This window comes from Arachis hypogaea, chromosome 19 (genome assembly GCF_003086295.3).
Source record: "Arachis hypogaea cultivar Tifrunner chromosome 19, arahy.Tifrunner.gnm2.J5K5, whole genome shotgun sequence".
Taxonomy (NCBI): domain Eukaryota; kingdom Viridiplantae; phylum Streptophyta; class Magnoliopsida; order Fabales; family Fabaceae; genus Arachis; species Arachis hypogaea.
Window position 1 is genome coordinate 34,459,064 of NC_092054.1, and position 72,089 is coordinate 34,531,152.

General features: G+C 33.1%; 3 protein-coding genes across 3 annotated transcripts; 2 read left to right on the forward strand and 1 right to left on the reverse strand.

Annotated features, from left to right (window-relative positions):
- Positions 1–23,066: 23,066 nt before the first annotated feature.
- LOC112778494 (protein FAR1-RELATED SEQUENCE 5) lies at positions 23,067–27,747 on the forward strand. Its single transcript, XM_029295988.2, has 4 exons — positions 23,067–23,401; positions 24,805–27,027; positions 27,217–27,348; positions 27,423–27,747. Exons 1-2 carry the CDS (start codon positions 23,131–23,133, stop codon positions 25,917–25,919), a joined length of 1,386 nt encoding a protein of 461 aa, XP_029151821.2. The 5' UTR covers positions 23,067–23,130; the 3' UTR covers positions 25,920–27,027; positions 27,217–27,348; positions 27,423–27,747.
- Positions 27,748–32,742: 4,995 nt separating this feature from the next.
- Positions 32,743–40,925, reverse strand: LOC112778236 (asparagine--tRNA ligase, cytoplasmic 2-like). Its single transcript, XM_029295734.1, has 5 exons — positions 40,866–40,925; positions 40,627–40,779; positions 33,709–34,281; positions 32,970–33,104; positions 32,743–32,847 (listed from the first exon to the last, which is right to left on the reverse strand). The coding sequence occupies exons 1-5, from the start codon at positions 40,923–40,925 to the stop codon at positions 32,743–32,745; spliced, it is 1,026 nt and encodes a 341-aa protein (XP_029151567.1).
- Positions 40,926–42,005: 1,080 nt separating this feature from the next.
- On the forward strand, positions 42,006–47,001 carry LOC112777170 (tlg2p-like protein a). The gene is made up of 8 exons (XM_025821471.3): positions 42,006–42,653; positions 43,262–43,544; positions 44,419–44,508; positions 45,584–45,661; positions 45,853–45,930; positions 46,014–46,079; positions 46,163–46,243; positions 46,369–47,001. The coding sequence occupies exons 1-8, from the start codon at positions 42,442–42,444 to the stop codon at positions 46,474–46,476; spliced, it is 996 nt and encodes a 331-aa protein (XP_025677256.1). The 5' UTR covers positions 42,006–42,441; the 3' UTR covers positions 46,477–47,001.
- Positions 47,002–72,089: the final 25,088 nt, after the last annotated feature.

Here is a 72,089-nt window from a genome sequence, read left to right on the forward strand (position 1 = left end):
TCTCTCTCTCTCTCTCTCTCTCTCTCTCTCTCCATTGAAGGTAGCTGCTACAATCCATATTTTATCACCGATGCAACCGCTCCTTCATCGTCACTATTGTGTAGAATATCGCCGACGTTGCTGTGGGAGTCTTGGAGCACAGCTCTCTCGCGTCTCCACTCATTGCCGCCACTATCTCGTCATCATAGGAGTCACCATTGTGCTACTATCATCGCCGAGAGATAAGCAGTTTCTCCATTGATGTTATTTTTTGCAAAAAGAGAAAACCCTAAACCTTAGTATTCACCACCACAAAGAACAATGTTACCGTCATTCATCACCATACCGCCACCATTTCACCGCCATTGTTGTGCCACTAGTCTGCCACTACCAGAAGTTATTTTTCAATGAACATTTTTATTTGCATAATTTTTTGATAAATTTTGGGTTTTATTATGACTTTTATTAAATTTTTTATTATTTTTAATAAAATATGTGATTAGATTTTTAATATGTTGTTTGTTAGATTAATTTAATCTAATTAAAATTAAATAAAATTAGGTTAGTTAAGTTGTTTTTATTTTTTTTTATTAATATAGGTTATGTTTGTTTAAACTTTTATTAAAATTTGTATTAAATTTTGTTATGAAATGTATGATTAGGGTTATATTGTATTGTTTGTTAAATTTATTTTGTCTAACGAGGAATTGAATAAGGATATGTTAGGTAAGTTTTAAATTAAGGTAGTTATTTAGATAAATTGAATTTTTTATAAATTTTTTATTAATTTAGGATTTTGTTAAAACTTTTACTAGACTTTTATTGAATAAGATTGGCTTTACTTTAGGGTTGGAGTTAGAGTAATTTATAGTTGAATTTAGATGAAGTTAGTTAATTTAAGATTATTAGGGTTTTTGGTTTAGCTTAGGTAGTTAATTATATAAATTTACGATTTAGAGTATATTGGATTAATTTAGGGTAATTAGCTTCATTTAATTTTATAATTTTTTTAACAAATTTTATTAATTTTGTTTATTAGTTGTTAGTTTTTATTAATTATATTTCTGTTTTATGATTTTCTTTTCTGTTTGAACGCTATATAGTATTATCATGGGTTGTTCGTGCTGCTTATATACGTGAGTTGTTCATGCAGAATCGATGTTGATTTTTTATTTCTAGACATGTTAAATTATTTTGTTTTTATGACAGACTTACTTTCCTAGGATAGAGTTTTAGGATGGAAGTGAGAGAAAGTTGCCTAGTGACACCTTCTCAAAACCCTTGTTTGTTAAAAATTATGGAGTAATAAGGGGATACACAGTAGAATGGCTAGGATTTTATGTTTGTTTGAATGTTTCTTTGTTTTATTATATGGTTGCAATTGTTTAACCATGAAAATTGAGAAATTTTTTTGGGGAGGTCTCTGAATAAAGAAAAAACTCTGTCAAATTTTTGTTAAATTTGTTTAAAGACATATTTGGTTTGTAAAAGTTGAAAATTACATTTGGTAGAGGTCACTAATAATAGTTGAAACTCTACCAAAATTACTAAAAAAATTAACAAGGATGTGTTGGTTATTTGTTTTAATACATGGTTGCAACTATTTAAACTGTGATAACTGAAAATTTTTTTGGTGGGGGAATCTAAATTAGGAAAAAGCTCTGGGAAAATTTCTAAAAACTTATTTTAATTATTTGTTTCAGGTAGACTTGACCAGCAAAGGTAGTGCCGGGAGTTGCCCTCGTGGTCGAGGTAGATGGCCGGTGACTCATCCCTCATGACTACTCAATCTCCCTCTACATTCGCTATGCCTTCAACTTCGCAGGCACAGACTCTGGGGGACCATCCTTTCCCAAACTCGAATTATTGGGGTCCTGCTACTGTTGCTCAACCTCGATCTGAGCTAGAGTGGACTCCTCCACCGCCTCCACCTCCTCAGTAGACCCTGACATCCACACCACCTCCAGTGGTCGACCCTGCAACAGTGCCAGCTGCCTTGCATGGATCCAAGCCAGATCCCACAACACCGAAGGTCACTAAGATATTGATTTGGTGTGATAGCATGATTGGTTAAACATTAAATTTCTTTATTTCATATATTCTATTTATGTTTGGTTCCTCTTTAATGTATGTTTTTTTAATGCATGTAAATTATCCCATCGTAGGTTTGCACGAGTTACAACAAGGTTATCAAATTGTTTTAATACCGAAGTGTACAAACATTATTACATTGCTGTACGACCACCCTTGGCCTAGTTACAAGAAGATGGTTTGACAAATGGGTAGTATGTTAGTTATGCAACGTTGATTACTTTTCAATTATGGTTTTAATTACTTTTTTCCTAGTTTTTAACCATCTATTATTTTATTGTGCAGAAAAGATTCACATAGGATGAGTCCCAAGACTAGATGATCGAGAAGATCTTCCACCATTAGATGGCGAAGCGTCTTCAACAGAAGTAAGAGGAAATCCAGATAAGGAGGGACCACGTGACTGCAACTTCGACCCGATATTAAGAAGGCTCTGTATATATATTGGGAGATGGATGAGGGCTTTAGACATCATCAGGCCACGAATAAGGTCAACAAGGCATTGGCCAGGGTGTTGAGATACATAAGGGGTTCAGCCACAATTATGAAGATAAAGGCAAGGATGGTATAACTTCTTTGCATATGCTTAGCTTGTTTTATCTTTTCTTCTTCAATTAATTGTCAGCTATTGTAATATATGCTTATCTAATATGTGTAAACATACTCTGTGCAGCATTCTGTTTCGATGCCAGAGCTCTTCAAGCAATCTCACACGCTCATGGAGAATAAGGAGTGGTTTGCTGATCAGTGGTCCACGGACTTTTAGGTAAGATATCGACTTCTATATTGATATTCGCATTGAATGTATTAGAACTTATATACCCAAAACATGGAGGCCACGACACAACAATCTCAACAGACGGCAGATAATGACAACTCCTTGAGCACATCCGTTGTGGATCCTGATGTCATGTGGTGCCAGACCGCATCCGAGCTACAGAAGAACCACATCTTCAGAGTCGGGTCATTCTTCGCTAGAAACTTGTGCATGTCCACCTTTATGGCTTCCTCAACCTTGACCACTAACCCTACAGATTCATAGGATGTGGTTTTTTGTGAGGAGGTCCATAGCAAACCTAGAGCCTACAAGATCAGTCCATTTGGTTGAAGAAAGGTATGAGGAGCTCCTTGCACGGATGGAGGCGAGAGATTCTTGGGATGAAGAGATAGAGTCCCTGAAGAATAAATTCAGACAGGAGCTGGAGCACATACAACAGCAGCAGATGGACATCCACTATGAGTAGATGCGCATATGGGGCTGCGGTACTAGAGATGGCACCTCCTCATCTGCACTTGCACCAGAACAGACTGATGATAGAGGATCACGATGGTTCAAAAATTTAGCAAAACAATTTCTTCATTGGTAGCATAGTCCAAACCAACAAATAATCCTTAATATCAAAGTTAATTTTCAAACAATAATTGAGAGTAATAAAACCTCGGGTCGTTCTCCCTAGGATGCAATCGAAGTGTTACACTTTCGGTTGTAAGGGCAAAAAGGGGTTTTGTAATTAAAAAACAAAAGATTAAAGGAACTAAGAAATCAAAGAACTAAGGGATGAGCAAAATTGGGAATTAATGCAAGTAAAGAGAAAACAAGATCAAAACTAGTGAAAATGCTATGTACGCATAAAAAGCCTTGACTTGGGAATGAGAGTCCAAGGAATCCTATCATCGCCATAACCACAACTATGATAATTATGATGAGTAAATCTCGCCTAGTTAACCCCTAACATCGAGGAGTAAGTAAAGCAAGCATAATTGACCTTAATCCATAAGTCCTAGCTAACTTACCAAACTAGTTGATAAAAAGCTAGCGTCAATGGAAACAAGAGTCAACTAACTACCCAAGAATTACCACTAAATATCAGACATTATGACTCTAGTATCCTAGAAACTCAAATCCCAAGCCAAGGTGTGAAAATCTACTCAAAATCCATAATTCGCATTTTCACAAACACCTTGTGGGCATAAAAGTAAAACATAGAGAATTGTAAAGATAAGTAAAAGCTATAACCAAAATACTCACAATATCAACAATTAACATTCAATCAAACATAAAGGAAGCATAAAACATTAAATTCATCTATCAAAATTCCAAGAAACCAAAATTACGTATATAAACAAAGTAACTTGAACCATAAGAACATAAAAGCAAAAGTAGTGAAATTAAAGAGCAAATTGAGAGTACTTACAAAAGATGAGCAAAATCCAAAATCAAAGCTTGTTATAAAATGCTACGATGAACCCTAATTAAAAACCCTAAGAGAGCTCTCCCTAATCTACACTACTCCTACTCCTACTATATGAAGAAAAATGTGAAAAATAAAGTCTAAGTCCTAATGCCTTCATATGGCTTCATTTCCCCTTCATATAGCACTTCAAAAACCAGCTTCAGCCGTTCAAAACTGGGCCAAAGGTCCCCAAAATCATGGATCACGTGTTTCATTAATGAATCTATGTGCAGGGACCTGTGCATACGCACGGGTGTGTGCATATGCACACATGCTATTTTTCCTCCTGTGCGTACGTACAGAAGTTGTGCATGTGCACACTTGCTAATTTTCATTCTGTGCGTGGGCACAGGTGCTGATTCTGACCCTTGTGCGTGGGCACAGAAGGTGTCCGTGGGCACACTCTGAAATGCTTTTCTCCTTTGTTTTCTTCACGTTTTCTCCCTTTTTGCATGTTTTCTTCCACTTCTATCAAAGGAATAAAAGTGGGATTAAATTGCTCAATTTAAGCACAAAAATGCATGTTTTTTCACATTTAGGTTCAATTTAGGGATAAAACACAAAAGTATGCTATTTTGGTGATTAAGTGTGAGCTTATCTGATGAAATCCATTCAAATCAAGCCAAAATATATCATCAAATATGGACTCATCAATTCCCCCACACTTAAACAATTGCATGTCCTCATGCTAAACCAAACAAAGAAGAATGATCAAGGGGTAACAACTTATTGGATGCAACTATCTATATGCATGCAAGTATACTATATATATATATATATCATATTAATTTGGTGAAAAAATAATCAAATTTCAAGCATGTATATAGACATATAGGGGTAAGCAAAGAAGCAATTCAATGCAATCAAAATCTAAAGAATTGATTCAACTCATCAAAATGAAGCAACTTGCAAGAATACATGATAAGAGGTATGTAATCATAGAATTGAGTGATCGAACCCTCACTAGGTGTGTATACACTCTAATCTCTCGGTGTTTAGGGTTTTAATCACTCAAGTCTCCTCTAATCATGATTTCAAGGATTTGCTTTTCATCTAACAATCAACAACCATCTGATGCATGAATGCAATTATCATGAGGACTTAATAGGATTATAATGGGATAGGGTTAAGGTGGGATAGATATGGCTAAGTGGAATACATTGAATCATTGAGTAGTTTAAGTATCCAACTCAACCTTTATCAATCCAATAACAAACATATGCAATCCTAACCTTCCCATTCTCACTTTTTACACACATTTATGTATGCTCTTTCGTCCACATCACATATGCATTCCTTATTCATTCTTTTCTCCTTGGGGCAACTATTGTCCCCTCTTATTATTTTTTTCATTTCATTCATTTTTTTCTTTTCTATTTCTTTTTATTTTTCTATGACAAATACATATGGTTAAAACAAATTGATACATGAATGTACACCCATTTTCCAAATTTTCAATGAATACCCAAAAATAAACATTTTCTCTACCAATGCTTCCCAAAATTTTCCCACACTTAAATGAAACAAACTTCTCAACCTAAGCTAATCAAGGATACAATTGAAGGTAAATCATGGTTTTTTGCTTAAGGTTGTAATGTGCTAATATAAAAAATAATGGGGTAAATAAAGCTCAAAGGGGTTAACAATGGTAGATGCAAAGGGTAGGCCATATGGGTTAAGTAAGCTTTAATCAAGGAAGGCCTCAATCATGCTCAATGTATTCAAAACATCAATCATTGGAAATAAAAAATCAAGCAAATCTAATATCGTAATCATAGAAGGATAGCACACAATGAACAAAAATAGTGGTTAAAAATTGTAACCACTCAATATAAGCCCAAAAACTCACAAGGTATTTTGTTCTTTCCTCTTCTATGTTCCATAAAAATTATTCAAGCAAGTTTAAAAGTAATTTTTCAAATTAATTCAATAGAAATTTTTGTTGTTTTTCACCGAAATTATTTCCTATATGTATGTATGATGTGATAGATGCAATTTCAAAAAATTTCCTAATTCTCTTCTTAATTTTCAACATCGCAACAATTAACATCAATAATTAGGACCAAAATTGAACTAGGTACTATACTATTCACAACATCCAATCACAACTTCTATCTATAAAATATATACCATGCAAAAGATGCATAATGCAATAACTATGGATGAACTAAGATGATGTATATATATATATATATATATATATATATATATATATATATATATATATATATATATATATATATATATATATCAACAATAAAAAATACTCCTAATATCTATAAGAAACATAATAGAAAGAAACAAAAATAAAGTGCAAAGTGTTCGAAAAAGAGAGTTTACACCCCAAAATGACAAATTCTCCCTCATACTTAAGCGTTGCACGGTCCTCTATGCACGAACATGATCCGGGGAGAATGTCTCTAAGTTTCTCCACCTTTAGCTAGTGGATACGGGGGCTTGGGTTGTGTAGAATTTCCAAGTCTAAAGCATTTCTGGCATCTCCTTGCCTTCATGTCTCACCCTCAAAAACAATGAATAAAGTAGAATTAGGACTCATAGGGTAAGTAGCACAAAAAGGTAAAGTAAGAAGCAAATAAGTATCTAATTAAGGAAGTTTTCATAGTGGTATGGTATGATAAAAATGATGAGCCATGTGTGTATTCCAAATATTCGCACGGTTAGAATACATACAAAGGCCGGTTAAAATGGCATCCACACAATCAAAAAGTAAGCATGTGTTTCTCAACTAAATGGCCTAAGATGTAAGCAATGAATGAGCATCAATTAAATACAAGCAAACTTAGGCAACTATAACAAGAGTGAATTGAGTGTAGGAATGATTGGATATTGAAGTTGTGCAAGTGAAAGGGCAAAATTGATATAAAATACGCAACAAAAAAACAATAACAATTGCAATGATGAAAGAAAAAATACTTATTCATCCTTAGGAATAATCAAATAATCACATGGTTAAGGTGTTTGTTACAAAAAGTGACAAGTCTTAATAGAGTCAAGTTAAGTCAACTCAAACAAATGCAAGGCATTAACAAAAAACAAGGACCTTGTGATGTGATTATATTGACTTAAAAACTATGATGAACAAGCAATTCAATTCAATTCACTAAATTCAATATGCACTTGTTAAAAATTTCACCAAACAAGAAATTAAATGTCAATGTCCATATCCACTTGGTGTTAGCAACTCAAAGCAACAAACAACAAGTACATTATTGAAAATAAAATCATTCAAAGGTGCACAATTCTTGATTAGAATGCCAAATAAGGATATAGTCCAACACATATAGTAGCTATAACACATGCATTAAATAGAAAGTTCATTCAGGCATTATGTCAAACACATGGAGTGTAGTGTACATTTGCATCAAATTCAAGCAAAAACTCAAACATCAACAACCCATAAATAAAAAATTTGAACACTTGAAATGCAACAAACAAACAATTAAGCAAAACTTAATCTAGATTAACAAAGTTAAATAAGGAAAACAAAAATTAAGCAAGCAACTAAACAAATCAAAGAAGATTAAAATAAGAAAATTGAGAAGTTGAAGGATGGAAAAGAAAAAGATAGGTAACAGTGGCACTTGTGTTAGCCACTGCGAGGCTCACGGCGGCGGAGCTTCGCTGGAGAAGAGAAGAAAGAGAGAAGAAAAAGAAAGAAGGAAGAAGAAATAAAAGAAAGAAGAATGAGAAAAAGAAGAAGAAAAGAGAAGAAATAGAGAAAGAGAGAAACGTGGTGGTGGTGGTGGTTCCGGCGGCTCCGGCGGTGGTCGGACGGCGACGGTGGTGGTCGCTGGAAGAAGGGAGTGATTGGGTTGGGGTTGGGGGAAGAAGGAAGAAAGAAAGGGGTGGGGTGTAAGGTGTAACAGGGCACCCTTCTTGATTAGCGTCCAGAACGCGTCCTGTGCGTACGCACAAGGAGATGTGCGCACGCACAAAAGGGAAAAACCAAGAGGATGCGAGTGCATAGGGTGTGCGAGCGCTCTTGCAGGAAGGGTGTTACGATGTATATGTACGCACAGAGGACTTTTTTCTGTTTTTTTTTTTTAAGAACAGGGTAAAAGGACATGTGTGCGTACGCACAAACATGTGTGCGCATGCACAAGAGCAAAAAAATTTGGGGTCCACGCGCACAGCATGTGCGAATGCTCCCAACAGAAGGGGTTTTGAGACCTGTGCGTACGCACAAGTCTGTGCGTGGGCACAAGTGTCAAAATCTAGGGAAAGTGTGTATGGCCACAGGTGTGTGCATACGCACACTGCCCTATTTCTGCAAAATTTTTAATGCCTCTAAAGCACCAAAATAACTTCCAAAACATTTTTTTCAAGCCCCAAATCATTTTAAAACCCCAAAAACATATTATTCCACTAAGATTACCTAATAAACATAAAAAAATGCAACTAAATTAAGCCTAGAATTCAATCAAACTAAGTTAATTAAAAGGACGAAATTAGAAAAGTTTAAAGAAGAAAAAAGTTAGAAGGATGTTACCATGGTGGGGTGTCTCCCACCTAGCACTTTAGTTTAAAGTCCTCAAGTTGGACTTTTGGGTTGGAGCTCACATCAAGAAGGCTTGTGCTTCCATCCATCCTTGAGTTGCCACCCAAGTTTGCTCTTCCAAAATCCTCCCGGATCCCAAACAAAGTATATTAAGCTCCTAACCAACCTCAAGCTAGTAATTGGGACCGAAAATTGTTGGTTGTAGAGTTGTATGCCTGGATCCCATACTTTAGTTTCTCTATCATCCTCTTGTTGATTTTCACTTGTGCCCATGGATGAACGACCTTCCCAAGCACCTGTGAAGCCCCAAATTGAATGTTGGACTCCTTCTAATTGAACCTTGCACCATTTATGCCTTGAATCCCTTTGACAACCAACACCCATTTCTTCATTGTTGAACACCCTAAGTTGGTGATACATCTCCAAGATAGCAAATTGATGTGGGCCTATGAAGCTCATTGATGATACTGATACCCACTCAATTTGCTCTTGGATTGGAGTCACCCTCTCGGACTCTTGCAGGAAAGCCTCCACTTCTTGGGTGATCGCCTCTTCCTCACCATCCTTTTTAAGCTCTTCCATATCTCTCTCATACTCAAGAGTGGAAGGCTCCTCAAGATCATTGAGGGGGTTGACCAAGGTGGACAAAAAATTATTGATGATGCAATCTACTTCTTGATCAAACTCCTCCAATTCTCCATTCACCTCTTCCGGCTCACTAGCATTACCTTCCTCCTCTTGTGACTCTTGTCCTAGCTCCTCTTCTTTCCCTTGAGACTTCATGTTCTCCTCCTCTCTACACTCCTTACTTGATCTTTCACCTTCTTCAAGGGGAATGTCTTGAGTGGTTGAGCATAGTGAGGCCAAGTGGTTCACCGCTTTGGCTATGGTAGCAATGAACTCCCCTTGCTTCTTTTGGAACCCTTCTTGCTCTTGGAAGGATGCTTGAAGGTCATGTTGTTCTTGGGGCAAGGGTTGGAGAACTTCACAATTAGATAAAGGAGAAGGTTCAAAGGTAGGGAGAAATGTTGTATAATTGGAAGGTGTGTTATGCGGGTGAGGGTATTGAGGTGGTGTATAAGTGGGTGATGGTTCATACGGTTGGTAGCAAGATGCATAGACATTAGGATTCCATGGAGGTGGAGGGTGTGGTACTTGAAGGTTTGGCGGTTGAGGGTTGTGTATGGAGTATCTCTAATATCTTTGGGTTTGGTATTCACATAGGGGAGGGTTTGGCTAGTTGTAATATGAGAGAGGTGTTTGCCATGAGTGTTGCTCATACGCAATTGGTTCCTCCCTAAATTGGTTCTCCCACTCCATGAAGCAATCCCAACTGGAATTCATCATACCTTACAAAATACTCACAATCAAGCTCCAAGAAACAAGGGTAATAGCTCATAGAGAAAGTAGAAAATAAAAGCAAAAGACATCAAGAACAAGAAAAACAAACACCTAAATATTAGCAAAAACAACTAAATAACCAAAAAGTAAGATATTTATATTATTGACATATTTACAACAACCTAAGATATAACACCAATTGCATCCCCGGCAACGACGCTAAAAACCTGACGATAGAGGATCACGATGGTTCGGAAATTTAGCAAAACAATTTTTTCGTTGGTAGCATAGTCCAAACCAACAAATAATCCTCAACATGAAAGTTTAATTTTCAACCAATAATTAACCGAGAGTAATGAAACCTCGGGTTGTTCTCCCTAGGATACAATCGAAGTATTACACTTTCGGTTGTGAGGGCAAAAAGGGATTTTGTAATCAAAGAACAAAAGATTAAAGGAACTAAGAAATCAAAGAACTAAGGGATGAGCAAAATTGGGAATTAATGCAAGTAAAGAGAAAACAAGATCAAAACTAGTGAAAATGCTATGTACGCATAAAAAGCCTTGACTTGGGAATGAGAGTCCAAGGAATCCTATCATCGCCATAACCACAACTATGATAATTATGATGAGTAAATCTCGCCTAGTTAACCCCTAACATCGAGGAGTAAGTAAAGCAAGCATAATTGACCTTAATCCATAAGTCCTAGCTAACTTACCAAACTAGTTGATAAAAAGCTAGCGTCAATAGAAACAATAGTCAACTAACTACCCAAGAATTACCACTAAATATCGGACATTATGACTCTAGTATCCTAGAAACTCAAATCCCAAGCCAAGGTGTGAAAATCTACTCAAAATCCATAATTCGCATTTTCACAAACACCTTGTGGGCATAAAAGTAAAACATAGAGAATTGTAAAGATAAGTAAAAGCTATAACCAAAATATTCACAATATCAACAATTAACATTAAATCAAACATAAAGGAAGCATAAAACATTAAATTCATCTATCAAAATTCTAGGAAACCAAAATTGTATATATAAACAAAGTAACTTGAACCATAAGAACATAAAAGCAAAAGTAGTGAAATTAAAGAGGAAATTGAGAGTACTTACAAAAGATAAGCAAAATCCAAAATCAAAGCTTGCTATAAAACGCTATGATGAATCCTAATTAAAGACCCTAAGAGAGCTCTCCCTAATCTACACTACTCCTACTCCTACTATATGAAGAAAAATATGAAAAATAAAGTCTAAGTCCTAATGCCTTCATATGGCTTCATTTCCCCTTCATATAGCACTTCAAAAACCAGCTTCAGCCTTCCAAAACTGGGCCAAAGGCCCCCCAAAATCGCGAATCACGTGTTTCATTAATGAATCCACGTACAGGGACTTGTGCGTACGCACAGAAGTTATGCATGGGCACACTTGCTGATTTTCATTCTGTGCATGGGCACAGACCTGTGCTTGGGCACAGGTGCTGATTTTGACCCTTGTGCATGGGCACAGAAGATGTGCGTGGGCACACTCTGAAATGCTTTTCTCCTTTGTTTTCTTCACATTTTCTCCCTTTTTGCATGCTTTCTTCCACTTCTACCAAACCATTCTTGCCTCTAGGACCTGAAATCACTCAACAAACATATCACGACATTAAATGGAATAAAAGTGGGATTAAATTGCTAAATTTAAGTACAAAAACGTATGTTTTCACATTTAGGTTCAATTTAGGGATAAAACACAAAAGTATGCTATTTTGGTGATTAAGTGTGAATTTATGTTATGAAATCCATTCAAATCAAGCCAAAATGTATCGTCAAATATGGACTCATCACAAACACCAGGATTCACAGAGCTGCCGCATCAGGACCAACAAGGAGACCATCAAGAGAAGGAGGATAACGATGATTACGAGGGCCTATTGGGTCTAGTGTTTTATTTTGTATAGTTAGACATCACTATCTGTTATTTTATTGGTGAGATTACTTTATTATATTGTAGTTTTTATTTTAATTAAATATTTAGTTTTCATTATTTTTATGTTGTTTTAATCAGGTTATAATTATGATAATTACGGTTAAAAAATTAAATATAAATTATTTTTTATTAAAAAATATTACCGTCAGATTTTACGTGGGATAAATCCAATGGCATATTATATTTTTTTTTAAAAAGTTATTTTATTAAATAATGTTACCATTGAAATTTTTTATGGTAATTAGGGTGGAAAAAAAATTAAAGAGATTGCTAACATCAACGTCAGAAATAATTCGACGGTAACATCACCCTAAATTGGTCGTTCTGCAAACACTTACTCTCAAAACTTTTCAATGGTAATTAGCATCGAAAATTCAAAATTTGTTGGTAAATCATTACCGACAATGTTTATACTGTCAGATTTTATCTAGTAGTAAATTTGACGATAATAAAATAACCGCCAAATTTTTTTGACAATTCTGCTGGTAATTTTGACGGTTTTTGACGTTTTTTGTAGTGTTGAAGGAGGAGAGCTCTGGTAGAGAGTATTTAAGGTAATTATATGGCAGTCATTATGAGAAAGTTGGTGTTATGGCCCAAAATGAGCTATGAGTCGCATGATTGGCACTTAGGATAATCTTTTCCTAGCAAGCCTAAAATATCTGATTCCAAATAAAATAAAAAAATTTTAAATACTTTTAAAAAATTTACAAAGTACTAACATGAATAAATTACACATTATTTTTAACAGAGATATAAAATAAACTAATATTACTAAGTCCTGCATGTCAGTATGGAGCATGACAAGTCTAAAAAGTTTGTACTGACGATTAACCATGGATAATAAGGTTCACATAGTTTATGTGTTCGTAAATTTTTTTTTTTGAAAAATAACATAATGAGTTTTGTAACTCACAATCTACATGAGACCATATAAATATTATTATGAAAAATATATTTTATTTAGAAAATAATAATTCATACTGTTAGAGTATAATTAGATCAATTAGAATCAATTATTATATCTTTGTATTTGTTATAGGATATTATGCTTTTGTTAGTTTGATTCTTCTAGCACATGTATATACCCTTGAAAATTGTATCATTTGGATTCATGACTCAATAAAACATCATCCTTTATTCTATTCAGTCTCTTGTTTCTGACATGGTATCAAGAGCATAGGTTTTTCTTTCCATTGAAAAGTTCATAGTTCTTTGTTTTTCTCCTCCTGTCATTTTTTTGTCCTTGTTTACGATCACCTTCCTGACATTTTTCTTTATCACTAACCTTACTGTCATCTTTGTCTCATTTTTACAAGTCCATAGATCCCATCCCCATCGCTGGAAACAGCTGGATGCGCCGCCATGCACTGCCGCAAGATCACTATCTGCTTCCATCGTTTTCCTTCTCCCAAACGCATCCAGCACTGTTCAATTTTCAGCAACAATCAACGTCCAACATGTCACACGTGTCGAGCATCAACCCCTCCCACCAACTTGTGTCCAACCCGCGTTTCTTCCCGCTCGACCTGCTCATTGACCCGTGCACCAAGTCATCTTCAACGTGGCTTCACCCTCGGCTCAGATGTCACCATGTGTCATCCATCTGCTGACGTGGCTCTAACGTGGCAGACAATAGGACCCGCTCTAAGATTTTTTTGAACTCTTTTCGATTTCGTCCTTTGTTTCTTAGATTTTTGCTCTGATCTTACAGTTTCTTTCCTCTTTTGTCTTTGTAATTACTATTATGAAAAAATTAGATATTTTTCAGCCTATTCCTGTTATTCTTAATGGCTCCAACTATGCTCATTGGGTTGAAGCTATGGGTAGATTTCTTAAAGGTGAAAATTATAGTGCTATGTGATTGGTGATGTTGTTTGTCCTGTTAAGCCAATTGTGACTGAAAAATCAAAAGATAGGACCTCCAAATCCAAGGAGGATGTTGAGAAAGACTTTGCAGAGAAATTAGAAGATTGGGATAGTAAAAATCACCAGATTATCACTTGGTTTCACAACACTTTTACTCCAGGCATTCATCTATAGTTTGGGCATTTTGAAATTGCTAAAGAGTTATGGAATCATTTGGCAAAACATTACACCATTTTTTATCTCTCTTATTAGTACCAACTACTAAAGGAGCTTCATGGTCTTAAGCAAGATGTAGTTAAACAGTTTGTGATTTTCTTGCTCAAATGAAAATTATTTGGGATCAATTCACCTCCTGTGAGATATTGTTAAAGATGCAACTTATGCTAAGGCATATGAGGATTATCGCAACCGAATGCGTTTCATATAGTTTCTTATGGCATTTACTGATGACTATGATCTGGTTAGAGCTTTTTTTTTTTTCATCAGAATCTCTTACCTAGTCTTGAAGATGCCCTTCCTTGCCTTAAGTATGAAGAAATGCACCTAGGGTTGACTCACTCTAAGAGTGAAACTGTCTTTGTAGCCACAGATAGAAAGGGTAAATTTTGTGAAAAATGTAACCATTCTGGACACTTCTTCTAAAGCTGTCCTTCTATTAAATGTCAAAAATGCAAGAAGAAATGTCACATTGGCTCCAATTGTCTAAAATGATTTTGTCATTATTGCAAGCTCTTGGGACACTTGATACTACCTGTCCTACTCGTTGACAATATCTAGATCAGAACAAGTATCATTCTCATGCCTACTCCAAGAATGTGCCTGCTTTTATTGCTACTGCTGCTAATGAATCTACCAACTCTGCTTCTCTCAACCCACCTTCTGTCTCTCCATCCGACATTGAGTCTCTTCTTAAGCAACTTCTCTCCTTTTTTGGTAATACCCTTGCTGCTCTTTTCACTCCTCTAGGTAATTATAAATGATATTTTGATTTTGGTTTCTTTAATTATATGTCTCATTTGTGTCATCTTTTCTCGTCTTTGTCTAGTACTATAATTGCACCTTCTATCAACATTGCTGATGGTTCCCTTTTTCATACAACACATAAGGATTTTATTTCATAGTCAAATCTTAATCTCCTCGATACTTATTTTATTCTCAAATTAAACTTTAATCTTATCTCTATTGGTCAACTTGTTGATCTAGATTTTGATGTCAATTTTTCTATTTCTGGTTGTCGTGTGCAGGATCATCGGACGGGACAGATCATTAGGAGTAGATGTAAGGTTGGAAGATTGTTTAAGCTCGAGAATCTTCATGTTCCTTCTATATCAAATCTCTGTACTATTCTTCTCCATTTACACTTCACATGTGGTATCACCATCTTGCCCACAGCTCCTTAAGAAAATTACGTCCTCTTATGTCTAAGGGCATCTTAGATCAAGTTAATAATGAGTCTTTTGATTGCATTTCTTGTCAAAAACTGCAAAATAACCAACTTTATCTTTTCATAATAATTGATCTCTTGCTTGCTCTCCTTTTGATCTTGTCCACTCTGATGTTTGAAGCCCTGCTTCCGCCGCTTCTATGGGAGGAGCTCGATACTTTGTAGTATTTATTGATGATTATTCACATTTTACTTAGATTTATTTGATGATTAATTGCCATGAGCTACCTCAGATTTATATTAATTTTGCCACTATGATTAAAACTCAATTCTCCATGGTCATTAAAGTTTTTCGATGGGATAATATTATGGAATACCGTGACTCCAAATTTTTAAACTTTTTTGCTGGACAGGATACTTTGTTTGAGTTTTCTTACTCTAGTACGTCTTAACAAAATGGAAAAGTTGAATGCAAACACCGTCATATTCTTGACTTTGTTCATGTAATGCTCATTTTTTCTTTGTGTCTTGAGCGTATTTGGGGTGAAGCTGTTCTTACTGATGTCCATGTTATCAATAAACTTCCTTCTTTTGTCTTTGGTAACATTATTCCCTTTAAGCATCTTTATCATACTTCTCTAGATTACAGCTCTTTTCAAATGAAAAAAAAAAAACACTAAAAGGTCATCAAGTTAGAGATTAGGGGTTAAAATTCAAATGGTTAAGAAGGGTTGAAGTGCAACAGAATAGAAGAAAGCAGAACTTTGGCTGGGATAGTGGCATGGTGAAGCTAGCAGTAGTTTTAGGTATCTCCGGTGGCATTTTCTGACAAGCAAAGGCATGAGGACAGTCATAACACCCACACTGGTGGTGGCTTTAACGACCTCAACGGTGGCATGAAAACCTATAGCAGCAATGGCAGTATCCTCCTCTATGACGTCGTTCCTCTATTTAATCTTCTCCCATCGAACTCTCTCTACCTTATCTTCTCTATCTGCCTAGGCTCTCTCCTCTCTCTCTCTCTCTCTCTCTCTCTCTCTCTCTCTCTCTCTCTCTCTCTCTCTCTCTCTCTCTCTCTCTCTCTCTCTCTCTCTTCAAATTTATAGTGGAAAAGGTAGCGACCTTATCCACCGCCAACGCCGCCTCCTTCCATTTTCCCTTCTTTCTTTCTTTCTTTATTTTTATGTGTGTGTGCATTTGTCTCTACTAAATGAGGGAGTGTGTGTGATTAGAAATTAAAGAAAGAAGAAAAATATCAAAAAATAGTTCCATCATCTTATTTATTTATTTTGGTTATTATATTCTTCCCTCGTTTAGAAATTCTGCCCCCAAATATCAAACCAATTTGCTATTTGTAATTAGACTTCACCTCATATTTAATACAATTATACCTTAGGACAATAAACTACAATTAGAAGTAAAAAAAAAGAAAACAACATCGAGACAACTTTAATAAAAATAGATACAATCACATTATAACACCTAATACTAAATAATAGGCACCAATATTCAATAAGAATAGAGCCATAGACAAAGTCCCATTACACGGGTCAAGGGCAACAATTATATACATTAAGATAATAAAAAAATTTCTTTCTAAGATAACCATTATACAAAAGAGAGTTGTGACAATCATGAAGTTAAAGGGGTCATCGATGGATACATTAATGACAAAAACAAAGTCATTTCCTTAACAATTATTCTTAGTCCTAACAACTTGTTATTATATCTTTGCTCAATAGTTATGACAATAATTAAGCTAAATATAATATAACCACATAACACGAGATATTTCTTTTAGTAAAAAAATTTATCTAACTATTATAAGACCAAAATCATATCTTTACACTCTTTGAAAATTATATGATAAAGATAAATTTAAAAATATTTATATTTATTTTTCGTTAAAGATCGAAACACTTGTTATTTGTCATGAAAGCTTTCTCATTAAAATATTTTTTATAATTCTTTAAAAATAATTCTCTAATATTAAAGCATAGTAATTAGTTAAAAGATCTAGGTCTAGATAAACAAATACATAGTAACGTGCCAAAGATAGTTTTTATCTATTAATAATTTGGAAAGACACAATCCTTCAAAGTAAAAGAAAAAGAGAGAAATTACAAGGACTAAAGTCTATAATATTTATAAACCAAAATATAAAGTTAAAAGAAAACAATAAGAAGCAGCATAATGATAGACAAAGAAAACTAAATAGCAACAATCATTCAATATAAATAAAATACTCAAAGCAATTGTGAATTAAAACCACAAACAAAAAGATAGAACAACAGTTGCAAAAGCAAACAAATCAAATTGAAGATATAACATCACATTTTAAAATAGATAACTGAATAGTCATAACAATTAAAAATAATAACCGTCATAGAAATTAAATCAACATACTTCATTTTTCTTTATAACCTTTGACTAAGTGCCTTTGAGATTGAGATTATTATTATTATTTATCTTTTTATTGTCTCTTATGCTAAAATTTGTATGTACATTTAACTCATTTTTATTATTATGATAAAATACAACCAAATAATTTTTTATAATTATGCAACTATGACTTAATATAAAGTTACAAATAAATTTACATGTAAAATAATGATAATAACAAAATTACAATTTGAAATACTTGTAATTAACACAAACTAAAATTAGTTATAATAACTACTTTATTTTTTCTCTATAGTCTTAGTCTCCAATCGAAAATTAATTTTTAACATAATCTAATCACGTAGCTAAAATAAAATTTTATGAAATTAGTGTGTGATCATGTTTCTCATAACAACAAAATACTTACAAATAACTAATCTTTAATAAATAATTAATTAAATTTACTGCATATCAACAAAGACTAAAATCAATTCTTTCTTTTTTTTTTATTCCTTTTAACTTATTTATGACTAATACATATAGAAATAAATAGACTTGGACATATAGCTTATTAGGAGTATGATCGGTTCGGTTTGGTTCGGTTCTATAGTGATGTCAACTATTCAATTTGCTATTTTCTGAATAACCGAATCGAATTGAACCAACAGCGATTTGATTCGGTCGATTTTTTTGATTTTTTTAAAACCTAATAATCAGAATTTAAATCACCATAAAATGAAGTTTAAAAACGTCAATAAACTAAAATAACAAGAATATATCACATCCAAATTCAATACAATTTCAACTTGTCCCAACAATTAAACATAAAAACAAATACAATTAAAAATGTCTAGCAAAAAACAAAAACAAGCACACTTTAAAACATACTAAATACCGAAATAGCCACTTTAAAACTAAATAAAAACCAAAACATCCACCATGCTTAATATGAATCCACACCATATTCATCATCATTTTCTTTGATTGGTGCAACTTCTACAAAAATAAAATAAATAAATCAATATAAATTATAAACATAAACAAAATATAGATTATAAATTATAAACATAAACTATAAATTATTCTTTGGACCATGTCTCCCTTATAAATTAAAGCTTATATATGTGTAGCTTTGAGAGTAAAAGAAAGAAAGGGCACAGAAGATATAGAATATTTTTCTTTTCATTTCGTTTCTTTTCTTTTTATTTTTCCCTGAAAACATAAAAACATCTTGGATAATTAGATATTTTAAAGAACACTTTTTGCACTAATAAATCATAGTGAGGCTAAGAATTGAAGCTATATGACTATCCATCTCTTCTCTTCAAAACACAGTAATGACACTAATAATTGATATATTTAAATTGTAGATACTTAGAAACAAAACAAAATCAAAATAGAAAAAAAATATTAATAATAAAGAGTACAATATTGGACCAAAAAACTAGCTAGTCATCATCAATGCCAAACAAGAACTTAAAATCATAATAATTCACCTAATAATAATATATAACTAAAGCTTTCTAGATGGACAAAATCAAAGAAGCAAAAATAGATATATATCTAGATGGTGATGAAGGAAAAAAAGTTGTGAATATACTTTGTTTCCAACAAATTAATCCAGCAACAGCAGCAAAGTTTATTAAACATACTAAGTTATTAAAGCAATAGCAACATATTTTATGAAACAAAATAAATAAGTTGTGAATATACTTTGTTTCCAACAGACCAGCAACAATAACATCTAATAACTTGCAACAGATTGTGAATATACCAAGTTACTAACCACAGAAGAAGATATTGTGAGTTGCAGGAGAGGGCTCGAACTAAGTCTGTTGCTCGGCGACAAAGAGGAACTGTTCGGCGATGGAGATTGCTGCTCGGCGACGGATAAGAACAGCTCAGTTTAGGGTTTGCTGTGACGGTGCAGACTGGATGATGGCACGAACTGGAGAATGACGTAAAGACTGCGGCTAGACAATGGCACTCTCCAGCTCTCTGCAACACTTGTGATGGTGATCGACGACGTCCTTCACGGCGACGATGGACGACTTGTGACTGAAGGACAGCAGCAGCTCTCAGACTCTGGCTCTCTCAGGCATAGAGGAGGAAGTTGGAAGTGAGTTTACTGACTTGTGGCCTTGTGGGGTTGTTGCTACTGAGTGCTGAGTTAGAGTTAGGGATTTGGAGGTTTTATTATTAGGTTAAAGGGCAAACTTGTAAAAAACAAGCATTACTGAACCAATTCTTCGGTTCGGTTTGGTTTGGTTTCTGTCAAGCCAATCGAAAATCAAACCGAACTGATCGGTTTAATTAAAAAATTGATTTTTTCGGTTTTACATTCAGTTGTAAATTTTGGTTCAATTTTGCGGTAAATTTCGGTCCGGTTCAGTAACTTACACCCTATAGCTTATAATATAAATCATAATATTCATGCATGATATGTAAGTTTAATTATGTACAAAATGCTATAGGCATCCTTGTTATGTGTATAATTAAATAAAATAATCAATGCATGAAAAAAATTAATTTGTCAAATCATATCAATCCGTAAAAATATTCATAACAAAATGAATATTTCTGGCCACTATGACTATGATAACAGATTTGATAGGCTTTAGTTTCAATTAAAAAAAAAAAAAGCATCGTATCCTATTCTTTACAAAATTATCAAACGATGCATAACAATTCCGCACTAACATATTTTTGGTGAGAATACTCTAGACAAACTAAGCTTTATACCAATTTTGGTCTGACATAATTTTAAGCGTTGAAGATTTTAATATAAATTTTCAAAGTATTGTCCTATTTTTATCAGAGACCGTCTTTATTCAATAATTCGTACTAAATTCCACAGTTCTTGAAACTACCTAAAATTTTATACCATGACACTAGACACATCCACCCTTCACTATTTTTTAGTCACAATAAATTTTAAGTTGAATTGGATTTTATACACAATTCTCATTGTAGTTGTCATGCACGTTGAATTTAAAAAAAATAGTAGCTACCTCTCAAATTCAAAATTTTATATAAAATCCAATTGAGACCGTATAACTCTCAATTTTAGTGTGGTTCAACTATATGCATCTATGTTTTATTTATAATTACTTGCAGATTGACATCAATCCTGAAGAGAGAATTAGAGTTATACACATTAAAAGTTGATTTTTCTATAGAATTCTATTTTAATAACTAGTAAGTACAACTTCTTCCAAGTTGCATATTTCACTCCTTAAAGTTTTAACTAAATTGAAATTTGTACTAGATATACTAGACACAGAAGGATTGCATTTTCAATTGGTTACATCTCAATATAATTTCAGACTTAGGAGGTCTGCATGTCCAAAAATAATGATATGGAAAATAGGTTTTGGTTTTTCTGCATAAAAGTTCTATTTTTGAAAAATCATAACTCACAAACCACAATTCCAATAAATCTAGAATTTTGAGATAATAAACTAGGTTGTACAATCTTTCATGCAGGTTCCTGTTGAAAATACAATTTGAGATGAGGGTAAAAGCTCAAACAACTTGTTGGTTTAACAAGCAAAATTCTGCAAAAGCTATTTTAGTACAAAACAAAAATCTCACACCAAAGTTAATTTTAACCACCTTCAAAGGTTCAAATCTAGTTTATAGTCCTTTTCTACCAATTAAAATTGCCTCAAAGGCTAAATTATCTGAATTGGCGAAATACCTATTTTTCCTTTTTTGGGATTCTAATTTATCAGTTGTTTGTATCTTAAGCCAAATGACAAAATTAGCTATTCGATGGTTTTGATCCTTTAAACAAGTTTTAAATCATTCCTAAGGGTTTTCTAATACCCTAGGAGAGGCTAATTATTTACCTAACTCAATTTGACCTTTCAATTTCATAATGTTTTTAATTTTACCTTATTGTTTCAATATATTTCAATTATACTACTGGGATGGATAAAATATGAGAATTCTACGCTCATTAACATGTTAGCCGAGGGTTGTCAGATGCCAGTGACGCGCTAGCACAAAATTGTCATGTCAGAATCTCCGTTAACTGTGCTAACCCTCAAAGGTATAATTGAAATATTTCTAAAACATTAAGGACAAAATTAAAACAAATTAAAAGTTACGATTATATTTTTGAAATTTTTCGAAAACTGCAAGAATAAAAAGTTTACTTTTTAATAATAGAATTAAAAAATATACACAAAAATAATACATATTATATTTTTTATTTTAGAGAAGTTTAATTTTAATGTATTGACAGTATAAAGAGTTTTACGTAATTATCTAACCAAATCCATTCATTTGGATAATTTTTTATGCGATGAACTTAAAAATTATTATTTTTATTAATTTGACAATAAATAATTAACATAAAATTATTTACATTCATGGTATGATTTTAAAAACCGATACAAACCAATCGATCAAATCGTGAACCAACAACAAATATGATTCAATTTGATAAAAAGACATCCACCCAAAAACTAGATATAAATTGAAAAAATTAGATGACAAATGATCGTCAAACCAAACCAAAGCTGTCAGCTTTTTAAATTAAACAAGAGCTTTGTCATTTTGGTCCTCGTTGGAAAGGAAAAAAAAGCATCCAAGTAAGAGAAAGTGATTAACGCAGTGAATAAGATAAGTGAAAAAATGTAGAACAAAATGAGAAAGAAATGATGATAACAAATCGAAATGATATGAATAAGTATTTTTTGTTACTTTTTTTTATATGGTTATTCTTTAATTTTTATTCTATAACATATAATATATAATATCATAAATGTTGAATATATATAAAATTTGATATTTGTCTATTATCTTTTTATTTAATTTTTATGTTGTATTTATACAAGATTATAAAATTTTAGTTGGTGTTGTATTTTTAATATATATCTTTTTAAAATTTATATTAAAATATATTTATATTTTTGTGTATTTATTTATAATTTTTATATGTATTATTTTATTATAATTTAGTTATTACTATTAAAATAAGGTGAATGCTATGGTGATGAAGGGTTTTTGCTTTTTTAGGTGATGAAAATAACGTGGATAGTATTGTTTCGCGACGCATGTCTTTGACATCGTTTTTCAGGAGACATTGTCTAACTTGAGTCAGTAGTGCCTCTGGAGCTGTTCCCTTCATGACATTATTAGCTCAATGCAAATTAACTCTAATGAAAGTGATCTATTTGTTGGGCTTTTTTGTGGGCTTAGGTTTTATTTTTATCCTTCTATAAATATAGAGTTCAATTTTTGTTATCACATTAGTATAATTCCCAAAATTTTTACGGTCTCATGGAGAGAAAATAATTGCATAACCAAAAAGAAAAAAAAAGATAATAATAATAATAATAATAATAATGTTCAATAATAATAATAATAATAATAGTAACGATAAAAATACTCAAATTTCTGAATCTAACCCTAAATTACGCCCACCAATAATCAGCAATTCAGAATTTACTCAAATACCCCTACCTTCCATAGCAACCACTTTCCTCCCACTTCCCTCCATCAACCAGAGGTTGCCATCACTGGCCGCTCACGTAACTGTTGAACACGTCGCTTACCTCGCCAGGTCGCCCCTCCAGTCTCTAGCCTTTGCTCATCTCGCTGTCACTCACCTCTATGGTAAGCACTTCTTGACTTCTCTCTCAATGGCCACTGCTTGCTGCTTGATTTGTTTTAGTACTTCGTGACTTTTATTTTTTATTTCTTCTTTCGCACTTCAATGGTTAGTGAGTTTTAATTGGTTTAGTTTAGTGCTTCTTGCTTAGTTGTTGATTTTAGTCTTCCTTTTTTTTTTTGTTGTGAAAAATTAAAGAAAGAAGCAAAAAAGCAAATACCTAAAAAGAAAAAGAGAAGGGATTTCTCTAATGAAGATTCACAAATGGTCTTGGAGGTTGAATCCAATTCACCATTTCCGCTTTACTAAAAACTCCAATCATAGTAAGAAAATCAACCTCATTGTTTGCATCTTTATGAATAAAATGAAATCCCACTTTTTATCCGTGATTTTAGTCATTCTAAACTAAATTAAATTGGTTTTGTTGTTGTTAAATGAGTAAATTCTAAACTAAATTAATTTTTTTTATTTTCATTCTCGGAAGGCTTCATTTTTTTGGAACGTTTATGTTGTTTTGTTGTTGACTTTGAATGAATTTGTATACACTGTAGCATGATCCATTTCAAGCATATGATTTCGTAATGTATCTCTTTCACTTTACAGGGGAAATGAGAAAACTAACGGCAACCTTTTGATTTATTTCTCCAGAGTGATTAGCCGCTTTACTATAACTTTTCTCAAAATTTTACCATTGGTTTCTTATTTATTTTATTTTTTTTTTAAGAGTTATTCTTGCAATTCCAAACTATGAGGTGGTTCAGTGAAGCCTCTTACTCAAAGTACCAATTCCAATGTTCGAATTGTGTTTGGAACAAATATTTTTGGATTGGTTTTGATTTAAAAAGAAGTGAATTGGAAATGAATTAGTGTGTTTGGAATTAATGGTAGTAATTGATTTGATTTAAAAATTGATATAATTAAATAGAAATTTCTTTTATTTTGAAGATGGATAGAAAGCATGATCAACAACCGCATTATATTGCTAGATTTGTATGTGGATTTAGCATTTGTGTGTATTTTAGGTTTCTTTGGTTATAAATTTTGATTTTTGAATTTGAATGTGAAATTTTATTGATAAAATATAGAAAATTATGTTAAATTCTAAAAGTTTGAAATTTATTATTATATAAATTAGTGAATTTAAATATTTAAAAGTTTCTATTATATTTTTAATATTTTTTAGTTTGTGTTCTGTTTTGAAGAATAAGCTAATTAGGTTGTGTTAGTGGATATAAGTTAGTTGATTTTTGTGAGTGTAGTATTATGGCAGCAACAATGAGGTTTTAATAGGTTCTTTAAGTGAATTTATCTTATATTATGGCCAATATGCTGGTTGCTTGATTTATTTGTTCATGAACTGTGGTGTTAGTAAGTTTATCTTGTTTACCTTGATATGCTGAATTCATAGGGTGCATTCTTTACATGGAGGCTCTATCAATAGATTGCACAACTGATGTGAATAATGAGTTTGAGTGGTCTTCAGAGGATGAAATAGACGATGTTGAAGGGTTAGAGTACGAAGACATTTTGGGATTGACTGCTGGAGACATAATGAGGATGGTTTTCTGCAGTGATGATGGAGCTTATGAGTTTTACAGGGTGTTTGGTAAATTTCACGGATTTGGCATTCGAAAGGGTGATTGTGGTAAGGATGATGACGGAAGGTTGATTAGGAGGAGGTTTTTCTGTAATAAGGCAAGATTGAGGGAGCATAAACACTACAACCGAGTTGATAGGTGGCAGGAGCACAAGCCTGAGACCCGCACAAATTGTGATGCAAAGTTATCAATTTACCTTGATAGCAACATCAGTGTTTGGAGGGTTAGGAAGGTGATATTGGAGCATAATCATGATCTGAAACCGACAAGAATGGTGCATATGATACCAAATTTTAGGGAAATGACTGAATCAGCAAAGGCACAAATTCATGGGATGCAGGCTCATGGAGTCCCGACATCTAAAATATTAGGGTATATGGCTGGCCAGGCGGGTGGTTATTCCTTCATGGGGTTCAGTAAGAAGAATGCATATAACTATGTTAACCAGAGTAAGCATGCCAAGATAGTGGATGGGGATTCTAATGCCGCAATCGTATACCTAGAGGGAAAGGCAGTTGTAGGCCCAATGAGCATGTCAAGATACAATTTAACTAAGGATAACATGTTGGCAAACATGTTTTGGGCCGACGGAGGTAGCAGGACTGATTATCAGTTTTTTGGGGACGTTCTTGCATTTGACTCAACGTATAAGAAGAATAAGTACAAAAGACCATTGGTGATATTTTCAGGTTCTAACAATCATAAACAGACCACAATTTTTGGATTTGGGCTAGTGCTAGATGAGAGCATTGGGTCGTACAAATGGCTTTTAGAAAATCTTCTAGAAGTGATGTGTAATAAGATGCCTTCGGTTGTTGTCACCGATGGTTGTGACTCAATGAAAGCTGCCATAAAGTCATTTTTTTCGGAGGCAACCCATAGGTTATGCGCGTGGCATATGGAAAAATGTCACTGTGAATGTTAAAGATGCTGGGTTGCGTCAACTTTTCAAAAAGTGGTTGTATGCTGATATGGAGATCGAGGATTTTGAAGAAGAGTGGGCAGCAGCTATGGAGGAGCATGCTTTGCATGACACCTTTTGGTTTAGGGAAACTTATAAGAAGAGAAGCATGTGGGCCAATGCATAGCTTCGCGACAAGTTCTGTGCTGGGTTTCGGACAACTTCTCGGAGTGAAGGGATCAACTCGAATGTTAAAAAATTTTTAAAGTCAAGACATAGCATCCTTGAGATGGTACAAAACCTTGAACTGCTTGTGTGAGAGTATCGGAATAACGAACTACTTGCACAATTTAGATCAATAAATGGCGTTCTAGTGATGACTACTTGCCTAGACCCCCTTGAGAAGTTTGCTACGAGTGTTTATACGCAAGAGTTGTTTGCTGATGTGAAGAAAGAGATAGAAGGTGTTGGTGCCGTGAACTTCGTGGCAAAAGTGAGACGATCTACCACGATGGTGTACATGTTGGAGGAGTATGGGGAGCCCAGAAGACACCTAATTGTGTTGTATGATAGGGTTTTAAGCAATCTTGTGTGTCCCTGCTATTTTTGGAACAAAAAAGAGTAACCATGCCGACACATGTTCTTCGTGATGAAATATGAGCACCTAACAGAAATACCTGACCAGTTGGTGTTGAAAAGATGGAGGCAAGATGCGAAGTCATTGGAGCACTATGTTGAGGTTACAGACGATGGTAGTGAGAGGAGTATTTTACTTCGACATGGGGCACTCTATACTGCGTCACAATGGATGTTGTTTTTTGGGTCAAGAAAGTCGTCATTCTTCATAAAGGCGATGAATGGGATACATGCAATATGTGAGGATCTTGAAGCAAATTGCAAAGATTTTAGCGGTGCAAAGAAACAAATGAACGTGTCTCATATCAACGACCCGGTTGTCGTGAAAACGAAGGGAGCTCCTCGGGTGAAAAGGCAAAATGGTAAAAAACGACGGTGCGGCAAGTGTAGGAAACTCGGTCACAACAAAATACAGTGCCGGGGTCGGGGTGAGGACATGGCATCGAATCGTGAAGAGTAGTTACAAGAGGAGGGAGGGTCATCCCCAACAGAATTTGTGAGTCTTCTTTGCCTTCAACTTAATTTTATTATAGTAGTTGATTATAAACTTGGTTAGTTTTGTATGAAGTACATATATTAGGTGCGATGAATTATATTTGAATTGTGATTATTCATGGTGGACCATGCTTATGCAAGGGTTTTAGGGTTTATTCATATATTGTAATTGAAATTATCAAGCTTGCAGGTTCGATGTTCAGTATTAACTGCCTGTAAGAATGAGAGGGGTTGGGAATATTCACGTGGTCTGAATGCTGATGGCCACAGTGAGTTTGTCGACCAAGCTGCTGAGGAGAACAATGGAGATCAATTGATGCAGGTACGCACAATCTATTCATAAATTGATTGTATTAACGTAGGTCGACTTAGTTTCTCACCTAACTCCATCTACAGATGATGAGCAAGATTAGTGCAATGAGTGCAAGGCTGGTAGACATGCTTGGACATCGTAGTTGAAAAAGATGGTAACGAAAGCATCGTTCTGATGAATCTAAGTGGAGGGCTGTTTGTTGTTGTGTTTCCAGAAACAATAGAATAGGTTGGACTAGTGAAACTTATTGCCTTGTATGAGCTATATTTCTTATTAGACAACCAGATTCCACAAGTTATGAATTATGAATGTTTCCAGCCATATTTACTCTTTTTTTTTGTTGGTATTGACACTTGGCCTTTATTTCATGGTTATACATAGAAATGAGAAAAAAAAAAGGTTGGCCTTTATTCGGTTTACTCCAATATTTCATTGCATAAAATAATGTAATATTTTCCAATAATACAGACAGTGATTTATAAAATAGAGATTTGACATTCACCATTGTGCCCGAAATGGTATAAAGTTTCCATTTGCATAACCAATAACTACACCAAAAAAATAGAAAGATGTCTTGGTAAAGTGAATAGCTTACGGCCCATGTATAACCAGATTTTAGGTCCATCACCACCTTCTTTACATGCTTATGTTGTGGGGCTGAAACAACAGCTTGGCCTTTTAGTTCCTTCGGATGGCCTTTCTACGTCTCTTGTTGGACATTAGCATTTTGCTATCCCAGTATTTGATTGCTTTGTTGGCAACAGAATCCCTAAGTGGATTGTGTTCTCCCATCACAAGGTCAATTGCTATAGTCATTCTAGTTATGTCATTGACTACTACGTTATAAAAATCCCATAGATCATACATTATCATCCATTGTGAGATCCAGACACCACAATCCAATCTATGAAAGAAGAAGATAATCAATAATGATTTAACAAAAACAAACCAAACAAGTTAGCCAAATTTTGAAAAACATACCAAACAAGTTAGCCAAATTTTGAATAGGAGTACCCAGATTGTTGTGAAATGCATGGTTCATATACCCTGAATGTCGAGATTGATTTTTGTGACTTGCTCTTGTCAAAATAAAATTTGTCCTTACTCAACGTGATGTCTAAAAATTTGGCCTGTTCAGAAAAATAGTAAATATGAGTTGTGGTTTGATGAGTCTAAATTGGCTGTGTGAACTTGTAACCTGTGTGGGATAAAATACGGCTGGTTCCATTTACGATCTAATTAAAATATAGAAAAAAGGGAAAAAATCAAGAGTGTTACATCTACACATACAACGGTAATCATTTGCTTCACCATGCGTTGGCGTTCGTCTTTGTCCTTCAAGGAATCCAAATAAACAAGATTACCCTCCAACATGTCAACTATCATAAGGTACCAATGACGCTCAATGTAAATTGGGACACAAATCTGAAAGACAATTCCAAATGAAATTAGAGATGCCATTAGAGAATAATTTGACAAAATTCTTAGAAGTTGGGATACACATACCTTGATAAGATTTTCTACCATACCCATGTACTTGGCCGCAATGTAGTCAAGGGTGGCTTTGCAGTGCAAATTTGGATCCAAAGCAATTTGCTTACAAGATAAATAATGTTACTAATTAATATCCGGTACATAGTGTGTGTTTGGATTACCATTTATAAAAGGGTGTTTGTATTAAATTGATTTAACAAATTTATTGGTTTTGATAAAGAGTGAGCTGGTGTTAATATGATTTGTTTGATAATTTTATATCAAAATAGATTATAATAAAATAAATATTATTTAGATTACATTATCCAAAATCACTTATGTATAAAAAGTAAAAAAAATGAATTTTTATTATTTATGACCACATTATTTAAACACTTTTTTACTGTATATTTTTGGGTTGAAAAGAACTCGATTTGTGTAGAGAAATTTAGTACTTTTTTATTGTCATAATTTTTACGGTACACTTTATTTAGTATTCTTTTTGTATTTGCTTTGGCATTTATAATCGCCTTGGTAATTTATATTATAGAAAAAAACAACGATAAATAAAGTGCAAACTAATTCAACATCACATATTGAAAACCATATAAAGACCGTAAAAAAATAAGAGTATTAAAAATATTTTTTTATAAAGTATGACAATAAAAAAAATAAATAAATACAAGGTAAGGGGTGAATTTACCGCAAAAGTTGTTGGTAGCCACCACATGCTGTCATTTCTACCAAATGAGACCATTCCAACCACCAAGTTCAGAACCTACAATGACAATTTAATTTCACGCAAGGATGGTTCTACTAAGGCATAAAACAATACATATGGTTCGTGGTCGAAAACCCTTGGTAATACAATAGTAGTGGAAAAAAATACATACATCATCCACAAGCTCCAACCCTGGACGCAATGTCCACAAGACCTCGCTGCTCCTAGAACAGTGATCATTATCCACCAATATTTCACTGCCATATGTAAGCCATAGCACTTTCTTTAGTTTACAATGCAACTTTCTAAGGTCCAACTATAAACTTATACACAAGTTACAAATTTCGGAATAAACCTCATGTCCAAATCATTCCCAAAAATATAGCAAGCAACTGCTAGCTCAACACCAACAAATTGCATGCCCTTAGCGAGCCAGAATGCAAGATCCAAGTACTACCAACAATCATGGGAGAAAAAATAAAATAATCGAGCAATCCACACTTAAAGAGAAGTTTAAAAAAGAAATCTTATCATCTAACATTTACAACATACCTCGGGAATGGAGTCCATACATATGGGTGCTTCCGGCCGAAAGCGGGATGTGTCCTTTTCAAATTTCTTCAGGATGGTCTCAACGACTGGTTTGGTCGTAACCCTTCCTCGTGAGGTTGGATACTTGGTCACGTCCTTTTGTTGTGGTCCACATCCTTTTTTTTTGTCCATGGTTTCCCTTGGAATGAATTTGCATCTTGAACCTCTTCAGTCAGGTTTTTGTCTTTCTTTCCAGACCTATCTCCAACAAGATGGCTTGCAGTCAACACTTCAAGAACTTTACTATGTTGCACTATCAACTCAGTTAATGCTTGAATATGTTTAGTTTGGGTACTCAATATAGACATCACCATTTCCTCCTTGCTCACCTTCTTGATATCATTCAGTACTTCGTTTATCTGGTCGTCCACTCCACTAACGTCGTCCTTGACCATTGTATGTATGTCCCTAAAACCTCGAGTAAATGACTTCGATCATTAGACTCAACAAGGTGAGATTCTAAACATGAATTAGTGTAAATAATGAATCAACCTACCTTAAAGTTTCAGCTTCTTTTGCTTCCTTCATTAGTCGTTGGCTTCCATTTCCATTGTCGTCGATTTTTGGGACTTCCATTTACCTTTTTCCAAGCTCTGAGAAGGTATGAAAGCATGTTGTGTAAGATTAGATACCAGGCACACGAAATTTTCATAAGCCATCGCCTTCTCTGTGATGGATCTCTTTTGTTTCACTTGGCATAAGGCCCACATGATAAGGCCCAAAAATTTGAGATCCATATTGTTACAAATATAAAAAAGAGACGTTTTATTTTCATCAAAAATAATTAAATAACATTAACAATTTTAGCTACGCAGACTTATCCGACTTTTGACAAGACGTGTCACTGGCTCACTATCTACCTCTATTTTGTCTTTTTATCAGTCAAATCCATTCCTAATCCTTTCATATTTAGGGTCCGTTTGGGAAATTCCAAAAGCTATTTTTTTTAGCTTTTAATTTATAAAAAGTTACATTAATAATGTTTGGTATAATTTTTTAGATAAACTTTTAACTTTTCAAAAAGTTATTTAAGAGCTTTTGAAAAAGTTAAAAAATGTGACTTCTCCTATTTTCAAAAGCTATTTTATCATTCCTATTTAATGCACAACTTTAAAACAAGGACTTCTATAATAACTTTCTAAACACAAAATAATTTATTTAAAAGTTGTTATTAATAAAAGTCCTTATATTTTAAACTCCTTTCTCAAAAGAACTTATTTAAAAAGTTTAGCCAAACTGGCCCTAAATGATGTTATTAAATAGATTGTAGAGGAAGAAGTAAAGTACTCTTCTCTCATGGTGAAAATAAAGTACTCTGCCTTAAATAAGAGATATATATAGTTGAATTAAGATTAGAGAAAAAAATAGAACTAAAAACGTGACTGGTGATTGAGATTGATAGGAGTTTTGGCAGTAAAAAGCTAGTTTTAGGGTGTGTTAGAGGTGGTTAGGAATAAAAAGTGGATGTCAAACATTTATTTGTTCTAATAAGTTGGAGAATAGACTTAACCAGTCCAAATTCGTTTCCCGCTATCTAAACAAAAAACGCAACGATTTTAGTGGGTGGAATAATTTTTTTCTCCCTCCAATTTCAATTTTTGAACATCATTTTATAATTTTGCGCACGAAAATATTATTATTATTATTATTATTATTATTATTATTATTATTATTATTATGTATTAGTAATAAAAATTTAAAATTTAAATTTATTATTAACATAACAAATTTAATTTATTGTTAATATTTTAACTAATTACAAAATATTTAATTTAATATTTTTATATATTTCATGATTAATGATGATATATTAAAAATAAATACAACTTACTACTTTAACAATAAACATATTATTATTAATACTAAAAAATTAAAAAAACATAAAATACATTATAATAAACTTAAAATTCTTCCTTGATATATACGTTACTATTAATGAAATATATTTTAATTATTTTAAATATTTTTTGTTATCTATTAAATATATAAAAAAATATTTGTTCTGATGGTTACCTGAAACGGTGATTTGGGTTTGGATGTGAGATCCAGACTCCTTGTGAGACAACGTCTGCTTGTTCTTGAGCCGAGGTACTACCGTCCGAGTTCCTTGGGAGAAGATAGAGGATGGTACATGCAAGAGATTCCGATACTTAAGTTAGCAATGACTTTAGGCATATTTTTAGTAGATTGTAACCTAAAATACTGAAAATAAATAAAAACTATTACATTCATAATAAGTATATGTTTTACATTATTATTTTTTTGTAATAATAAAATAATTAGAGTAAAGGACAAATAGGTCCCTGACTTTTTTTTTTGCAGACATTTTCGTCCCCAAGGATTGAAAAATACATTCATGTCCCTGACCCTTCCAAAACGCGGACAAATTTACCCTCCATTGAAGTGACTCCGTTGGACTCAACGGAAAACGCTGACGTGGCTCCCGTGGCGCTGACCTAGCCGTTACAGGAGCACACGTGGCATGTAACTTTTTAAAACAGGACATATTAATCCTCTCACACCAAAACGTGTAGCTTTTTAAAATAGGACATATTAGTCCTCCCACCCCAAAACGATGTCGTTTCACCCGAACCCCCAATCTTTCACATTTATGAGCCCTAATCCTTCCAGTGAAGTGGGTCACTGTCCTCAAGTGTTCTTAAGTGTTTTGCAGTGAGTGCAACACCTGATTTGAAATTTGTTTCGAATTTCTTATCTTTAACCTAGGAGCACAATTAAAACAGTAAGAAAGAAAATCTCTTGTTTTCATCTCAGCATTTAGAAGTAACAACTACCTTTCTTAGAATATCTATGACTTCATTGTAGGAAAGCATTTCAGGAAAACCTGACGCAGTCTGCTGAAGACGAGTGAAGCAGGCGTTTCAATTCTTTTGGCAATAAACTTCATATCTTCATGGCATGTTTCCAAAACATACATAATGAGGTGATTGAAATAGTCACTAGCACAATTCATGGCATCCTGCAAGCACCACAAAGTACAATGTGCTATTAAATGACAAAAGAAGCCTCCAAATCAGAATATAAGAAGGAATTAGAAGTTTACAACTATTAATTAAAGGGACTATGACTTGAGAACTTTGTATATTAATTTAAATATGTAAAACTGCACTAATTTGATGCACAAGTATAATAAATTTTTGTCATATTTAATTAAATTAAGGTTTCTTAATGAGCAACTTCCATTTTTTTTATTTTCAATATCATTCTGAGAAATTTGCTATATATATAATTTTTTGTGGCTGTTCAGAAGATAAAATTCAATTCTGTAAAGAAAAAATATAGAAATTCTCTGCTTGTTCATATTTAATCATAATCCAACCATTGTTTTTGCTTGTCTCAATTTTCCCTATTATTAACTTTGGAGATACAGCATATATAAATTATTTCTACTCTAACAAATTTCATTGGGCTGGATCAGCAACTTAGAAGGATGGCTAATAATTCTGTATATATAAGTAATACTGCATTCTATGGATTCAGATATTGAAATGTTAAATAGATAAATGGTATGCAATAAACTGAGTATATTATAAAGCAGTGATATAGAGAGGAAAAAATGTTACTCGCAGCTGCGAAAAAGCCATTTCAACCTCAACCATCCACATTTCTAAAGCATACTTGGCCGAATATGTTTTATCTGCCTGGAATCTTGGTCCAAATAAGTAGACATTTCCAAGAGCACATGCATAACTCTCTAGATGCAAGCGACCGGAGACAGTCAAGAACAAATCTCTAGAAGCATCAACCACCTCATCCTTCGATGATAAGGATTTTAAATTTTTCTTCTCTATGGCTTCCAACTGTGATACCAGTTCATTTGTTTTTCGCAGATCTTGAACTGCAGCAGCCAGAGCTTCCCTATTGCCCTCAGTCCTTTTCAAAGTTTCAACTATATTGCTCTTCTCTTTAGCAGCTGCCTTCACAATATCAAGGCTAACACCATCAGTCTCATGGATAGTACTAAGCTTATGCTTGTCAGGTTTCTGTTCCAGGCCGGCCACCTGGAACAATTTGCCAAATTCTTCGTAGTCTGTGGTGGTTATAATTGGTATTTGCACATCAAGAAATCCTTGACCATTGAAAAATGAGTGGGTTGCAAACGACAGAGTATTGCGAATACGCATGACAGTTGCCACCTACATGTCATTTAGTGAAAAAAAAACAAATTTAGTCTTAACTTCTCATCATTTTTTAAGAAATAAATATATGATTGTCATTCCTATAATTAGGATGCAATGAGCAACCATCAATTTTATTTTATGGTTAAGATGATAAGGTTCTATACAAATTGAGTTAATTCAACCAACTACCCATGTCACCTGTCAAGAAATCTAAGCTAACTATGGATAATCAAAATTAATAGAATGAGTAAATATCAAAGTAATTATGAATTTTACCGTTGTTGTACGCGGTCAAAATTGGAAAAAGTCCCTTAACATCTCCAGTGGAACTCTCTTCTTTGATAATGGATTCTTGTCAACATCTACTATCCCAATGTGAAGAACTTTGTCAGCTTTGAGCTCAATAACATGCTTTCCTTCTGTTGCTGGTCTTTCTATTTGACCTTCGACTAGTATACAGGTTCCAGTAGGTGGTTGAGGTTAGAGGTGGCTGAGGACAGCGACCCACTTCACCGTTTATGTGGAAGGATTAGGGCTCATAAATGTGAAAGATTGGGGGTTTGGGTGAAACGACGTCGTTTTGGGATGGGAGGACTAATATGTCCTGTTTTGAAAAGCTACACTTTTGATGTGAGAGGACTAATATGTGCTGTTTTAAAATGCTACATGCCACGTGTGCTCCCGTAACGGCCAGGTCAGCGTCACGGGAGCCACGTCAGCGTTTTCCATTGAGTCCAACGGAGTCACTTCAATGGAGGGGTAAATTTGTCCGCGTTTTGAAAGGGTCAGGGACATGAATGTATTTTCCAATTCTTAGAGACGAAAATGTCCGCAGAAAAAAAGGTTAGGGACCTATTTGTTCTTTACTCAAATAATTATTAACGAATATTTTAATCAATTGAATTACAACATATGTTATTTTAATCAAATGAATTACAATATATATTCTACACACTTATCAATAAATTCTAAATTCTAAATTCTAAATTTAAGACCATAAATCATAAGGCCTTAACCATAATGTATAAGTTAAGTAGAATTTTTTTTTCTTTACATATATTTAGACTATTATGTATAAGAATTAAAATAAAAAAATCAATAAAATTTTAATTAGGAAGTTTATTTCTTTTAGTCAATGCCAATTAGTTGGTTCGTTAACTATATTTTGGTGATTAACTAGTTGGCTAGTTTTTAAAAAGATAAAAACTCACGTATAGTTATTTTTATGTAAAGTTATAACTTGAGAATCGTTAAAAGATTTGACAAGTTTGACTAATTCATCATTTAACGATTTTTAATTGTTAATTTTACATGAAGACAACTACTTATAAATCTTCACATTTAATAAATATATTATCACTACTTATTTATTTTTATTTAAATTTTGATGTTAAATCAAATTTAACAAGACAAATATATAGTTAAATTTAATAAAATAAATATTTTGACATAAATCTCAAAAAAGTGATTTATAATATATTATGGAGACAAAGAAAATAAAACAAAGAGGGCGTATATTATTAGGAAGTTAATTTCTTTTAGTCAATAAAATAAAAAAATCAATAAAATTTTAATTAGGAAGTTAATTTCTTTTAGTCAATGCCAATTAACTTTTTCAAAATAATTTTGTTTATTTTATATTTTAAATCTTAAACCTTCTAAAAGTAGAATTTTTACAATTAAAAAACAACATTAGGAAATGTCGATAGTTAAAAGTTAGTTCGTTAACTATATTTTGGTGATTAATTAGTTGGCTAATTTTTAAAAAGATAAAAACCCACGTATAATTATTTTTATGTAAACTTACAATTTGAGAATTGTTAGAAGATTTGACAAGTTTGACTAAATCATCATTTAACGGTTTTTAACTGTTAATTTCACATAAAGACAACTACTTATAAGTCTTTACTTTTAATAAATATTTTATCACTACTTATTCATTTTTATTTAAATTTTGATATTAAATCAAATTTAACAAGACAAACATATGTTAAATTTAATAAAATAAATATTTTAACATAAACCTCAAAAAAGTCATTTATAATTTATTATGGAGACAAATAAAATAAATCAAATAGGGCATATATATATATATATATAATCTTTTACAATTTCAGTGGAGATAAGTACTTCGCTTTCGGTAAATGTTGATCTGCCCCTATTCTCAACCCTAAATTCTAAACCCTCAAAATTATTAAATTTTAAATCCTTCAAATCCTACCTTCCAAACTATAACCTTGTAAATCTTAAACATTAAGTTTCACCTGATAGATCCTAAACGATATTCTTAACTTCTAATCATTAAACTCTACACACTCATCAATAAGTAAATTCTAAATTCTAAATCTAAGACCGTAAATCATAAACCCTTAACTATGTATAAGCTAAGTAGAATTTTTTTTTTACATATATTTAAAATATTATGTATAAGAGTTAAAATAAAAAAATCAATAAAATTTTAATTAGGAAGTTTATTCCTTTTAATCAATGTCAATTAACTTTTCTAAAATAGTTTTCTTCATTTTATATTTAAATCTTATACTTTCCAAAAGTAGAATTTTTACAATTAAAAAACAACATTGGTTAATGTAGATAGTTAAAAGTTGGTTCGTTAACTATATTTTTTTGCTAATTAATAGATATATAATATTTTTTTATTTCAACCAATATTTGAAAAATACTAATAATTTTACTTATGTCTGGAAAATTATATTTTAGTTTGATGATTAACTAGTTGGCTAGTTTTTAAAAAGATCAAAATTCATGTGTAGTTATTTTTATATAAATTTACAATTTGAGAATCGTTAGAAGATTTAACAAGTTTGACTAAATCATCATTTAACAATTTTTAACGGTTAATTTCACATGAACACAACTACTTATAAGATTTCACTTTTAATAAATATATTATCACTACTTATTCATTTTTATTTAAATTTTGATATTAAATCAAATTTAACAAGACAAATATATGGTTAAATTTAATAAAATAAATATTTTAACATAAACCTCAAAAAAGTCATTTATAATTTATTATTGAGACAAACAAAATAAAACAGAGGCATATATATAATATTCTTTTACAATTTCAGTGGAGGCAAGTGTCCCTCTTCCGGTAAACGTCGCTCTACCGTTAGGCGGGGCGGAAGAGAAATTTAGGACCGCCTTACTAGGCGAGGCGGGGTAGGCCAGCCCATCAGATAGCGGGCTTTTGGCAAGACAGAGCGGACTTTTCTGTTTGTCACCCTAATGGGGACATGGACATAAGTACCTACCTCATAGAACCTATTAAATATACGCAAATATAAAATTATTAATTCCTAATTTATATATACATAAATCCATTTTTTGAATTTAGTAACCCTAATTTCTGCTTTGAATTCAAATTCTTCCTTTTTCTTCCAGACTCATTCTCAGCCTCGATCCTCTCTCTCTAACTCACTTTCTCTGCCTCTCAAGTCCGTCACTACGTCGCTCAGTATCGTCCCAAAAAATTATGTTATGTTATTATGTTGGAATATGTTTTTATGTTTTCTCCTTTTGAAATGTTATTTTTCATAACGAATATGTTATAACTTGTGTTGAATTATATTGAATCGATTATTTTATGATTATTATATTATGTCTTTTTGTGTTAATTTTTTTCAAAAGTTTTCAAAGAATATTCGTAGATACCCGAGGAGATCTGCATTTCTTAAGGGATAATTAAACGGGAACTTGCAATGACAGAGAAGGAATGGGGCATTTTTTTAAAATAGGAGTGAGGGATGGGAAGAGGGCTTCTCACGCTCCCCTGAGTACTCATTACCATATCTAACTAGCAACGGGATCCAATCTGAGCCGATTTAAGAGGGGACGCGTGGACTTCATTTGCGTTGGGCATTTAAGGTAATGAACCTAAGTCGAATTTGGGACCCTAACAATGGATTTTAGTTGATCTTGCTTGTATTGAGGTCTTACTAGGCCCAAATATATCTTGGATTAATATTTTAAGTCATTGTTATAGCAAATACTATACTATTTAATATTATAACACTTAGTATATATAAAAGTTGGATATATTTATAAGATATTTTTTAATTCAAATTAAAAATATTAATTATCTCTTTTTTAATTTTAAATATTATTTTCTAATGTAACGAAAAAGTAAAAATAACAATAATTACTCATATAATTAAAATAGATAATCTTAATATATACATAAAACTATATATATTAAAGATTATTATATATGATATATAATTTTTTTTCTTTTTTGTAATGACTATTTATATAATTTATTGAACAATTTTTTCATCTTAATATTTAATAAATTTAATATATAAAATATTCTTTAACATACAAAATAAGTAATTTAAGTCATTATCTAGGATAATAAGTATAATAGTGCAAATATTTATTTATTTATTAATAGTAAAAAAATATATAAATAATATAAATTAATATTTTTTTAGTATAAAAGCAATAATAAAGGTTATGAATTAAGTTAATTACATAATTAAAAAATTGGGAAGAATTTCTTAAATAATAATAAAAAATAAGATCACTATTTTCACATATTATAAAGTTTATAAAAAAATTTTAGCTAATAAATCAATCCTTAATAGATTATACATTAATTCTGTCAAAAAAATAAATAACTAATACATTAGATATTATTATTTATGTACTAATATATAATATATATATATATATATATATATATATATATATATATATATTATCGATTATTAAGTTTATAATTAATTTTTAATCCAATTTTTGGTAATTAAAATTTAAATGATTGAAATTGTTAAATGTTCAATATTTTGTATCTAACCAATTTATTGTTTTATTGAAATTAAAAAATGAGTTGTTAATTAATTCTAAATTTAAATTTAAATTTGAGTAAGAAAATAAAAAATATTTTAAATTTTATCTCACTAACCAGAATTAATTTTAAGATAAGAAATTACTTTGTACATCACAGATATTGTAAAATAGTATGGTCATTTGTTATTTTTTAATGGTAAATATTGTCAAATTAAATAGTGTAAAAACGTAGAAAAAAAAGTATTTACAAATTTATAAAATATTAATTTATTTTTCAATAGAATAAATTATATATTGAATAACAAAAGTTGTTATTGGTTTCTCTTCACGCTAACTAATACTCAACAATAGTGTTTCGGTATAATATGTTACCAAGAAATATTAATCGATCGATCTAATAACTTTTATAATGACATAAGTTTATGAATTTGAAAATTTAGAAATCATTTCATAAAATGTGAAGTTTTAACAAGTAATAATGCTGATTATATTGTTTTGACTTCAAGAATGAATATGATACCAATAAATAAAATTGTCTCAAGTAAATTTCAACAAAACAAAAGTCCATAAATATTACTATTAAGGGAAAATTAATCTATTTTAAAGACAAATATAATTTTTTTCTACGGATTTCCTAACTCGGCAAGTCGATGACTAATCCACCACATATTGATGCTCTATTTATTAAGGATCTGTCGCTAACTAATAGATTGTTATACACACAAGGCGAAATTCGAACTCTAAATATTTGCTTAAATAGATAAATAAGATGATCATTCACCCAATCTAAATTGATTAAAATAAATATTAATTATTTTTAATATTGTTAAATTATAAAATATTTATAATAATAATAATAATTACTATAGATATTTTTTATTTAAATTTTAATAAAAAAAATTTGTATAATTTTACGTATTATTTCGTACAAGACACAGAAATATATACTAGTATTAGTTAAAAACAATTAGAATTTTTTTATTTAGTATTTATTAATTATTGTAATAATTAATAAATACTAAATAAAATAAATTATGACTGTTTTTTTAATATAATATTACCGATTATTATTATTATCATCATTGCCATTATTGTTGTTGTTGCTATTATAATGCTACTATTGTTCTTCCTGTTATGGCCATTTTTTCCAATTTTCCACTCATTTAATTAGTGTTAGTCGTTCCATCAAGTTTTTGTTTACCAGCAACTAATTTTCTCCGGTTTTAGTCATTGCTACTAATATTTCTCTTTCTTGGTTGATTATCAAAAAATAAAGAGGTAACTACTAAATCGGTACTCAAAAGATTCTGACGCTGACAAAATGGTACCTGACTTTTACTATTGATAAAATAGTCCCTAAAAAATTTTAAAATTTGACAAGCGTGTCCACGAGCTTGCCGGAGCAAATCTCTATCAAGCACAATGCTAAAGTGGCCACCGTAACCTGGCAAACCACCTCCAAACCCTAATCCCTCCCTCCCTAGCACATACTCCCCTTCCCTCTCCCTCCCATCGCAACCCCCTCCCTTCTTCCTCCCCAACGCATACTCCCCCCGCCTCCCTCTCCATCGCAACTCTCCCCCTACCCAATGCATACTCCCTCCCCATCGCAGACCCCTTCCCTCTCCTTTTCCATCGCACCCCCTCTCCAATGCACATTTCCCCTTCCCTTCCTCCACTACCACTCGCAACAACAACCACCTCAACATCAACAGCAACAACAACAACAACAACAACAGCAGCAACCCCAACGCACACTTTTCTCTCCTTCCTATCGCAGCAACAACCTCAACATCAATAGCAACTTCAACGGCAAGAGCACTATCAAGGGCTATTGCCACCACCATCGGAGCGACAACAAGGCCTGGAATAGCCGCATCTCCTCAGCCCTTCAGCCTTTCTCTCTTTCTCTCTTTATATTTATATATGTAGGTTATGTGTTTGTGTAAATGTTTGTGTGTGTGAATGGATATTGTTATTGTTATGGTCCTCTGATAAGAGAAGGAAGGAATGAGGGAAAAGAGAGAAGGAGGAACAAGCAATGCTAGGTTTTGAATGTACAGGTTCTTCTATTGGTTCTGTTTTAGGTTCTGATGGTGTTGTTTTTGCTGTTATTGAGGCTTCGCTGCTGCAATTGGGGAGGGAGAGGGAAGGAGGTAGTGTGCGTTGGAGAGGGGTCTATAATGGGAGGGAGAGGGAAGGGGCTGCGATGGAGAGGGAGTGTGCATTGGGTAAGGGGTTGCGATGGAAAGGGAGGGGGGAGTGTGCATTGGGGAGGGAGAGGGAAGGGGGGCTGCGATGGGGAGGTGGGATTAGGGTTTGGGAGTGGTTTGCCAAGTCACGGCAGCCACGTTAGCATTGTGCTTGCCGGAGATTTGCTCCGGCGAGTTCGAGGACACGCTTGTCAAATTTTAAAATTTTTTAGGGACTATTTTGTCAATAGTAAAAGTCAGGTACTATTTTATCAGCATTAGAATCTTTTGGGTATCGATTTGGTAGTTACCTCAAAAATAAATTGACCCTAAACCCATAACATTTTTTTTCTTAGATTATAAAAAACAATGAAACCCATATCCATATTTTACGTAAAAAAAGCAATAGGCCCATGCAAAAATGGTCCACGAATTAATATCTTTAATATTAAGATTAACTTAAGCTAATCACAAAAAAATGGATGGCAACATGACGTATGGCTCTGACTTTGATTCAGTAATTGTTGAGGTTCTTCCCAGCATTGATGCCACGCGTATAGAAGTAGCTTCAGCCACATACTTTCATCACCTAAATAATCAATATGCCTTCATCACCATAGTATTGGCCTTAAATAAAGCTTAAATCGATCAAAATTTTTCACCAACAAATCAGTAGCACCTAGAATTGTTGAATAACTAATTCGCTTTATAGACGGATTTTTTATTTAAATAATTAAATAAATATTTTATTTTTTAAAATAAATAATTATAAAAATTATTATAAAATCTGTCTTCGGTCTTATTTCATTTACCGTGTAATAATTTTTATAATTATTTATTTAAGTAAATAAAATATTTATTTAATTTATTTAAATAAAAAATCCCTTTAGAGAACCTTGATTCAAAGTGAATGACAATTAATGGAAATTAAAGTCATTTTTAAAGACTCAAAAATGAAAGAAAAAGAAAATGTTCAGCAGTGATCCGGAGAGCACGTGACAGTGAGAGTCAGCGTGAAAGCTAGATCACGTGATCGGCGATCCCTCATTCCCTCTCCCCTCACGAGTGACGAGTTACGAAGAAGCATTTCATTCGATTTAATTTTCCGAAATCCCCAAATCTCCATTGATTTTCATCTTTCAGATCCTTCCTTCATTGTTTGTTCCCAAAAATGGCGACGAGGAATCGCACTCTCCTCTTCAGAAAGCACCGTGACGCATTGAAGAGCGTTCGCGCTCCTTCCTCCTCTTCCCTCCCCTCCACCTCCTCCGCCGGTGGCAGAGGGGGTGCCGCCGGACCCGTCATCGAATTGGTCAGCACGTCGCTCCTCAACCCTAATCGTTCTTACGCCCCTCTAAGCACCGACGATCCCGGTAGCTCAAGGTGATTTCCCGCAGATTTTTCTATGTTAATGCTTTTTGGATTTGGATTGAACGAAAGTGGAAACGTTTGAATTATTTCTTTTTCTTTTTATTTTCGATCTCGGATTATGATAAAAAGGTGTGTATCTGTTTACACTCTACATCGGAGTTTTAAGAATTGATCTAAATTGATGAAAACTCAAATATCAGTGAAGTGAAGGAAATATATGTTATCTCAGTGAATATGAGTGTGTCTAGAATTTTAACAGATGAATTGTCTGTAGTACACTTTCTTGAATATTAGTTAATATACTCATTTTCTTCTTCGTTTAGAATTTAAATGCTTGTCTATATCTATATATTGTACCTGGCTTATTATTGGATGTAATGGCATCTATGGATCTATCTAGTTAACCTCACTTAGTGGATAAAAGGCTTTGTTGTAGTTGTTATTGGTAGGGAATTCGGATCATGGTGAAAATAGGGGGTGCTTTTCTTATAGATTTGGCACTTGTTTAGGACATTGTGCATAGTTCAACTCTTTGCTTTTGTGTTTCAAATGCTTGCATTGCTTGAAGCTATTAAAAAGACTTTGAAATGGTGGGTTGTTCATTGTTCTTGTGAATGCAGTAAAGATCTAAATCTGGTTACAGTTGGATTACCGCCAGCATGGGTGGATGTGTCTGAAGAAATATCAGCAAATGTGCAGCGCGCCAGAACAAAAATGGTAGAGTTGGCCAAGGCTCATGCAAAGGCTTTAATGCCATCATTTGGTGACGGTAAGGAAGAACAACGTGCTATCGAGTCCCTAACATACGAGATAACTGACTTGATAAAGAGATCAGAGAAGAGACTGCAGAGACTTTCTGCTGGTGGGCCATCTGAGGATTCCAACGTGAGGAAGAATGTGCAGGTACCACGACTGAATAATTATCATATAATATCCATTTCGAAAGATGGATGTTCTTTCTTGGTATATAAGAATAAATGTGTATTATTCAACTCAAAATCTCTGAGCTTCTCAATAAATGAAACATTAAACGATTTCTTCTCTGGCATGACTGGTATGGTATTTTGGTTCTAAAGTGAGGCTTAGGTAATGACATTTTATTAAACAAATAAATCTTATATGTTAACTATGAGCTAGCTGATAGTCATTTCAGTTTAGCTGACATTATTCTTGCAATCAAGTTAAGAGTGTGCATACTACATTTTAGAATCAGGAGGTCTTATTAAGAGCACTTGCCAATGAGGGTTTCTGGACAAGGCATATGATAACTAACTACTAATTCCCCCCTGCCCTTAATATTTTGTGCATGTCACCAAATTTCACACTGATTTTCTCTGCTTCATAAAATAATTCTGGGCATGTCTTTGAGTTACATTGTTGGGGAAAGCACACACTAATCATCATTTTATTTCTCTTTACAAATTAGAAGATTTTCCCGTTAAACAGAAAACAGTTTTCAATTCTTTAGCATCCATGTTTATTTTACCCTTTTGCTATTGATGGTGAAATATTTTCGAACATTTCTTGATTTTCTGTACTGGTATGAGGAGGAAGAGACAGGTGTTCATCATTCATACTTATTCATTTTCTATTTTTCTTAGCCCAAAAGCTAGCTGGTCATTTCTCCATGAAATTGAGTCTCATATGGGTGCCTTGACATTCTATTGTTTAATCTTTATGTGTCAACACGTTTTACACATGTTTCTGTCTGTTATTCCATAACCTTCTTATTGGTAGTTGTGTATTATTTTTTTTATACTCTGTTCATGGATTGCAGCGTTCTCTTGCTACCGACCTTCAGAACTTGTCTGTAGAGCTCCGCAAGAAACAATCAACATATTTGAAGCGCCTAAGGCAACAAAAGGAGGTTAGAGAATTTATTTATTCAAAATAATTTTTTTTTGGTAACAAAGAAGTGAAAGATAATACAGTAGAGTTTATGTCTGAACAATTTAGCATCAATTTAGTAAATAGAAAGCTAATATAGTAAAAAATTATATTTTATTGTATTTTGTTCATAAACAATATATATATTTTTTGTTATTTTAAACTGCATCTCTCATGGCTTACCATTTCAATTGTTCTTCATTGAATAGGTTTAGTCCCTATCATTTTTGGGCTTTAATCTTTGCTGCTGTGACTAATTTGAATTTTTATCCTTACTATTAAGTACTGGTACCTATATTTTTTTTTTTTATTTTTCATTTGTTAGATTTTAGTTCTTATTCAATATTCATCAAAAGTAAGGATTTGGCTCCTCTAAAGTGCTGGTTGCACACTTGCACTGTAGAACATCTAAACAATTAAGATATAAGCACATGCATAACTATCATATAATTTGAAACCATTTATTATTTCCTTAATGAATCAAATGTTTCACGTTATTCTCTATTTTTCATGAAGGATTAACTCATATAGTTTGATACTTCAATTCTATTAACATTTTGGTTCCTTACCTGAAGAAAGCCAGTTTCAAAGATAGGAAAATATACTTATGTCCTGGAAAAAATATAAAATAAAATAATGTGGATTAAAGTCAAATATTGACAGCTATAGAACCGAAATCTACTTTGATCCCTTCTTATTTTGCTATTAGCAAGTGGTTTCTCAATCATCCTTTATGTCAGCCAGCAATAGGAATGAATAAGGGCTTATATCCTGAAAATCAATAATGATCAAATTCAAACTAGTGACAACTGACAACCAGATCTACCTTGATCCCTTTTTTTTGTTTATTTTATTTTTTGCCTATTGACAAGTGATTTCTTATCTTCCTGTATGCCAATCAACAATTTGATTGTCCTTAGTTTTGGAGGAATATTATATTGAAGCAAGCAGTAAATATCCGGAAGATATCTCAATTACTAATGCCATAAATAGTACTAAATAACTTATGGAAATTCTGTCTTGAAGTTTGGTATTGTCATTGTATGATGTTGCAGGGTCCAGACGGGGTTGATTTAGAGATCAACATGAATGGAAGTAAATCCACATATGAAGATGATGACCTGGATAATATGGTAATTCTTTTTTGCTTTTCATTTTGGATTTCTTCTCTTTCCCTCTCTTTCTTTTTGGGTTCTTTTTTTTGTTGTGGGAGAAAAAAAAGGGGGAGGGGATCCTCAATTGTTATCCATATAGCCAGTACTGGCTGTGCTTTAATAAATTTTAACGATTTTTTTGCTGATACAATCAAGTTATGTGTGTTTAGATATTTAATGAACATCAAATGGCCAAGCTGAAGAAAACTGAAGCATTCACAGTGGAAAGAGAAAAAGAAATTCAGCAGGTAGGCAAAACTTGCTATTAATGGTGTTTACTAATGTTGTGTTGGTTCTTCATGAGCTAAGTAATATATTCTTGTATTGATAGGTTGTAGAATCTGTAAACGAGCTTGCTCAAATTATGAAGGATTTATCAGTCCTAGTCATTGACCAGGTCAGCAGATACCATCCTTTAATTGGGAATTGAAAACTTTCTTATTCATAAACCCTTGAGAAATTGACATTCTGTATGTATAGGGTACGATTGTTGATAGAATAGACTACAACATTCAGAATGTAGCCACTACAGTTGAAGATGGCCTTAAACAGCTTCAGAAGGTCCTACATCTCTTCCTTTCCTACTGTTTTATCTAGACTATGTGTTTCATGCTCTCTCTTTAGTGCTTTCCACAATTTTCATCTCAGTTTCCGTACAATAACTATTTGGTTTATGGTACTTGCAGGCAGAGAGAAACCAGAAAAAGGGGGGCATGGTGATGTGTGCGACGGTGCTGCTCATCATGTGCCTTGTTATGTTGGTTCTCTTAATCCTTAAGGAAATTATCTTGTGATCGATGGCGGTATTTAATATTATTTCAATATTGTGGTCACCTTTCATGGGTGCGACCTTTCTACTGATTCTACCTATTACTGGCTTGGATGTAGTTAGTAATGCAGCTTGTCTTAAGAGAGGACCAAGGAGTTTGAAAGTAGCTAAGGCACGTGTTCTGGATGAAGAGATCTGAAATTGATTCTTTTGCAACTTGTTAAGCCAGATTGGAGACAACGGTGGAGGTGTGTTAAGAGGCTTTTAAGTAATTAGATATTTATGATACAATAGGAAAAGGATACATATGTAGCAGAAAATGTATAGTGTAGCAAAATGAATCTTCTACTGAACATTCTTTTGCCTCCGGGAGTGGGTGCTGAGTTCCTTCTCATGCATTTTTTTTTCATATTCTGCCAATTTTCCTAGGAAACTGTCTTCTTGTTCCTCTCATGCATCTTGCATTAAAAGGGGGTTATAATTTTTTTTTAATATGAATATATTTCTAGAAATAAAATGGATGGGAATTCTGTGAGGTTCTAGTTGGAAATGATGATTTCGGGTATGAATGCAACATGTGCGCTTATATTGATGTGAAAGACATCTAGGGTCCTACATCTGTATGAACACAACATTTTTCATTTATCAGAGCATTTTTGGCATATTGGAACATAAGATGAACAAATATTAAAAATAATTATCACATGATCTGCTGTAGTGCTGTATGCTGTAGTGCTGTATGTAGCCAACAAATGAGTCCCTAGAAAGAAAATGCCAGAGATCTAACCTAGCCGGGTTAACAAATTCTGCATTCAAAATTGCCGCATTTACGATTTGGCAGGCATCATCATTTTCAAGGGACAGGGAGGTTAAGATCTATGAAACTCTCTTCGAAGCTTTGCAGAACTCTTAGCCGCGGCAGCAACCTTTTAGGTGTTGATTTCTTCTGCTTTTGCCATTGCTTTCATCGTGTTGTGTCCTCCATGGGTATGCTGCTTCCCGCGCAAATTGGGAAGCAATTCTTTTGCCCTTCTCGCAGAATGTGGAGATTTTAGGGTTTAGATGCAAAATACCCCCAAAAGACAAACTATGTGATGAGATATGGTGGTGGTGAAAGATTGGAAATTGAGAGTGGAATTGAATTAGTTAAAATCATAAAAAATAATTTGAAATTTCAAAAAAGTTTTTATAGTTTCAAAATTTTCGTAAATCGGAGCCCATTTTAATGGATACAACTTTCCTTTGTTTTTTTTTTATTAGAGATGCATAATCTTGCTGCCTCATGGATTCTGTACTCCCTATTGTTACTCCTCATTTTAGAGATAAGCCTCAAAGTGGTCCTTGAAGTTTCACTCGAGTCTCATAGTAGTTCTTGAATTTAAAAATTACCCATATTCGTCTCTGATGTTGCACTTCGGGGTTCAAATTCATCCTTCCGGCACATTCCGTCCACCTGGCACCACCGGAAAGTTGATCTGGACTCCTCCGTGACACGCTGGACAGATAACGGCTAGCTGACGTGGATTAGTAAACTTTTATGGTATATTTTGGTCCCTAAATCAAAATTAAAAATTTTAATCCCCAAATTTAATTATCATTCTCTTCTCTACAGTAGTAACTCCTCTCCTTTCTTCTCTTTTCTTCTCCATATGGATGTGAAAGAGACTACAACTTCATTGAAAGCACGCATATGTTTTGTTAATTAAAAATCACATACTATGTCTTTGTATTTAACATTTTATGTACTCATTTAACTCTAGTTTAACTAAAATGTTTTACAAAATTTAATTTTATATTTTTGTATGATTTTACAAAAATCTATCTCTTGTATTTACGGAATTAAAGTTACATCGTTATTATTATATACTACATTACATTTTCTTTCGAATCCTTTTCCAAAATAACTATGCATCATGCTACAACATAATAACTTAGGATCATGTATATAATTTTAATTATATATAGTGGCCATTATAGATAAATTATTCAATTTAATTATAGAAGTGATACTTAGTTTTGTAAACTGAAATTTTTAGTAATTGTCAAAATAGTCATTGACTTTCAAAAATAATCAAATTGATCCTTAAATTTATAAATAGTGAATCTTTATTTTTTTTTAATGTAACTGTCATTCACATGGTATTAATATAAAATGTTATATTATGACATTTCAAATTGTATGACATCTTCATTAAAATAATGTGTCTAAGATTTTATTATAATTAAATAGGTATTTTAAATTAATTAAGGATAATATTAGAGAAACAAAAAAAATAGCAAAAATTTATCTAATTTAATATTTATTATTTTAGTCTCTAATTAATAAAAAATTAATTAAGCAAAATAAATATAATTAACTAATTTAAGACACTAATTTAATCATATGAAAATATTAATCATATCATCTTTTTATTTGCAAATGTCATGCTGACATTTTAACATTTTATATCAGCATTAGAGATGAGTTAAGATTCACAATTTATGAATTTAGGAATCAATTTAGTCATTTTTAAAAGTCAACAAATTTTTATGAGCGTTCACAATTTTAGAAACTAAACTTTGCATTATTTCTTTAATTATATATATCACGTAATTTTTTTTTATATTATAATCTCACCATCTTTCTTACAGAAAAAAGGGATAAAAGTGGTTAAACTTGTTCAAATAATGGTTGTTAAGAAGACCCTAATTGTTGTTGTTATTGTTATAATATACTTCAACTAAAAATAAACAAAAAGAAAAATCTTGTGAATTTGGGATATAAAGATCTATGCTTGTAGAGAAAAGAGGGATTACTGTAGAGAACGATGATTAAATTTGGGGACTAAAATTTTTAATTTTGATTTAGGGACCAAATTGCACCATAAAAGTTTACTAATCTACGTCAGCTAGCCGTTATCTGTCCAGCGTGTCACGGAGGAGTCCAGATTAGCTTTCCGGTGGTGCTAGGTAGACGGAATGTGCTGGAAGGACGAATTTGAGCCCTGAAGTGCAACTTCAAGGACAAATATGGGTAACTTTTAAATTCATGGACTACTATAAGGCTCGAGTGCAACTTCAGGGACCACTTTGAGACTTATCTCCCTCATTTTATGTGGGAGTATCATTAACCCAACTTAAAATATTTACTAATTGAACCCCGTTTTTTAATTTTTGAAAAAACTGATAATTAAAATTTTGCCCCTCTAGTTTTGCTTGTTACAGTTTTTTCCTTTCCTTTTAATCATAATTTCAGAAATGAAAGAGATGTCTCTTTTAGGGCGTTTTCCCTAATCTTCGTGTTTTTGTCACATCTTTGTCGCTGCCTGTGCTCAGCACCGCCACCACTCTTACTGGCGTCATCCCACACTTTCCGGTCACTCTGCATTGTTGTGCTTCGTCTCTGTCCCTGCGAACTACTCAGGTTTCATTTTAATCATAATTTCAGAGATGAAAGAGATGTCTCTGCTAAGGCTTTTCCACTAATGTTCATGTTCTTGTCACATTTCTACAGCTACAGCGTCGCTGTTGCTGCCTGCACTCAGCACCGCCACTACTCCTTTTACTGCCGCCATACCACACTTCTCGGTCTCTCTGTGTTATTGTGTTTCGTCTCTGTCCCTGCGAACTACTCAGGTTTCATTTTACTTTATTTTGTTTTATTGCTTTTTCTAAGGCAATTTTTTGCGTATTTGGAGATTTTCCTGCTGTCTTTGCACCGCAGTGTTTATTTTAAGAGTGGAAAAGAAAATGCATTACCTTAACTGAGCATTGTAATTGGTAACAAGTACAATAAATTTTTCTTTGCAAATTTGTGATTATTAATTGGTGTCTGATTATGCGAAAATTTTAGATTTAACTTGAGTTGAAAAACTTTTTCTGAAAAAAAAAAAATGACTTGTTCCTTTGATTTAACCAAACCAACTCAATTTTAATAGAAAGTGCAATTTTCCCTTCCCTTCCCTTTGTTTTTGATTAAATAAGAACTTTGCATCATATCATATGTATAATTTTCTCTTAACAATTTTTCTTAACAAAGTTTCCAACCTCCTTGACTATTGTCTAATGGAGCTGCATTTATAGTGTTATATGTGTAAGTTCAAATCTAAAGGCATATTTGAATAGAGGAACATATTTAATTAAAAAGCCCCTTCATGAGATCCTACTTAGTCATAGAGGCTCCAAAATTATGTCTCAAAAATTTAAACTATTAGATAGAAATACATTCTTTAACTCTAATGATAGTAGTAGCCTTTAAATGTTTATCATTGATTTTATACAACCTTGTCATGGGTTAGGCTATCGCTTCTGGGTTGTCTTTTATTCTGGATATGTGAAGACATTGGGCAATCTTTGTTTTTCATTCTTGGCTTTTTCCTTCAATGCTTTATAGATAGATAATGTTATATTTATGTTTTAGTTGAAGTTTATTAATATTTATTAAAAATAATTGCTGCATACACATTTGGTTGATTTTATCATTTTTAGGCATATTAGAACTCCTTTTTCAAGACAAATTAATGCTTAGCCAGTCGCTATTAACTTATTATGACTAATGGCACAGTTTAAAAGATAATATTTCACTCTTTTTATGGTTTGGATGCTTGTCTCAAAACGAATTCGATATTATTTATCACTTATTTCTATAAATGTTGATGTTACTGTTCTTTCAGGCTGCCAACCATCCTTAAGTTACTTATCTTTTTGTTTCAATATCGATAACTTCCATTCTCATAACTTGATGTTTTAAATTTTAATTTATGCATAATTATGCAGGTGAAAAGTTTTCAAACAACAAATGAAAGACATGCTTCATCACAGTGATCAAAAGGACATTGAGTTAAAAAAGCCTGGTGCTTCTCTTTATACGTTTTCCATGCCAGATTGCTTTGTGTAAACAAGAAGAAGTAAGAAGTAGAAATTGTAGCTCTAGAAAATGTATGTTTTGAGTGTAAATATATGGCCTTTAAGAACATGTTCAATACCTCTAATTTATTTTTGTATCTTTTAGTTCGATTTTCTTTTATTATCGTCAATATTGTAGAGTTATTTTAACTAAAGTTATAAAAAGGCCACGAATTAAGTGTTAATTGTTATTTTCATTTAAGCTCAACAAATAGTACTTAAGTGTACATTAAATAATAGTAAACCTACATAGACACATTCTTAAATGTTGATTGCATCATGAATCATTCTTGGATCCCTGCTGACTGCTAAGTTTAGCATTGCAATTTAATAGCGTGAAGGCTATATTAAAAACTTATAATTTTGGTTCTTGATTTATCAATTAGAGATAGTTGATATTTGCATGAGCTGTCTAAATGACTACTTCCAATAATGTCATTCTGAGTTTTGATCTTATACATTGCATTGGATTTTGTGGTAAAACTTTGTGGAGTGGCAGCATGATAATATTTTCAGGTTACACTATATAATTTTTTTTTTAGATATTTTTACTTTTTTTTTTGAAAGTTAAATTATTGAGTTATTTTTTATTAGTTTTTACACTAATTTATCCTTCTTCTACATGTTACAATTCTATATTACTAATTTCCTTTACTTTGTCAGTTAATATAAGTTATTAGTGACCTATACATTATACTAACTAATTATTGCTGAGTATGATAGATACAATATAACTTAATCCAAAGAATGAGCAATAGCAAAGTTCAAACATATCCTGAATTTATAAGATATAATTGATCTATCTTAAGTTATATAATACAATATAACTTAATACAAATAATCATATAAAGCTACAAAGTACAACATCAATCATAAAATAAAGTCACACAATTATTACACCAGGATATTACTCTAATTTTTGAAAACCAATTGCATCTTCCCCTGCTACTTCAATGCCTAGAGCATTTCGATTGATGCGTGAGCATCTTTCCTATCTTTTCCTAGTGAATTTGCATTTAATTTGTTGAGTTTAATCAAGAATTAATTATCTTTTAGCCACTATGGATGCTACTTTGAGTCTTGTGCAATTCTGTTTATTTTAGGTAGCATTCGGTTGGATTTGATGGAGCTTCCGCAGAAAAAGAGAAGAAGGCTATATAGGGTAGGAATGGCTTAGAAGATGGAGAGGAAGCTTGCACAAATGGAAGGTGCACAAGAATTAAAGGAGACAACCAGCGAGGAGCGACGCGTGCGCGTACCTGACACATGCGCGTGAATTGGAGATTTGCACAGCGATGCGTACGCGTGACACGCGAAGAAGACCATCGACGCGTACGCGTGACTGACGCGTACGCGTGACATGCGCCAAGTGTAGAAAATGTAGAAAACACTGGTTATTTAATTAATTCTGATTTAAACTTTATTTTTATTTTAAAATAGGAAAAGATATTATTTTAGTTTTAGAAAATATATTTTAAATTTATTAGGATTTGATATAAAAGAGAAAAGAAACTTCTCTTCTGGGAATTCCATTCCACCATTATTCCACTTTTCATTCCACCTCAGCCCAATGGACAGTTTTTCAGAATCCTTATTTTTTCTCTGAACCATGAGCAACTAAACCTCCATTTTTAAGGTTAGGAGCTCTATCTATTGTATGGATTGATACTATTATTTTTCTATTTTAATTCATGTATTGATTTATAATTCAAGAATTGTTTTCGTTCTTTATCTTATGAATTTGGGTGGAACGGAAGTATGACCCTCTTTCTAATTGAGTTCTTGTATAACTTGGAAAAGCTCTTTACTTGAACAACAGCTTGAAAACATATTCTCCTAAATTTCTAATTATCTGGACTTAACGGGATACGTGACATATAATCCTCTTATATTTGGGTAATTAGGATTTTTGTGGCATATAAACTAGAATTAAGCTTCACCCTCTAATTGGAATTAAGTGACCAAGGAATTGGCGGTTGATGAATTTTAGAGAAGACTAAAAAGGTCTAAGGAATTAGGGTTTAGTCACATATAGTTTGCCATGAATTAAATCTTGCATGATTAAAATAGTTAGTAAGAAAAGTCAATCAGGAAAATAGATATCTCTGAAGCCTTAACTGTTTTCTCCATATTTTATTCCCAACTTATTTACTTGTGTGTCTTCTGATATTCTGAATTTACTGTTTAATGCTTTTGAATATCAAAACACTCTTTTCTGTTTGTCTAACTAAGTAAATTAATCAACAATTGTTGCTTAGTCCCTCAATCCTCGTGGGATCGATCCTCACTCACCTGAGGTATTACTTGGTACGACCCGGTGCACTTGCCGGTTAGTTTGTGGTTGTAAATTTCGCATCAAGTTTTTAGCACCGTTGCCGGGGATTGATAGTGATTAATAACTACTAGTTGTTTGATTGCTTAGATTAGGCGTTTTAGTTTTAATTTTATTTAAATTTTGATTTAGTATTTTCAAAATAAATAAATAAATAAATAAATAAATAGCACTAATATTTTTCTTAATTTCTAAAATTAAGTTTGGTGCTTCCTAGTTAGTCTTATTTTAATTTTTTTTATTTAATTTGCCTAATAATTTCAAAATTTTTTGTTCTATTTTAATAAGCAATTTTCGAATTTTAGAGTTAATTTTTTTAGTATCTTTTATTTTATTTCTTTTACACAGGTTACCTCACTGAAAATTCTCTACACTCTGACGTAGAGATTCCCATCTTTTCTTGTCCTCTGTCTGTTTATGCGCAGGAACAGAGACAAGGAACATCTCTTAGACTTTGATCCTGAACCTGAAAGAACTTTCAGGCGACATTTGTAACAAGCAAGACTTTGCAAGGCTGTAGAATCCACTATGGATCCTAACAATGCTGCTAATGCCAATGTGGCAAATTCGAATGGGGATGAACAACAAAGGAGAGTACTTAGGTCTTACTCTACTCGTACTGCAGATCTTTATGGGAAAAGTATTGTGGTGCCTCTTATAGCTGCGAACAACTTTGAGTTGAAGCCACAATTGGTCACCCTGGTGCAACAAAACTGCCAGTATCATGGTCTTTTCCACGAAGACCCAAATCAATTTATTTCTAATTTTCTGCAGATCTGTGATACTGTGAAGACAAATGGAATGAACCCAGAGGTGTACAAACTCATGCTCTTCCCATTTGCCCTGAGGGATGAAGCAAAGCTATGGCTAGATTCCCAACCCAAGGAGAGTTTGGATACTTGGGACAAGGTTGTAACTGAGTTTCTTACTAAATTTTTCCCACCAAAGAAGCTGACTAAGCTTAGGGTGGAGGTTCAGACCTTCAGGCAGAAGGATTGTAAAAATCTTTATGAATCTTGGGAGAGATATAAGCTACTGACTAGGCAATGTTCTCCGGATATGTTCTCCAAATGGACCCAACTTGATATCTTTTATGAAGGTTTGGGTGAAATGTCCAAAATGTGCTTAGATAATTCTGCAGGTGGTTCATTGCACAAGAAGAAGATACCGGAGGAGACTATTGAGATTATTGAATTGGTTGCTAGCAACCAATATTTATACTCATCTAATAGAAATCCTGTGAACTCTAAGGCTCCTCAGAAGAAGGGTGTTATGGAAGTAGAAGCTCTTAATGCTATTCTTGCTCAGAACAAGCTTATGTCTTAGCAAATAAATCTATTGACTCAGCAGATGGGTGGAATGCAAGTCTCAGCTATCAACACCCAGAATCCACCGCAAGAGGTCTCTTATGACATGACAGGTAATTTTGTACAAAATGAGAATTATGATTATGCTTAATCTTTTTCTGAACAGGTAAATTACATGGGGAGTGGTCCTAGAAACTCCAATAATGATCTATACTCTAAGACATACAATCTTGGGTGGATGGACAAACCTCAGAGATCTCAGAATTTTAACAATAATTCTCAGGGCGATTTCCAACAGAACAACCATAATAACCGCCAATTTCAGTCTCATCAACAACATCCACCTCAGCAGACAAACTTTCAATCCCAACAAGATTCTAATTGGGAAATGATGAGGAGTTTTATGTAGGAAACCAGAGCCTCCATTAGAAACTTGAAGGTGCAAATGGGCCAACTGAGCAAGCAAATACCTGAGAGGTCTGCAAATACAATTCAAAACTTGGAGATTCAGATGGGTCAATTAGCCACAAAAGTTAATGAAATTGATAAGAGGACCATTAATAGCCTTCCTGGTAACATAATTCCAAATCTAAGGGAGGAATGCAAGGCTATCACCTTGATAAGTGGACAAGTGGCAAGTATGAAAGCACAAGTTAATGAGGAGCCAGTTGAAAAAGAAGCTACAGAGGAAAAGAAGGAAGAAGTAGAGCACGCCCCTCCAAAGCGTGCGAACAACCCATTCCCAGACTCTCTTGACACATATCCGACATTGCCAAAGGCTCCTGAGTACAAGCCTAAAATGCCATATCCTCAGAAACTTTAAAAGAAGACCAAGGACAAGCAGTTTTCAAAGTTCTTGGAAGTCTTCAGAAAGTTGCAAATCAATATTCCTTTTGGTGAGGTTTTGGAGCAAATGCCTCTCTATGTCAAATTCATGAAGGAATTGTTGTCAAAGAAGAAGCCTTTAAAGGGAGATGAGACAGTGGTCTTGACTAAGGAATGCAGTGCCATAATTCAGAATAACTTTTCAAGGAAGATGCCAGATCCAGGGAGCTTTCAAATTCCATGCACCATTGGGAACACAACCTTTGATAAAGCGTTATGTGATCTGGGAGCAAGCATAAATCTAATGCCCTTATCTGTGATGAAGAAGCTGCAAATCCAAGAGGCACAACCCACAAGGATAGCATTACAGATGTCAGACAAATCTATGAAGCCTACATACGAATTAGTGGAGAATATCTTAGTCAAAGTGGATAAGTTCTTCCTCCCAGCAGATTTTGTGATTCTTGACACAGGAGAGGATGAGAATGCCTCTATAATTTTAGGAAGACCATTCCTAGCCACTGGAAGAGCTCTGATTGATGTGGAAGAAGGTGAATTAGTGCTCAGAATGCATAATGAGCAACTGGTCTTTCATGTCTTCAAAGATATACATTCAGCAGGTGAAGAAGAGAGGTGCATACAGACTGAGCTTATTGATCCAAACTTTCAAAAACCCCCTGATGATACACCACAGAATCTGCAGCTCAAACCTCCCTTGGTGACAATCAACAAACCTCTCCCTGACATCAAACCTAAGTTTGGTGTTGGGAATACATCATCCACCGAGGGAGAGGGTCCTAAAAAGAAAATACCTAGAGGAAGGAAAAACAAAAAGATCCCCACTGAAGATTTCTCCCCAGGAATGAAAGTGGTGTTGACTCAAAATCCAGTGTGGATTTATACAGTAAGTAAAATCCTTTCTCTGGAGCATATTGAGCTATTTTATGGAGACACAGGAAAGAAGTTCAAAGTAAGGGGTGAAGAGCTGAGCCCTTATGATCCTCCTCCTTAGAGGAGCTGACCGTCAAGCTAGTGATGGTAAAGAAGCGCTTGTCAGGAGGCAACCCGATAAATTCGTATCCTTAGTTATTTTTCGTAGTAGTGATTTTCTTATTTATTTGTTTTTTATTGAGTTTTTACTGTTTTTCTTTCTTTTAAGTATGTTCTGATCATGCAGCTATCTTAGAACAGGAACCGAACACTTCGAAAAAAAATCCATCAGAGAGTTGGGCAGGAGTAGTGCTGGTGGTGTGCCTGGCACACAAGCAAGTCCATGCGTACGCGTCCCTCACGCGTACGCGTCGCTTGCGTCTTCACCAGTCCACGCGTACGTGTCCCCCACGCGTATGCGTGACCTTGTAAATCGGCGTAAATGGGTGTATCGCCAGAGAGTTATGATGGTGTGGGGCTGGAACTGTGCTGGGAGCATAAGCCCTATCACGCGTATGTGTCCCTGACGCGTGTGCGTCGTTTTCCCATCCTGGCCGTCCACGCGTATGCGTCACTGACACGCACGCGTCATATGCAATTTTGGCTCTCGTTCGTATCTGAACAGAGAGTTGTGCGTGCGCGGGGCTGCCCTCGCGCCATTTGCACAACCAACATCACGCGTACGCGTCCTAGACGCGTACACGTCGCTTAAATTTCGCGCAATCCATTAGTACGTGTGCCTTACGTGTACGCGTCGCATGCGACGCCTAATTGAACCACCTCAGCGCCTGATTTCAAATCATCCACCCCTCAATCCTAATTCTCTCTTGTTCTTTTATCCTTTTATTCTTCTTTCATCATACTATTTATTTTTGTTTTCAGTTCTTCTTTGCTTGAGGACAAGCAAACCTTTAAGTTTGGTGTTGTCGCTTCGCTGGTGGTTTTTCTGTTTAATTTTATGGCACCAAAGGGAGGTGAGTCAAACGGAGGAGCACAGCCTGAAGAATATAACTGTCACTAGGATAATTGAGGTGGTTAAATTCCTTTCATTCTATATTCCTTCCTGCTTTTACTATGTTATATTCCGGTTTCCTGCTATTTTGTCTCGTTTATTGCATGATCCTTTATTAGATAAACTCCTAGGTTCTAGTTTAGTTCTACTATTTTTTTTTCTTTTTCTGTTATTTGCTTTAATGTTGAAAGGTGCCTCATGTATTGCCTACTGAGCTTGAAATCAAAAAGAAAGAAGAAAAGAGGATGTAATGCATGAGAAATTGAGTTTATTTTTTTAAAGAGTAGTCTCATTTAATCAAATATGGTGGTGTTCTCTGTGATTCTGAATGCATGACATAAACCGTGCATGTTTGAATTTGAATCAAGAAATGTTGAAGTATAAGGAAAAGGAATTTAGAGAAGTATTATGAATTTTTTGAAAATTAGTGACAGTTAATCCTTGAAGCAAAAGAAACAGCCAAAAAAAAAAAAAAAGAAAAAGAGGATATAAAAGCAAGGTCCATGGCTCTGAGCATCAATGACTAGGGAGGTCAGACATGATTAAAAGTTCAAAGAGTTGTTTCCCTAGTCATATGCTTGTGGTGTTCTTGTGTCGAGTAATCATTGAGACAGAACATTTAGAGTCAGATCAACTGCAATTAGTAGAGTATGCCAAAGGCTTTGAGTACCACTGTCTGGGAGTAACTGAAAGAAAAATCAGAACTTGAAGAGAGTTCCCCAATTAAGTGCTTGTGGTGTTTTTGTGTCAAGTGAAGCTTGAGACAAAACATTTAAAGTCACGGCTAGGCTCAAGGTGCAAAGCACCAGTTAATTGAGAATTAAGGGATATCTGCTGTGTTCAAGGATTTAACTGAAATATAAAGATCAGAGAATTCATAATAAGATCTGGATTTTAATTCCGAATGAATTTGGATTTAATTTGTTGAGTTTAATCAAGAATTAATTATCTTTTAGCCACTATGGATGCTACTTTGAGTCTTGTGCAATTCTGTTTATTTTAGGTAGCATTCGGTTGGATTTGATGGAGCTTCCGCAGAAAAAGAGAAGAAGGCTATATAGGGCAGGAATGGCTTAGAGGATGGAGAGGAAGCTTGCACAAACGGAAGGAGCACAAGTATTAAAGGAGACAACCAGCGAGGAGCGACGGGTGCGCGTGTGATAAACTACTATTTTATGATTTATCTTGTGCTCAATTGAGTGGTTTTTATCAAGTCCTTGCCCACTTATTCATACTATTTGCATGGTTTTACATTTTCCTTCCTAATTTTGTGCTATGATTGAAAACATGTTTCATAGGCCTTTAAATTGCTAATATTAATCCTCTCTCATTACCATTAGATGCCTTGATATGTGTGTTAAGTGATTTCAGAGTTTATAGGCAGGAATGGCTTAGAGGATGGAAAGGAAGCATGCAAAAATGGAAGGAATACAAGAAGTTGGAGAAATTGCTAAGCTGTACAGCCTGACCTCTTCGCACTCAAATGGGTATAATTTTAGCTACAGAGATCCAAATGATGTGGTTTCAGTTGCGTTGGAAAGCTAACGTCCAGGGCTTCGATTTGATATATAATATGCCATAGTTTCCCTGACGCTAGGTGACGCGAACGCATACTCCACACGAACGCGTCGCAGTGGCAAAAATCAGCGTGGCAGATTTCTTCTCCAGCGATTTCTGGGCTGTTTTCGACCTAGTTTGCGGCCCAGAAAATACAGATTAGAGGCTATAAAGTGGAGAAATTCATTCATTCATAATAATAGGCTTTCATATTCACAATTTTAAATTTTTAGATGTAGTTTTTAGAGAGAGAGGCTCTCTCCTCTCTCTTAGGATTTAAGATTAGGATTCCTTTTAATTTTATTGTTTCAATACCAGGTCCAATATTTTCCTTTAATTAATGTCTCTCTTCTATTTTTAATTATTCCAATTCTCTTACTTGTTAATGTTCCAATTTAGCTTATGAACCTTCCCATGTTAAGATTTGAATGTTCTATTTAATATATTTTGAGGTATTTCAATTTTATGATTGCTCTCTTTTATTTATGATATAAATAATTTAGATTTTTTCCTTTTGGTTTTGGTTGAGTCATTGGAGACACTTGAGTTATCAAACTCATTGTTGATTGAAAATTAGAATTCTTCAAGAATTAATTTGAGTTCCACTAACTCTAGCCTTTCCCAAGGAAAGACTAGGCCCTGAGGAATAAAAATTAATTCATCCACTTAACTTACCTTCATAGTTAGAGGTTAACAAAGTGGGAGAAAAATCCAATTCTCATCACAATTGATAAGGATAACTAGGATAGGACTTCCAGTTTTTATACCTTGCCAAGAGTTTTATTTTATAGTTATTTATTTATTTTACTTATCATACTTCTTTCTTACTTTCAAAACCCCCAATTTACAAGACTCATAACCAATAATAAGAATATACTTCCCTGCAATTCCTTGAGAAGACGGCCCGAGGTTTAAATACTCGGTTATTAATTTTAAAGGGATTTGTTACTTGTGCCAACCAAACGTTTGTAAGAAAGGTTGATTGCTTGGTTTAGTAACTATACTTGCAAAGGGAGTTTACTATAACTTCTAAACCATCAATCTTCAGTTCTTCAGCGTGCCTGACGCGTGCGTGTGAATTGGAGATATGCACAGCGACGCGTACGCGTTACTGATGCGTACGCGTGACACGCGAAGAAGACCATCGACGCGTACGCGTGACTGACGCGTACGCGTGACATGCGCCAAGTGCAGAAAACGCAGAAAACGCTAATTATTTAATTAATTCTGATTTAAACATTATTTTTTATTTTAAAATAGGAAAAGATATTATTTTAGTTTTAGAAAATATATTTTAAATTTATTAGGATTTGATATAAAAGAGAAAAGAAACTTCTCTTCTGGGAATTCCATTCCACCATTATTCCACTTTTCATTCCACCTCAGCCTAATGGACAGTTTTTCAGAATTCTTATTTTCTCTCTGAACCATGAGCAACTAAACCTCCATTGTTAAGGTTAGGAGCTCTATCTATTGTATGTGTTGATACTATTATTTTTCTATTTTAATTCATGTATTGATTTATAATTCAAGAATTGTTTTCATTCTTTATCTTATGAATTCGGGTGGAACGGAAGTATGACCCTCTTTGTAATTGAGTTCTTGTATAACTTGGAAAAGCTCTTTACTTAAAAAACAGCTTGAAAACATATTCTCCTAAATTTCTAATTATCTGGACTTAACGGGATACGTGACATATAATTCTCTTATATTTGGGTAATTAAGATTTTTGTGGCATATAAACTAGAATTAAGCTTCACCCTCTAATTGGAATTAAGTGACCAAGGAATTGGCGGTTGATGAATTTTAGAGGAGACTAAAAAGGTGTAAGGAATTAGGGTTTAGTCATATATAGTTTGCCATGAGATTAAAATAGTTAGTAAGAAAAGTCAATCAGGAAAATAGATATCTCTGAAGCCTTAACTATTTTCTCCATATTTTATTCCCAACTTATTTACTTGCCTGTCTTCTGATATTCTGAATTTACTATTTAATGCTTTTGAATACCAAAACACTCTTTTCTGTTTGTCTAACTAAGTAAATTAATCAATCATTGTTGCTTAGTCCCTCAATCCTCGTGGGATCGACCCTCACTCACCTGAGGTATTACTTGGTACGACCCGGTGCACTTGCCGGTTAGTTTGTGGTTGTAAATTTCGCACCATCGACCACATCCAATTTTAGGCAACCAACATAGTAAAAGTCATTTTGTGCTAGTCAGCTTCAAATTCATAAATCAATTATGAATACACTTATTTTTTAAGGCCATTTTACTTGAAATACTCTAGAGCTTTATATTTAGAATACAATTATCTGTTGTTGGTTCAATAATAATTATTGCTTTTATCTTGCACTTGTAAAGACGCAAAACTTCTTTCCTGCAAACAAAAGAACAAACAAAGGGGGTAAGATGAATGCCAATGCAGTGAAGTAATATTTAGCTCATTCATTAGATAATTACAAAACTTACTTGAGAGTTTTATAAGGTTTAGATGAAAGGTCCATGTCAAACCAACACGGTTTCCCTTCTTTGCTCCCAACCTATAAACAGAGCGTACAGACAAGTAATTATGAAGAAATAATTTCATTTTTATGAAAAACTAATTGATAATCCAACATCTGCATAGCAACAATAAGCACACATCCTAAATCCTCAGAAAATGTTATTGTTTGGGATAGAATTAGGCGTTTAGTGTCTATCTGGTGCATAGCATATTAATGACTTTTTAGAAGACTTTTTCTCTTAGACATTATGAGATTGGGAAGTTACAGTTCACTCATTTCTATGATTTTCCTTTTATTTTATATTTATGGCTTAGGGAGGATATCTTTTTCTCGACTCCTGTGTACTGTTTCTTCTTTAAACTAATAAAATTCTCTCTTTTGTTATCAATAAATAAATAAATAAACAATAATACCTCCAGGATGAACCGCAATAGTGAGGCTTCACGGAGTCCAATATCTAGCTTCTTTATGAGCTTTCTCTTCAATAAATCATCACACGAACACACTGCTTTATACAAATAAGGAAAATGGAACGAGATGGATAGAAAGTTGATCTTACAGTAAGTCCACGTAACTTGAATGGAGGTTTTTGTGTAAGTTCTTTGATAAGTGGTGTATCATAACTACTCTTGATTCACGTAAAAAATAAGTCAAGAAATAAAAAAAGCAGCCAAGCCTGATTTAAATATTCAATTCCTAGTTACTTTTAATCCAATTAAGAATTTAAGATATGCTAATTATCTAACACTTTATTGAACAAGAACCAGCATAATACAGTTAGTTTTATATAAGATCCATCAATCAGATAATCACATAAAACACAGTCATAAATGCCAGCAAATAAAATACTAAATAGGTAGAACTACATGACTAATTATTACCAAGCCTAACTGGTTCTATTCATGATCATTAGCTGAAAAGTCAGACAGACATGCAACAAAAAAATACAGAAAGTCAGCAACTAAGCATGACAAAGTGAAAATCAAGTCATCATCATAACAAATTATTTTAACACATATTAAGCTAACAAGACATAATTTTCTCAAAGAGGATAACTCCACTGAAACACTGAAGAGCTCCAGGAATGAAGAGGAGCTCCCTGAGAGTCCGCCTGTTAGTTTCAACTTTTTCAACATTGATGTTGGATAAACACTTGCCAATTGTTCTAGTTGACTCATCATCAGCAAGAATACACTTACTGGCGGGTGCCAAATTATGCAGTATTGTTAAGAAAAAAATTAAACATATGATATAGTTTTGTTATATTTGATGCAAAGTTCTGATTCAATCAAAAGCAAAGGAAAGGGAAAATTGCACTTCCTATTCAAATTGTGTTGGTTTGATTAAATCAAAGGGACAAGTCTTTTTTTTTTTTTCAGAAAAAGTTTTCTAAGTCAAGTTAGATCTGAAATCTTCACACAATCAGACACCAAGTAATAATCACAAATTTGCAAAGAAAATTTCATTATGCTTGTTACCAATTACAATGCTCAGTTAAAGTAATGCATTTTCTTTTCCACCTTTAAAATAAACACTGCGGTGCAAAGACAGTAGAAAAATCTCCAAATACACAAAAATTGCCATAGAAAAAGTAATAAAACAAAATAAAGTAAAATAAAACCTAAATAGTTCGCAGGGGCAGAGACGAAGCATAACAACGCAGAGGGACTGGGAAGTGTGGTGTGGCGGTAGTAGAAGGGGTGGTGGCGGTACTGAGTGCAGGAAGCAACAGCGATGGTAGTAGCTACAGAAGAGATGTGACCAGAACATGAACATTAGTGGAAAAGCTCTAGCAAAGACATCTCTTTCATCTCTGAAATTATGATAAAATGAAACCTGAGTAATTTGCAGGAGCAGAGACGAAACACAACAATGTAGAGGGATCGAAAAGTGTGGTGTGGCGGCAGTAAAAGGAGTAGTGGCGGTGTTGAATGTAAGCAATGACAACTATGGTGGTAGCTGCAAAGATGTGACAAGAACATGAAGACGAAGAAAAAAGCCCTAGCACAAAGAGGCAAAATTTTAATTATCAATTTTTTCAAAAATAAAAAAATAGGTTTCAATTTATAATTATTTTTAAGTGGATTAATGGTACTCCGGCTCATCTTTAAACACTCCTTGCTAAGAATGGAGTGCTGCACACCTTATTAATTCGTTAAATCTGAACTCTTCATTTATTATATTTTATTTGAATGGTCTGGATTTAAAAAGATAACATGTTAATCAAGTTAACTATTTTTCTTATAAGTTTTAGACTTTTTTGTAAGTTTTAGATACTGCGCTGAAGTCCATAATAAAAAAATAGTATATAAATATTAAAAGCAACATGTGTACAAAAAAAAAGTTACTGGGTTTTAGAATTAAAATAAACAATACATAAAAAATAAGTTGAAAATCCAAGTACTAAATCTAGAAAAAAAAGATATATTAGAATCTCAAAAAAAAAAATATTAAATACATATTATGTATATAATATTAAATATAAACACAATGATAAAAAATTTTGTTATATAAATTTAATTAATATATATATATATATATATATATATAATTTTATTTTGTGTGAAACAAAATTATAACATTAAATATGAATAGAATGATAAAAGAGTTTGTATTATATAAATTTAATTTAAAAAGCATATATACAACGTAAAAAGCAAACAAAAATATGAGAATTAGTATTGATTTTTTTTCACACAATACATTTGTTTGTCAAAATCGTTTTTCACAATATCTATATTTTAAATATTTTATGTAATAAATTCATATACTCACATATATGATAAAGTAGGTTATGTTAAATAATCTATATTGTATGATCCCAATTTATATATGTTATATTTTATTACTGACCAAATTCGAACCAAATAGAAAATAAAACCAAATATTTAAGTTTATTTTTATCAAATCTGGATGATATTATAATTGTTTTTGCAAAAGAAAAAGAAGTTTAATAAAAAAATTTATATAAAAAAATATTTATATAATTTTTTATTAACAATTTTTTTATTGAAATATGTTACTTTACTATATTTAAAATATATTATTTAGAATAATTATATTATTTTAGTTAATATATATTATTTAAAAAATATTTAAAATTTATTATTTTGTATTAAGAATATTATTAAAAATATATTATTAGTTTTTTTAAAATAATATTTTCTTTTCTTTGCTTTAAATACCATGACAACAAAAAAATTTTAATAAAGAAATACTTTTAATTATATATTAAATAGAATAATTATTTATAAGGCTTATTCTTATACAAATAAGAATTTTTTTAGTTTTATATCTGTAATTTTTATACTAATTAACTTCAAAGTTTAATTATTTTTTGAATAAATTAATAAAAAGATAATATAAATAATTGTTTAAATATAATTTAATCTGCCATGTATTTTGTGCTTTGACTGCGTCGTCATCCGATAATCATGGCGCCTTCATAGAGACCGAAATTCTTTTACCGAATCTATTTTGCGTTTGGAGTTAGCCAACCAGCAACAATCACAGATAAGAAGAAGCACCGCTAGCAAATAAAACAGTGAAGATGCTTGAAGATATACAATAATAAAGTAATAGAAGAATTCGATCAATTTTTTCTGAGTACTTTTGTGGTGTAAAAGTCGTTCTGTTGATTGAGGGAATTAATTTTTTGTTGTCAATTTGTTTGTTCAGTTAATGACAAAATAACTTTTGATAATATGTTAACTTTTAAAGAGTGCTGCACTCTCTACTTTACCTGGAGTGCACTAACTTTCGCCTGGTACTTCCACATAAAATGGGGAGTAAAAAATCCATTGCCCAAAAAATAAGCTCTCTCGGGAAATTTTAAAAAATGAATAAAATCTTAAATTGTTTTGTTGTTTTCTAAGGCAATTTCATGACTCATAATGCAGCATTCATTTCTATGATTAATGTTATGTTGATCAACAAGAAGAGTTTCGGTTTTCTAATTGTTCGATCATTCCAATTTCCAAAAATAAAAATTAAGAAACCATGAAATTCCCCACCGGTGGTTACTGACTTAAGGGTTAGTTACATATTGCCATATAATCAACTGAAAATGGAATGAGGGCTTTACTTATTTACTTACCATGCTAAGATTCTAATTATAGTTATTGCTTTGACAAGAGTTTAACTTATTTCAAATTGATTGATAATAGTTAAAACAGAAAAAGATCAAAAAGGGCTTACTTTCTATTTTCTGTCAAGCGCAATTTTTATAAATGAACCTGCTATTTGTCTGTTAGGAAAATCAAATGCGCCCTTTTCACTAATGATTTTTCATATAAAGGACATGATACAATGCCAGACCTGTTATTTAAAGCGTTTGTGTCTAGTTTAAGAAGTGTTCCTGAGCTTTTTTAAAACGTAAATAATTTAAACTTCATGTGTGTACATGATTTGAAGTAGATAAAACAGATACAAGTTTTTTTTCCCTTCCCAAATGGGGTTTATGCTCTTTTTATTTTAGCTGTTTTATATTTGTTTTAAGGCTAGCCTCTGGCTCGTGGGATGAGGATTACGGGTTGCTTGCTTGCTGCTTAGTATTGTTTTGTTGTACTCGATGAATTGAGATGAGTACAAGAATCATGATGTTTTTATCGGTGCACGTGCACAGATTCAGAGTACACATCTTAGCTAATTGTTGTGGAGCATTTCCCATTTTTCCTGTTAGCAATTCTAGTCTCAGGCTACTAGAGGGAAGAGTCAATTGGAATCAAAGACTTGTAACTACAAAAACAAGAGAAATCAAACAAGCCAATGTGATTGCTAATGTAAAAAGCAATAACCGTGAAGTGTTGAGTGACAATCATTTAACAATAGAAAAGTATAGGTAAACAATGAAAATATTAAACAATATAGATATATCGGATGTTCATTTTATTAGTGTACGGATGATTATTTTAATATTAAAATTTAGAGGGTTAATTGGAGGTGTAGTGTATTTTTATTTGATTGGTGGTTAATATTAAAATTTAGAGGGTTAATTGGAGATGTAGTGTATTTTTATTTGATTGGTGGTTGTTCATATTGTTCAACAAAGTCATTGTCTCCTAGCATTCCCTTTTAACAATTGCTATAGATGTAATGAAAACTCAGCGGGATCTGCATGAGAAAATTTAGGATTTGTTTGGGTGAGCTTCTAAGAAAGGATTTTTTGTTGAGTTATCTTTTTTTAAAAGATCTTATGAAAAAGTAAAAGTAATTTTATGTTTGGGTATCTCATTCAAAAAGATCTTTTTATCTATCAATTATGTTTGGGTATAACAATATAAAAGTACTTTTTTGTTTATTTATTACATGAAAAACATATTTTTTAAGGAAAAAATATCTTTTAAAAAAGATATAAATTACAACTTCTCAAAAAAGATGTTTTTATTTATTTTTTTAATGCTTTTACTTTTACTACTAAAAATTTGCCAAACACGCTAAAAAATAAAAAAAAAAATTTTTCATTAAAAAAAAATTTTTTTTTATCAAAATAATAGTGCCCAAATAACCACTTAGTTCCTGACAAGAAATAAGAAATTGTGGAGAGTAAAGACTTCTCTGACTTAGTCTTGAGGCTACTGGGTTTAGTAGAGTAAATGATCGGATTATGGAGATTGGACATCGAGATCTTCGGGGAGGCAAGAACAACACTTTCCGGACTCTTGTGAATCCTGAACGCCATGTTCCTAATTCACGTGTTCATAGAATATCTACTCAGATGGTCAAGAGAACTGATGTTCCAAGGTAATATATAGTAAAAACCATTTTGGCTTTTGTGTTATTTGAGTTTTATTTAACATTTAATTGCTCTGATGATGATGGTCCTATAATTTTGTAAAATTTTTAATTAGATCTCTATATTTTTTTCTTTTTAATTGAGTCTCTATACCAAATTTTTGAGAAAATAATAAATAGGTCCTTGACCTTTTGCTTCGCGAATATTTTTGTCCATAATCATTGAAAAATACTTTTAAATCCCTGACCTTCACAAAACTTGGACGGATCAGTCCCTGACGGAGGTATTTGGACGGATTAGTCCCTGACGGAGGCATTTGGACGGAGGGACTGATCCGTCCAAGTTTTGTGAAGGTCAGGGACTTAAAAGTATTTTTCAATGGTCAGAGACAAAAATGTTCGCGGGGCAAAAGGTCAGGGACCTATTTGTCCTTTTCTCTTATTTTTTTCAATTAGGTCCCTTTTGATAGTAATTTGCTTAATTGTATAGGGACCCAACTAAAAAAAAATTGATGCAGGGACTCAAATAAAAGGAAAAAAAAGTGTACGAACTCAATTAATAAATTGGTGCAAGGACTCAATTAAAAAGAAAAAGTATAGGGACCTAATTAAAAATTTTGCGAAATCATAGAGACCAACAGAATAATTAAACTTGGGAAGTGCTAGGTAAACAATGATCATTTTGAACAATATAAACAACCACCAATCAAATAAAAATACACTACATCCTAATTTAATGCTACTAATTAAATTTAAGATTAATTTACTCTTTTAACCTTATTAATTCACATTGTTTACACATTGTTTAAAAATGTTGTTAGTTACCTATACTTTTCCATTAAACTTTTATTTAATTATGCTTAGCTCTGCATGACAATGTCTTCATATGCCTTATCAAATGAAATAGTTGATTATATCAACAAAAGTGGCTAGCGGAAAAATAAGAGAAAGTTTAGGAGTCAGCACTTTTATTAAAATCTAGCCAATATTTAATCAACAAAAGAAAAGTGAATAATTCTACACTAACTAATGATTAGAAGATATTGGGGTGGGTATCGGATTAGCACATAGCTTAAATCCATTTTCACTGCAAAATAGGTGTAGAATCTTTTCTGAAGTGAATTGATGGCTACATAACTTGAGGACAAATGTTTGTATTGATATACTTTGGTGATGGCTTCTAAATAATTTGGATTCGGAGTTCGTCACCTCTAAAGTTGAGGATCTCGCTGAGGTGGTAAGCTAGGAGGTTTGTACCTTTCAATTAAAATACTTTATTGATCTAAAGGTAAACACTTTATAGGGAGGTTTATGTCTAACGAATGTGAGTAGTTTAAGAAAAAAAAGATAAAAAAATAGGACAAAATGGTGTTATGTAATCTACGTAGTACGCCTCATCTATTGGAAAAAACGGCTTGATTGGTGTTTGAACATGTACTATCTTATGAGTCTTGGGAGTTTGTTTGGGGGCACAATTCACACTTTTTTTCTCAGAATGGATTTGGTAGAAATATGATCAGTTAAGGTTGTTTGTGGAGATACCCCAACTCATATTTGGTAGAAATAGATTTGCTTCAACTTTTATGTCCTTCATTACTTCTATATCTAACAGGAACAAATTTTATTATATGATTTTTTCACATGATTTAGTCGATCTCTCACTATTAATTACAGAGGTGTGACCCAATATAACACGTAACACAAAAGTTGATAGTGTGAATTTGATAATCTATGCTACAATTAATGTTTACAGCATTAATGTTAGCATCCATGTGTACCTAAGAGAAGAGAAATTATAGGGGAAGACTCTTGTTATCCAGAATTAAGTCAATAGGATGCTTGATTTTTCTTTTCCTTCTAACAATCCCCAGTTGGACTCATGTCACATGCATGCTTACATGATAAAATGTATATAGACATATTATATAGATAAAGAGGAAGAAAGAAATAGAATATTCTATGTGATGATGATAGACCAGGCGTTCCTTTTTACCACCATCTTCTTTAATATCATCATTATCATCAAGCATCCCATTTTATTTTGAACTAATTGATGTATGAGCATCTTTAGTTGTTTTTAGTTATTATTTCTTTGAATAAAGTTAGTGATCTCTTGTTTTTATTAAGATTTTTATGCTTTTAATCAATATTTTTTGTAGTTTCTTTCTTTGAACAAAGTTAACGATTTCCTTATTTTAATTGAGATTTTTGTACTTTAATCAAGATTTTGTGAAGTTGCCTTGTGCTTGATTTATTTAGGGAGTTGTTGAAAGATTTTAGATAAGAACAAATGAGGAGATGGACAATCAACGAAGTCTTTGGGAGAAGCAAGAAAGGTGGCAAGTAAGAGGAAGCAACCTTTCAGGGAAGCAAGAGTTGGAAACAAGCCAGGGAAGTTCAAAGAGAAATTACAATCCTGACCTCTTCATACTCCAGCAAAGATAACTTGAGTTATAGAGGTCTAAATGAAGCGGTTCTAATGGCAATAGAAAGCTAATATCCAGGACTTTCCAATGATATATAATAGTCTACTTTCAAATGGCTTCGGAATCCTCTTCAAGAGAAAGAAAAGAAAAGTAGCCAATGGAACAACCTCAGTTTGATAGCAAGAAATTCAAATCTTATTTTTATGAGTTTCAATTTAGTGGTTGGATGGTCCACAAAGATTGAATCCCTGAAATAGCTTTTAAACTTGAGAAAAACACATATCCTTCCATAAGGAAGGAGATTCAAAGAAGAAGATGGGAGCTCCTCTGCGATCAACCTCTTTTTGTAAGCCTCACACTTGTACAAGAGTTCTATGCTAATGCTGTGAGAGAGAATAAGGAGAATCCTCTTTACAAGATCTATGTAAGAGGAACGAAAGTGGATTTCAGCCCAAATGCAATCAAAATGGTGCACAAAATAAGGCCATGATCATTTTTCGAGCCTAGCTATGAAGAAAGAACAAATGAAAACCCAAGGTATGAAGAAGTGATTAATGACATTTATGTTGGGTGCTAAATGGATGAAGGACTCATATGAAAACCCAAACCAATTAAATAGAACCGACTTCATACCCGAGGCAAGATGGTGGTTTGAGATTGTAAGGAGGTCAATCCTCCTTTCATCCAACAGCTGACAGAGCAATAATGGTACATTGCATAATGAAAGGAGGAGAGGTAAAGGTGGCAGAAATCATTGCAGACAATATCTAAAAGTTGGCAAGAGACAGCTCCCCCAACTCTTTGCTAGGCTATCCAAGCACTATCTACCGCCTATGTGAAAGAGCTGGAGTGCTATTTGAAGATGAAGACACAACTTGGGTGTCAGTGGCCAAACCCATAACTGAAAGAAGAATGGAAAGAGTTGTGTCCAATCTGGGACAAAGAAGGTGACCAAGGAGAAAAGAAAAAGAAGCAGAGCAAGCAACATCTCATCCTTTTGACTTGAGCCAATTTTAAGGTGCCTTGGAAGACATTTCTAGACAATGCATACAATTCCAAGAACAACAAGCTCAACAGCAAAGAAAATTTCAACAGATGATGGTGGATCAATAAAGGGAGCAACAAGTACAACTCCAAGAGGCTCTCAACAAGATTTCAGAGCAACAACCACGACAACAAAGAGACTTTGTGGAGTACAGGGCATTTAGGGAGGCTCGGTACAGAAGTAGAGTTGAATATGATGTCAACACTCAAGCCAACTCACCTACTTGTGTGCAGTAATGCCATCACTAAATCCACAAATACTGCCAATGGAGCGAGTGATGAGCACCATAGAGAAACCTCAAATTGAAAAAGTAAAGCGCAATGAAGAGAGGGTGAGAAAAACCATGGAACATCATGGTTATTGGAAACCAAGGACCAAGGAAGGAGATCCAAGCGGCACCAACAAGAAAGATTGAAAGAAATGTGGTGGAGTTCTTTTCTATGTTTTATAAATAAAGAAATGCATGTATGAAACATGACATGCTTTCTATTTGCCTTTATGTTTTCTTCTTGTTATTTATCTTGTCTTTATATTTGTTTTCCTTGTTTTCTTTTCTATCTTTGATGATGTTGCATTACTTTACCTTATTTGAAGTGTTATGCTTGTTGATGAATCCATATTTAATGGTAAATTTTGGCTTGAATTAGATGAATTTCACCACATAAACCCACGTTTATTCACTACAATAGCATGCTTTTGTGTTTTCTCTCTAAATTGGACCTAAATATGAAAACATGCATTTTTGTGGTTAAATTGATTGATTTAATTCCACTTTTAGTCCATTCGATGTCGTGATATGTTTTGTTAAGTGAATTCAGGTCAATTAGGTAAGAACGGTTTGGTAGAAGTGGAAGAAAGCATGCAAAAAAGGAGAACACATGAAGAAAACAATGGAGGAGTACACACTCAAGTGTGCATATGCACAAGTGGAAATCAGCAGGAGTGCGTACGCAAACCCCTGTGCTTTGATGAGTGGATATTTTATATACTTTTTGGCATCATTTTCATATAGTTTTTAGCATGTTTTCTTTAATTTTTATTAATTTTTCATAGGTTTTAGTGTTAAATTCACATTTTTGGAT

Coding starts and splice junctions, on each gene's coding strand:
- LOC112778236 (XM_029295734.1), bottom strand. CDS start 40,925: ATGGTGGTGGCAATAGCCCTTGATAGTGCTCTTGCCGTTGAAGTTGCT. Junction 34,282..40,626: donor TGGAGAGGGAGGCGGGGGGA/GTATGCGTTGGG, acceptor AATGACATGTAG/GTGGCAACTGTCATGCGTAT. Junction 32,848..32,969: donor TCTTCAGCAGACTGCGTCAG/GTTTTCCTGAAA, acceptor TTGTGCTCCTAG/GTTAAAGATAAGAAATTCGA.
- LOC112777170 (XM_025821471.3), top strand. CDS start 42,442: ATGGCGACGAGGAATCGCACTCTCCTCTTCAGAAAGCACCGTGACGCA. Junction 44,509..45,583: donor GCCTAAGGCAACAAAAGGAG/GTTAGAGAATTT, acceptor ATGATGTTGCAG/GGTCCAGACGGGGTTGATTT. Junction 45,931..46,013: donor GAGAAAAAGAAATTCAGCAG/GTAGGCAAAACT, acceptor TTGTATTGATAG/GTTGTAGAATCTGTAAACGA.
- LOC112778494 (XM_029295988.2), top strand. CDS start 23,131: ATGTTCAATAATAATAATAATAATAATAGTAACGATAAAAATACTCAA. Junction 23,402..24,804: donor CGCTGTCACTCACCTCTATG/GTAAGCACTTCT, acceptor CTGAATTCATAG/GGTGCATTCTTTACATGGAG.